Source organism: Protomyctophum bolini, assembly GCF_963924005.1.
Source record: "Protomyctophum bolini genome assembly, chromosome: 14".
NCBI classification, from domain to species: Eukaryota; Metazoa; Chordata; class Actinopteri; order Myctophiformes; family Myctophidae; genus Protomyctophum; species Protomyctophum bolini.
Genome location: NC_137875.1, coordinates 29,583,198 through 29,645,629, shown reverse-complemented (window position 1 = coordinate 29,645,629; position 62,432 = coordinate 29,583,198). Strand labels below are relative to the sequence as shown.

At 40.9% G+C, this 62,432-nt stretch overlaps 1 long non-coding RNA gene across 1 annotated transcript; it reads left to right on the top strand.

Moving 5' to 3' along the window:
• Positions 1–2,004: 2,004 nt before the first annotated feature.
• On the top strand, positions 2,005–51,482 carry LOC308328744. The gene is made up of 3 exons (XR_013965331.1): positions 2,005–2,217; positions 12,704–12,755; positions 50,303–51,482. It is a non-coding gene; the product is annotated as an uncharacterized lncRNA (long non-coding RNA).
• Positions 51,483–62,432: the final 10,950 nt, after the last annotated feature.

Below are 62,432 nucleotides of genomic sequence, written 5' to 3'. Positions count from 1 at the left end.
ATCCTAATGCAGTAAATCCTACCTATCTGGTGCTACCAGCAGGTTGGAACCAACACTAACAATTATTATAGCAATCATGCTTCCGTTACTGTAATTACATTGATGCAATAAATATGAGACACAGCCCAGAGTTGTTGACTGTGATAAAGGTGCCCATACCATCTTCACAAGACTGAACCGTGTGTTGGTACCATGGCTTTTACGTACAATTGTACTGTATGATCTGGATGATTATTGCCGTCTTGATGGGCTGGTACAGTATCGTGTCTAGTCGCGATGTGCCGTGTACATGACTGTGGGTAGAGAAGTGACATCTCCAAGAATCTATACATTTTCTGTCTTCATCGTTCGGTCTCAAGTTAACATACACATAAGTTGTTAAACACTCATAGAACACAAATTAATACGGTCTAATGGCTTCATGTGGATCTCAGACTTTATGTGGCTGTTATTTCCGACCTACATTTATTTTCATTATTCACATTATTCACGTGCGTACGTGCGTGTGTCCATACATTCAGCCTGTGGGAAGAAGATCAGAGGCCTCTGGGGAGAAGCCTTACTGTTTGTTTCCACAATAAAAAGAGACATTCTAAGTATGTCAGTCTGAACACACCTTTGTAATGCTGAGGCTTTCTCACATCCTGGCTCAGGTCTGACGCACTGAACATTACAATGCACCCCATGTTTTCTAGAAGCTTTTCGTAAACCGGTTGGCTACAAGAGCATCTCTTGTTTAGGGAGTAATTGCTGAGGTACTCATGTATACATTAACATTTAGACAACCATCATCTCATCTTATATAATAATGGATTGCATTTTTATGTGATTGGATGATCTGCTCTACCTCCTGAGGCTATGGTTTGTGGCTAAGCACCTGCACTGGAGCAGTCTAGGATAGAAACACATGTTACTCAAGGGGAAATTCCACTTCCTTGACCTTGAGTGAGGACACACAGTAGTACATTACCTAGTTCCGAATTTTCCAAGTTGGTATACAGATCCAAACGTATGACAGTCTGGTCATAAACTTGCTTCTCCATCCTACGTACGATGTAAGCAGCATCTATGATGTGAGGTGTACACTTGACACTCACATTGGCATTCCTGCATGCTCACCCTGAGACCCCTCCCTGTCCCTGTAGCCTACTTGAAGTCATGTCCATTGATGAATGAATAACCTAAATTTGAAAACATGCTATAGTCTGCATGTGCACAAAGATATAATGTAAATGTATACACTATGACAGGAACTGATACATTTCTACTTGACTGACTGGCGTCAGTTCAGGCCATTTGTTTCCTCAACATTACAGAAACACTTACCAGCATTCAGGAAATGTGAAATCTTGTGTGAAATGTGAGTGCTCTGCTTAAGTGAGCAAGGACACCAGTTCAGCATTTTAGAACTTTTGGGAACTCGGATTACACGACACCTATAGTACCTGGAGTGGTGGGTACGTTTGTTTCACCAGGACCACCCAGAGTTTCAGATTAGTTGGAAATCCCAGAAATGAATACCAATTGCCAAATGTTACAATACTTTCCTGTCCCATATTTCTACCACAACTCTGGTTAAGTAGAATAAAACATATATTACAAAATTCAAATTTGTAATGGTCTGTTTGGTAGTATTTGTCATGATAGGCCTATTGAAATGTGTCAGACTTATTCAGAGTTATTAATGCAAATTGAACCATTGTTCATATGGATTAATGTTGCGGTGTAGGCCTGCAATATATTCACATATGAAAATCCCTGTCTCACACACAATGATTATTTATTCACTGTGTGTGAGAGAGACACTGCATGTCATTTGGTTTTGGCCTTGATCTGGTTCATTCTGGGCATATTATGGAGGACCCCGCCAAGGCCCATTCATTCAACTCCCTGCACATTATAGGGAGGGAAAAAGTGACAGCTGGCTGGGTGGGTGTGACCAAGAACATGAAATGTATTACTCTGCAACTCTGCATAGCGACATTCACTCACAGTAATGAATGGTGGAGCTGCAGACTGCACAGCGACAAACTATCTGCAGAAAGTCATGGGTAGAAAAACTTTTAAAATAACTTTTTTGTCGAAATGCAAACTTATAGTGTTAGCCTGTTAGGGTAATGTTTTAGGTGACATCTTCACTGTGTATTGCAATGCAAACTGGCTGGGTGAGTTTAAAAACAAAACTTGAAGTTTGTGCCTCGCCGCCTCACTTTTGTGGTAAGTGTTAATTTGTTTTATTTTGTGAATGAACATAAAACACTGTCAGTCAAGTCAGATTCACAGAGGTGCTCTCTTTGCCCAGATAAGGAAGCGCAGTGTTTGACATTGAGAAATGTGATGGTTATGCATTATGTGCAACATGAGTCAGACTCACACATGACCAAGGTGTTTTTGCATTTCTTTCACAGTGCGGGGTGGAATAATCGTGATAAAGAGCATAATTTGCGCGTTTTTTTAGCGAAGAGACGTTGGAAGTTTGGAGACAGATACTACTAGAGTGCATTCGTGCGCAATGGTCGGTTTGCTCAGTGATAAAAGGAAGTGTGCGGAGTCAGCGAGATAGTAGCCTCGTCTTCCTCTTCCTTTTTGTATTTGAAAGTTTTTTTCCTTTCTGTTGGTGTTATTGAATGACTATGGTTAAAGCAGCGTTCTTTGAACCACAACACACCAAGGCACCTGGCCGACGTTACTTTACTTAGCCTACTACCCCGGCACGCAAAGCGCGTTTGCGCAGAAACACATAGTTTGACAAGTCGTTATTCATATGCAGAATATATGCTTGATTTATTGACATTAACCACCCGTGTCGTTCCTGCACTGTGTACGGGTCATTTAGTGAATGTGAAGTGAAGTTGTCCTCAAATGAGTCATTAACGCAACGCTGTGTGGGCGGAGCCGCAGTGCAATAACCGAATCTCTGTATAGCCAAGGGGCGTGTTCTGTCATGTCAATCACTCACTCACTGCATCCTGATCCTGGAGACAGCCTTGCCTCCTTGGCTGTATAAAAAAATTACCATAGCCTATTAAAAACTAAATTCGGAACCCTAGCCTAGGCTTGTTTTAGCGCGTTTATGGTTTATTTCATTCATAGGTTTACTGATGAAAATAACAAAATAAGTCATTCTAGAGCCAAAGGCTAACTGGAGCAACTGAGATTTTACTAAATGATCTGCTTCAGCACTATGTCTGCTCATAGAACATTTCATGGTAGGGGTTCAATGCCTTGCTCAAGGGCACTTCAGCTGTGGTAATTTTAACGTGCCGGTCCGGGGATACGAACTAGCGACCTTCCGATATCAAGACCGCTCCGCAGAGGCTACGCCTACAGCCTACTCTACATTGTGTTTGTAGTTTATGCATATTTGAGTGGGCGGCCTGGGACTTCCCTGCCCCTATTTCCTCCATTCATGTGGCTGAGGACAGTGGGGAGAGAACTGTACAGCAACTAACACAGATATGAGATGAATAGGCTATGTATTGAGAATGTGTATTTGGTGTGGGAAAGAAAGCAAGTAGCAATATGTGTGTTTTTATCTATTAATCCTTATAGTTGCAGATGTTAGATCCACTGAGAGCTGTTATCATAACTACAACTACAGTATATGTGAATGCTTCCACACTTCAAACGCTTCTTAAGAGGAAGTGAGAACTATGTATGAACTTTGTGACTTGTACCTTTGTGCAAGACTGAGTTGGATCCTGTTGCTTCACCATAAATAAACCAAATCATATGGAAAGTAACTACATTTAGCTACAAAATAGCCTTACTTTTTACTACTTGAGTGTGCTATTTCCATTTTGTGTTACTTTTATTTTATTTTACTGCCACTACTACATTTAACTGGGAACTATTGTACTTCCTATACTATTACATTTGAGAGCTTTACTACTCACTTTTCAGATGATGATTGAACAATAATCAATGAAAGATATATCAGTGCTTTTAAAATGGTAGCCATTGGTAGGGGTCACATTTTAGATTGTTAACAACTACAGCAAATACTAATTTTCCATCTAAACCTCTAATAATATGGCTTCATTTAAATTTACCTGGTCACTTTGGAGGGGCCCGGCCCATAGTTTGGAACCACATGACTAAATATAGCAGAAGAAGAAAGTTACATATAGTGCAGCTTTAAGTAAAGCCTGACCACCTCTCCATGGAAGCTTTGGCTATGTGTGGCACCAACTGATGGCAAAAGGGTAGGGTCAGCATTACCTGAATACATATACAGTAGGCCTAGATGTGCAAAGTAGATGGCAATTTTAATTTGACTACTTGTCACGTGGCTGTAATGTAAATTTAGAAAGGATATGAGCTCAGATACCAAACCAGGAAGTAGCTGAGGTCAGGCTCTCAAATGGAATGAGGTATACATATGTAGATGTTTCTATGCAAGTACGCAGAATAATATGGAGCATTGTGGGTCCATCCGGATTTGAAAATGTCCTCAGGGTTATTTACCATTTGTCTATTCAGTCGTTGGTCTATACTCTATAGAAACCGCTACCGTTAGGTGTTACTCTATAGGTGTTAGGTGTTACTCTATAGCTCCGAATCAGGCTGCAGGGTAGTGTAGTAGAGTCTATTCTATAAATAGAGAGAGAAAGGGACAGGCTATAGGTATTCATTCAGATGAACTGGAGCTGGACTGGAGCTCATCTGATTCACAAACACTACTATTAATTTGTATGATGTAACCTTTTGACATTGGAGAAGTACATGGTGACACAATACTGTGAGGAAAGAAAGAAATCCATTGTGTGTGTGTGTGTGTGTGTGGGGGGGGGGGGGGGGGGCTGATAGATAGAGTTGTTTCTTAACAGGGCGGATGTATGGCAAGAGTTTTCAACTATTGAACATTAAAGAAGAACCTCACTTGAATGGATCCCTGATCCCTCTCAGCATGATAATGATTAGGACTAAAAGTCAACGCTACTGTGCTTCTAGCGCACTGGTGAGAAAGTAAACTCAGGGCACTTTCACACCTAAAGTTGCATGAAGCCACAAAAAGTTGCTGCAGCTAAAAAAAGTAATTTTAGTAAATCAATATTTTTTTGTACACGTTACATGTCCCAAGGGGACCTACTTTACAGTATGTAGGCAAGGAATGAGGGCATCTCACCAAGAATAGACAAGAACCAGGCCTTTACTTATGTTGCAAAGCTTTCTCTCTGAAGCCTGTGGCTGTGATAGAAGTATTCTGTAGTTAGGCACCAGTTAACCACCCTTAACTCTCTCTCTGTCTCACAGTAATAGTAGCCTACCCTGCCAACTGTGTTCCCATTCAAGACACTTTCTAGTCAGACAAACTTGATATGTCCAAACCACTGTTTTCTAGGCAGGTTTAATTCTATGGCAGAGGTAATAATAATAATATCACATTTGTACAGTCTCAGAGTTGGCTACAAATGGATAGTACCTTGATGCTTTTACTGTGTAGCACTAGCAAGTGGCTCAATGGAGGATGTGAGGCAGATTATCAGAATGGCAGCTGGGTTGCTTGAACAGGGTATAGAATGTTTCACTGTGCAGCAAATTGGTGCAACGGGCAACGACTCGTCTCTATGAGAGATTACAGTAGAACTGCCTCGTTCTTAGTCTGAGATTCTGGTTTCCAAACTACCACCATTGCCATCACAGCAGAGGATGTGGTGGTGATGCATGGCTCTGAAACTCTCGTTCAGGGAAGCACCACACACACACATCAAATCTCTTTCATAAAATTTTACAAAAATGGTAAAATTATGTTTAGATTTTTGAGACCAGATTAAAACAGTCCTTGCACTAGAACATTATGAATCAAATGGAATGGAATAATAATAATGATGATAATAAAACAATTAGGCTACTAACATTTGTGAAGCGTCATGTTTAGCTTTATCATTATTGTGAAGGGAGACTGTATAGCCGTCACCACTACGAGGTTACACTGCCACCAAGTGGAAACGTTTTTGAGGAGCACCTTTGTCTGAGAAACTGCAGCTGGCTGGGTGCAACATTTTTCAAGGTTTGATATTGCGTAGCCAGGGTAGCCTACTTGACTTGAGTAGCCTAGTAGTTACACAATTATGCATTAACTTTAGTCTGTTTAACACAGACTGACTCCCTTCATCACAGCAATACAATTTCAATTCGATTCAATATAGCTTTAGTTTATTGGCATGAGAAAACATACGTTTACATTGCCAAAGAAAGTGTCAAAATATAATAAAAACAATTGAAAATGGGGAAAGTGTACTGTTGGAGGGGCCCTCCAGGGGTACAATGGTACAAATACAATCAATGCCACTATTGATTGTCACCGCCACAGCAGCATACGGTATTTTGTTACCACTGCAATGTACGAGTTTATACTGCCACCTAGTGGAGATGTATAAGCATGACTAGCCATCCCCTGTATTGCTATAGCAGGAGTATCAGGTTTTTCAATCGCTGTAGGCCTACTAGGCAGCCAAAGGCAGACCTACTTAATTATTTCTTGTTAGACAGTGTTGTTTGTGGTTTCAAATAAACTATATTTAGCTTGGAAAGAGCTCTGCTGAATGGATTTCTGACAGTCATCCTAGTTTCTCTGAAGCATATTTGTTTTCTTTGTAGCACTGAAATTCCTTGAACCAGGGTTCATTCATTGCACTTATTCCGACCTTGCACATTTCCCAGCAAATGGTTGCACATAAAGGCATATTCATGTAATTCGTTTCATTGTAAGTCATTCACCACCCCACCAGTCCAGTACAGGGATTCAACCTAACAACCCTGTGACACTGCCACATAAATGTGTGCCCTTGCATGAGTATTGAAAGAAAACAAAACATACCATACTGGGTGATAAAGGGAATATATTGGTTACAATTTGGTTGAAGTGAGACGGCCAGGGATTCCATTTTAGATATCAAAAAGCGTGTTTGGTGGTTTGTTAAAGAGAGACCATAATGAAAGACTTTGAGATCTCGAATAAGAAAAGTTTGGTCAAAGAACTGAGGGTTTAGCTCTGAATCCCTTCAGAGCTTTTGGACAAAGGTAGGTTTGGACAAAAAACACTCCTTGGGCTAAAAACGGCCATAGCTGTCATGAAAAATGTGATGAGGTCAGCACAAATGTGATGTGGTCAGCACATTTTGGGCAAGTGGCTATGGATGTTTTTAGCCCAAGGAGTGTTTTTTGTGCAAAACTAATGCTTGGAATGGACTCAGAATCATGAAAACCCTCTAGTTTGACATGTCACATGCTACTTCAAGCATAAAGAAAGTTTGACATTTTGGGCTCATACAGGATGTTAATGGGAGGGTCACAAGAAACCCCTATTAAAATAATTGCTCAATACTGACAGCCGGTCCGCAAGTGGATTCATGAATGTATGTAGACAATATTTTAGACCAATAAAAAAAGACTATAAACCAAATTTCCCACCCGTCCACCTCGGCTGCCGGACTATATTGGATCATTTCAGCTACATGAAATTAATATGTATATATTTTAATCTTTAAAATATAACATACCGGTAACTATAATAAGAAACAAAACACAGGATGTTGAAAAGACAATGTCGAATTTTGAGTATACACAGTATCCGTCGGTATAGCCTATTTATATTCCTTGTGTTTCTACCCTCAAGCAAGTACTTAACAGCAAGACTTATCCAATAATCTGCTGTCACTTTCTCTGAAACCACACCTCCTGGGGAGGGTTGAGATATTGATTGGTTGCTGGGTGTCAGTTGGCCATATTGATTGGCGTATGTGAGAGACAGAGGAAGATTGCAGTGGGAAAGAGGGAGAATTTAGTTCACACAGTAGACTATTAACTCTGAAGACATGGACACAGCTGTAAATTGAATTTGGCTAGTTTGGCTAGTTTGTCTGTCTGTAAAACACTGTATAACTATGTAGGCTACTTTTGCCTCTTTATCTGACTGAGTTTGTATGAGAGGTCTGACTGTACATTGATAGAAATCCAGCACCTGTCACATGGATATTAGTCTCACGAGACTTGTTTTTCCTTTGAATTTGCCAATGGGTTCCCAGAATGCATAAATATTGATTGACCTGACTTAAAGCCCCCTGTTGCTACCTAAATAAATGAGCTCTTAACTTCGTGGTTAAAATGAATGGTGGGAAAGCACTGTGTGAGGTCTTGGATTCAAGTCTGACTGACTGACGCAGAGGCCCACCTGCAAAGCATCAACTCTGGTGGTCATACAGGACTCAGAGGGCCTGGTGTCTCTTACTTTAATTTAAGCTCCCTTGTACAATGGTGTTGCATGTGGAAAGTAGCAGATCTACAAGCTCAATGCGTCGTGTGGACGTCGATTCATTGTGAGCTTATATATCAGGTATTTTCGGTATGCAACACGTCTTACAACAAAGTAAAAATCTGGCTTCAGCCAGTTTGTGCACGAGGCTCCTTTTTCAGCACTGACTGCACTTAATTAGCAAAAATGCCCCAAAAGTATCTTTACAAAAAATAAGGAAAACACACAGACACTTACTCCCACAGGTGTGCATAAATCATAAAAGAGACACACACACACACACACACACACACACACACACACACACACACGATCACTTCTCTCTGTCTACCATCTCTGTGGGAAAAAAGTGCTTGCCTCGTCTTGCCCCCCAGCATGTGCATCTACCCCAGCAGGGTAATCAGAAACACAATAGCGGGCCTTGTCTGCGACCTGAAACTAATGGTGTTTTGGCTAACAGAGGTCTGAGTCAGTTCCTCTGGTCACCGTGACTCACTGCTTACACCAGACCCCCCACCCCCATAGAAGAGAGACGGACAGTGGCCAAAACTCCAGATGGGTAGGAGTCTGAGACAGTTGGAGTCATGGAGGGAGGAAGGGATGGAAGAGAGAGTGGGTGATGGAGTACGGCGACTCACTGTCAGGGTGCATTAGAGCTTAACAGCTAGGCCATTGTTATATTATAATTCAAATCTTAATGTTTTGCCAATTATTTGGTGGCCCACTTGCATTATCGGCATTACTTGCATTATTATTGGCCCTTGGTCCACATGGTTAGGAATCGCTGACATAGGGGGTGTGGAGAGGGAAGGATTGAGGGGCGAGGTAACGGCCAGTGATTGAGAGAGTGCTGGGGTGATGATAGAAGAAGTGTTGAGAGTGATAGAGAGGATGGTGATGAGAGCAGTGGGGTGAACATGTAGCAGACCTACAAGCTCACAATATGCAACCGTATGTTTTGCACCCATCCCATGTACAACGCACTGGGTTTTGTCTTTTTGAGTGGTGCAACCATAGGGCACAGCCACTCCAATGCCCAGCTTTGTCCGTCCCTGGCTGTGCCCCTGCGTCCCTATGTATGTTTAATGTTTTGATGTTTAATTTACGTCATATTTAGAGGAATTGTCATCTCTTATCATCATACATCATCATGCATCATCTCATATTGGCCATTGGCCAATCAGAATGCCTGTTGCCTGTGATTGGTTAGCTGATTGACGTAAATTCTCCCTTCAATGTCAATGGCGTTTAATGTTTTGATGTTTAATTTACATCATATTTAGCGGAATTCTGACGCCATTTCTCCGTTCATCGCCAATGGCAAAACTTGAGACGGGCGGGGACAAAATGTAGCGCTCATTTGACCGGAATTCTCTTACCGTGGTCAATGGCAAACCTTGAGACGTTTGGGGACAAAAGCTGTGTATGTGAACTTTTGTGAAGTGAGGGGCGCTCTTATCAATTGGTACGTCATCATGACATGACATATGACATATGACATTGTCAATGTGAATTTAATGTTCGTGTAAGATGAAAATCTACACTAATAGCTGAATATATGGCACCGCTTCAAAGTGTCCCTTTTCTGGGCATGTTATAACTCATAATAAGCAAATGTTTGGTGGAAATATCAGATCTACAAGTTTGCAATGCAACACGTGAGCTTGTAGATCTTCTAGCTGTTTTGAGCAAGGCAACTTTGCTCAAAGAAAATATGGGGGGCAGGGGCATACATGTGTATTGTGTACCCAATACCCGCAGCATGGGTGGAATCAAAGTCTCCATCATCAAATTATGTGGTTTGGTTTCAAAGGATTTAAAAAGTGGAAATGATTTCATCACCATGGGTACCTATTAGTGGAATCATGCTGAGTCACAGGAGGACATGGGAGCAAATAGGTTTTGCTAAATCAAAATGCCACTTTAAAGGGTATTTCTTTTCTTTAAGTGTCCCTTTGTTGTGCAAAAACAGCAAAACCCTTTGGCGGATTGCCATGAAACGTACTGTACTGAGCGCATTAATGCTACCTGGAGCATCCTCCGATACCAACGCAGAGCCAGCATTTCTCAGCATAGATTTCTTGGTTTCTCTTTTTGTCACTGTGCATTGTTCTCACTTCTTTTCATCTTTGCTCTTTCTCTATCTTTTCTCTCTGCTTTCACTCTCACACACCCCGAATGGCAGTATACTGTAGGAGCAACACGTTCATGCAGAAATATGCAGCTGTATTTGTGCAAACTTGTGCGTGCCCTCTTCAGAGAAAGAGGAAGAAAGAGCATGAGTGTGAGAAACAATTTCTACACATGCTACATGTTCATGTCCTACTCCTGAATACTGAATGTTCTGTGCTCCAGTATTGTACAGTATGTGGTCTTACTCTTGAGTGCAGCAGTAGAAGTGGGGCAGGGTATTACATCTTGTCATACATCATTGTACAGTACAGTACAGTACAGTACAGTGATTGATTCTAATTAAATCAAGCGAGCTGAAGTACTGTGTGTGTGTGCGTGTATGCGTGCGTGCGCAGCAAACAGGAATGACAATGTTAATGGATGATGGATGTTTGTGTGTTCGCATGTGCAGTGTGTGAGTGTGCATGTGTACGTGCGTGCGTGTGCTTGTGCTTGCGCCTTGACCAGCGTGGGAACGGCGGCAGAGGAAGTGTATATTTATGGAATCATCTGGGTTCACATGGTTTCCTTTCACTGGACAGGACGGAACAGCAGCACTCCACTACTGCAGTATAGCTACTAGTAGATTCACTACTACAGTTAATATAGCAGTTTACAATTGGGCATTTATCAAGAGCGACTTACAGTACAATAAACAAGTGCCTCAGTAAACTAGGATCACAGGTAAACCAAGAAACCTATAGCATCAGCCTAAACAAGACACTGACTTATCAAAATAATTACCTGTAGCCTACATTGAAATTATTGGATACCATACCAGGTAAACAATGAACCTAGCATTTGCCTAAATTACATGGTATCTAAATTAAACTTTTAACATTGTGGTCTAACTAACAAAAGCATGAGAACAAATGACCATGGTATGTCGTCATATCTAGGTCAAGTAGTTTAAGTACTGCAACAATTCAGTAATACAGTAGTAAAAGTTTCAGTACTACAACAATTTGGTACTGCAGTAACTAATCGGCACTTTCAGTACAATAACAGCAATCGCTCATTCTGTATATCAGCAATACTGCAATACATTGCCATAGTACTGATTTTACCAGTATTACTGCCATAGTGCTTCCAGAGCTACTGTGATTCAGTACATAAATATGATATGATAACCATAATAAGATATAGTTATAGTATCATAATAGTATATTCATTACAGAAAATATATTTATATATAATAAAAGTACAGTATATTTACAACTACAGAATAATCTACGGTATAGGCCTAGTTACAATATAATAATATGAATAATACTAAGACTATTACTACTAATAATCATGAACAATTGCGTGTGTGAAAACCAAAACAGTTTTTCACAGTAGAATGTTTTGGAGTGCATGTGGCATTTTGATAAGATGTGAGTATAGGCCTACACTAAACTCAATAAAATGTATCTCTCTTAGTGGTGTCATCACCATGCCCAATTTCACTACCTCAATATGGTTCAAATCCCCAGGCAGGGAGAGAATCTAACTGGGAGAAACTGAACATTAGTATTTGTACTGCTGAGGTGCCAGTCGAGAAAATAACTTAACTCCCAAATTCAACAAATGTCCCTGGAGAATTGGAAGTAAAAAGCAGGAGTGAAGGCTATTTTCAGACTGCTGCTATTTTCTCATGACACAGAGAGAGAGGGGTCAGCAATCAGGATCTATTGGTCAACTTCTCAGGCAAGCTTTCCCATAGCTCTGTGTGTGTGTGTGTGTGTGTGTGTGTGTGTGTGTGTGTGTGTGTGTGTGTGTGTGTGTGTGTGTGTGATGACCAGTCATCAGTACAAACTAGCAGGAAGTGGTGTCTACAGATGACTCAGCCAAGGCATGACTGGTAGAGCAGATGTGTTTTCCCCTATGTTCTCTCTCTCCCTCTCTCTCCGAGCATTCTTTGGTCTCTCTTTGATCCGTCTACTCTCCCTCCTGCTCTCTCTCTTCTCATTTATTTTTTTCTCCCTCATTCTTGTAATCCTTTTTTTGTTCTGCCACCTGAATCCTGATCCTCCGGATTCATATCAACCTCTGGAGGTTGTCCCGTGCGTGCGTGCGTGTGTGTGTGTGTGTGTGTGTGTGTGTGTGTGTGTGTGTGTGTGTGTGTGTGTGTGTGTGTGTGTGTGAGTGAGTGACTAGAACACTCAGCTATGTGTGTGGGAAGATAACTGGCTTCCTTCAACCTGATTAAAACATTCTGTTTCTCTTCTCTTATTTTTCCATCTCTCTCTCTCTCTCTCTCTCTGTCTTTGCCTCTCTTTCTTTCTCTCTTAGTATTCAGTAAAGACATGATGAATTGAAGAGGAGGACAAGCCTTGACCAGCAGGTGAGTGAAGACGACTCACTTAATGGGGAGGTGGGGGTGTCGTGTCGTCTCAGGTTTGGCAGGGCTCTGGAGTTTGGGTGTGTAAACTGTGTACAATAGGTGTGTAAACTATGCACAATGTTTCAGGTCATGGTTTGTTAACGTAAATCTAAAGAAGATCCCGGAATTGGGATACGGACGCAAACACGAGTGAATTGGAGATTTTGAAACAAATTAATTTATGTTTTCCAATATCCTTGAGTCTTCGTAACTTGTAACGGACAGGTCCTCTTTTACATTGTGAGGTCATGATGAGAGTATGATCAGGATTAGTAACAAGAACAGTATTTGATGTGGATGCTTACATTCCGTAGTGAGTTTTCAACATTCCGAAAGCATTGTGACAGTTTGTAATCACACACACACACACGCATGCGCGCACACACACACACACACACACACACACACACACACACACACACACACACACACACACACACACACACACACTGATTAGATTTGTTGGATTGCTTTCAGCCAACATTCAGAACAAACATCCGATGAGCAGTGGTCATAGATGCTTGTGATTGATTTTTGGACGGATTTGGCCATGTTGTTGCAAAAAATACCATCTATATTCGGCACTCTGCACAGCTGCCCAGAGGTTAGTCGTGGCATGATTGATGTGTACTGGCCGCACCTACGGATGGTATCATGTATCTTGTGTTGATGTTATGGCTTTCGTTGAAAAGGCACTGTACTGTAGTGTATGCTCATTTAGTAAAACCCATTTCTGTGTTCATATGGATAAACTCAAAAAGTTTACACTGTAATATAACTTTGCCCAGTGTCCTAGTGCTCCTAGAGACTGAGAGAGGGGTGGGGGGCAATTTAATCAATCCCCTCCCTTGACAACTACAGTCACATGGGCCACGCTTGGGTAGAGCTAGGGCAGGGCATTACACATCCTCCTGCTCCAGTGAAACAGGTGTGAAGTGAAGTGTTTGGTAGTATTGAATTTCTCCCCAAAACAGCATCTCCCAACCTATACTGTTGCTGTAAATAACAGACATTGTTTTGGTTCATTTGCTTGGTTACGTTGATTGGTTGGTTGGCTTTGAATTATAGCACAGCATAGTTTCCTATGAATAGTATGAAATGGAGATGATGTCTAAGTACTGTAGGGGTGAGACCACAGAGAGGTTGCAGGACCCTTTCTGGCATGTCCCTGTAGAGAACTAATGAGTCAGTCTTTGAGGCTTGGACTGAACTTGTTTAGTTGGTAATTATACAGTAGGTAAATAAGCATCAAATTAACTGATGTTCACAATGAACCAAATTATACTGCTATCAACGGAGTTGATATGAACACTTGATTAAAAAGTATTATTGATGATTGTCAATATTCCAGTAGACAATGAGGCAAAAACAATTAGGTCTAATCGAAAAGGTTTATTTGAAGATAATACAAAAAAAGGATAAGTCCAAAAGTAAAAGAGATTAATACAAGAGAATAAGTAAAGTACCGGTACAACGATGAATCCAAAAAGAAAAGTACAAGAGTCGAAAAAGGATAGCTGTGCAAGCAGTCGATGAACCGTACAGGAGCAGAGTTGCACTTGTTCCTCAGTTTTTAGTCTGGCATATTAGCCCCGCATCCTGGTTCTACCCCAGCTTTTATAGCATGTGGATAGCACCAGAGTCAGCCCTCGGTCCACACGGAAGTTCTGTGGCCTTTTCCAAGTTCTTCCCGCAAAACACATAAGTCATATCCCACAGCACCGAACGGCGAACGTCCCAGAACAATTGAGATCTGCCAGAGAAGTTGAAGTGACCTGGCTACAGGCTGGGATGATTTCATATTACACATGGACAGAACTAAAAGAACATAACAAACCACCAGACCGTCTCTCCCCTGAGAGGACCATTCGGTGGAGCAATCAGATCATTTGTGGTGTACTATAACACAAACACACACACACACACACACACACACACACACACACACACACACACACACACACACACTGCAGGCCTGTCTGTTCTGTTAAAGCAGCCCTCCATGTCCAGTAAAGGTGTGTTGTTGTTTATCTATTTTCTGTGGGCATCAATGAAGTGATGTAGATAGTTTTGGTATGGCACTGCACTATCCTGTACATCCCCACCACCAAGGGAGAGATGCTGCACCAAGTGCAGTGTGTGTAGGCAGGCAGGCGGGGGAGGGTTACGACTGAGATGACTCAGCGTTCTGTTGCCGGGGAGAACAACGGTCATGTGGGCTCCCGCCCCCAGTCTCTTTATCAATTCACTGGATTTGATGTATTGTACAGTATCTCTTTTGTTTGTTTCTCTCGGCTGAAGGCCCCTGCAGAAGCCTGAGGTTGTTACAGGGCCCAAAAGATGCATTTTGCGGCTGTCACGCAGAAACCTTGTATCTCCATATTTCAAATTTATGTTTTTGTAAATTGTAAATGAATGCCCTACTTCATCATAAAAGAGTGTCACACTAAAATAGTGAAAATAGCAGATCCACAAGCTCACAACGCAATGCATGTAGATCGCCTATTTTCACTATTTTCAAAGCACTATAACGATATAAATAAATATAATTCCTCAAGTGGATGGCAGAGTTCTCTTCTCACCACAACTATAACAGAGACAATGGTGAACAATATAGTTATATTGTCATTGTTCTTACTGTGATGTGTGAACAGTCCAATTTGTGCACTGACTGTACATGTGGTAGAATATAGGTAATATAGGTAATAGGTATACTTTCAGTAACAAAATGGTGTCTTTCTTTGTAAAATCCACAACTCAGTTATTTGCTGAAAGGCTGAAAGCCACACGCCTGTTAATCTACTTTATGATTGAAGTAGGTGTAAATGGAATCATAGATTTAATCTGATTCACCAGGTTTTTTATTTTTTATCAAAGAGCAGGTGCACTGCAAACTCCTGGATTGTCATTTAACCATTTCATTTAAAACCTCTATAGTCAAATGGACCTGAGGATTCTACTGTTTAAGTCAGGGATAGAAGTTTGCATTTTTAGTCTTCTATATCTTATGGCTCCCAGGGTTAGGTATGTGTGATTTCAGCTGAAGATGCCAACACAACTAAGGACTAAATTCGAGGCGCAATTTACCTGGGCTTATCTTGAAACCTGAAAGTCAAGGATGGTATCTGTGTAATGGTAGTAGTACTGTTTTGAATCTATCTGGATGTGAAACCATGACACTGTAAGTGCATCAAAATACCTTCTCACTGTGTGGTGATGTGGTGGTTATTAAAGGACCACTTTTCAGTTTTCAACGTATCTTATATAATTGGTCCTCATTATGCTCATGATGCAGTACGGTATTAATACCACAATTATTTTCTACTCAGTCTTTGTCTTATAGAAGGGTTGTGGGCAGTTCAGAAACCTGTCCACCCGTTAGGCAGATAACTTTTAAACAAGATTTAAAAATATATATATATTTAGATTTGTGTTATCGTGAGAACGATGGCTTCCATTATCGCATTTTTTTTAAACCCACAACTGTGTGTGTGTGTGTGTGTGTGTGTGTGTGTGTGTGTGTGTTTAATATCTAGTTTCATTGGTCAGGAGGTGCACGCACAATTCAACGGGTGCTTGAAACTAGAAACAGACTGAAAAAGGAAGAATAAGTCTGCACACCGTTTTGAAAGCTCCCCAAAAACTTTACTTACCAAGGCGGGGGAAAACACAACGTTTTGGCCTCTGTGGCCTTCGTCCGGTATCAATACCTGACTTGGTAAATAAAGTTTTTGGGGACTTATTCTTCCTTTTTCAGTCTGTTTCTAGTGTCATACCTGTGTATGTGTGTACAGTATATGTCCTGTCCTGAAACACCTTGTGAATTACGGCTTGAGCTAAGAGAACATACATATTACGACAACATTATACCGGCTGTTATTAAAGAAGAACCAAGAACATGGCTCAGACAGTGCATAGACCATAATGATCCTTGTGACTGTGAGCACAAGGACCCGGTCCTTCTCTGTCTACTGTCTCTCTGCCCTGCAGGCTTCCTCTGTCTCAGTCTACACTGACCAGTATCAGAACATTATTATTAATATTTGGGCAGGCATTGTCATTGGCACATGCACGAGCATGCATGTGTGTCGTGTGTGTCTTTTGTAAGATGCACATTCATGTTTATGAGACTTATAGGTTACCATAATTCCTTGGCCACCTTACCGCTCATCAGTCATTGCTGTCACCAGTCTGACACTATACCTATCTATTTATCTCTCTTTCCTTTCTCCCCATTGACTGTCTGTGTAGCTGGGATGAAATTGGCATCCTTGCGCTTGAAAATGTATGTTCTTTTTTCTACAGGGCTGCGAGAGACCCGTTATTGAACAATCACTTTATATAGCCTATTCCTTTTTCTTCTTTTTTTTAACGAAAACATTTGTTTTCTTCTATCTCTGAAAAGCAGAATCTGTACATTGGTTAAGTTTGTTCACAAAACTTCACATGAGGAAGTGTCTTTCTCAGCATTAATTACTCTGATGCTAGTAGTTGGTGCAGAGGGCAGGGGTGTTGCTCACAGTTGCTGTTGAAGGGCCTACGTTGTGAAATGACTGACTGTTTGGAGTCTTGGTTGACTGCACAGTGCACACTATAAAGGTACATTTGAGTCAATAACACCAAAGAAAGAGGAGGCAGGATAACCTTCGAGAATATACGGATACATACAGTAGAGTAGATCTACTTGTCATTTTTTAAAAGCACTTCCCAATTCTCGCCAGTAGATGGCGACATGGTTACACAGAAAATGTCTACTGCACAAAGAGCCATCTCGACTCTGTGTTTTGCATTTAGGCTACTTTTGCTTGTTTCCCGTTTAGCTAGATATTATAACTAATATTTTTATTATTATAACCAATGAAAATATATTTTAAAGTTCCATCCTGTGTCTATTTAAGCTATGTCAACTGGTCATGGGGAAACTATAGGCTACACGTGTTGTTCTTTTTTATTTAAATCTGCACATCATATGTCGGTTACTCAGACATGAACTTGACGAAGTGAACATCGGCCGCGGGCGCGATGTTTAATTTTAAAGACGATTACATTGTTTTAGCATTGAATAAACTATAGCATATGCTTGTGGATATTATAGGCTATAAGAACAGTTTACGGTAGCCTATATAATATCATAAGTTGAACCGTCTCGACTCATCTTTCTCGGCATATCTGGCCTTCCGAAATAGACCTACACGTTATTTCAACATATTATAGGCTATCTTCAATCGGCCTTTGGCTTTTATTAGGCCTATACTATACAATATACTGCTGCTGCATATGTGACGACTGACGAGGGCCTGTTTTTGCTGGATATGATGATATGTTGAAATGATGGCTTTGTCTGACAGTGACAGACGCCTAATCACTGGAAATAATAAGAAATAAAAGACGGGAGCTATAGGCTTATTTATCACCCCCATTTGGAATTGATAGTTGATTGTTGGTCTGACACGCGTGTCGCCTATAGAGAAAGCTGACTATACAATGCAATAACTTGCCTTCTGTTATGAATGTCGATCGATGTTATAATTTGACAGTATAAAGGCTAAATAATAGTGAATACATTCTTTTATGAATAACTATGATTGTGTTGATGATGGTGTAATTTTCTAGTCTCCAATCTAGTCTACAAAAAACAATATAGCCTATACAGACCACTGCGCTATTATCATGTATCCGGCCGAAATAACTCGGAAAATGTAGGCCTACTATTGAAATATTGGGGTTTTGACTTGATGAATTTGTCAGGCCTATATTGCCACACACAGGTTTTGAAATAAAATGTGCAATGTGGGAGAACGATTCAGGTGTAGCAGCGGTGAGCACCACGAGCCACCAACACAGGTTAAATATGAACAAACATCCTGCTGTATAGGCTGGCAGCTGGCTGGTTGCTTTCTAAACAAACAATCGATAACCAAAATGTCAAAGAAGGCCCCGTTCCCTTCCTAGCTGATGTGAAAATAGATAGACATTTGTGGTTGACAGTTGACACGCAAGAGTTGTATTGGCATGTCCGCCCGTCCGGCCCGCCTGCTCAAACTCACATGGCATGCACAAAGCCACAAACAAGAATTATTTTTATTTGATTCACTAAACAGGAATTACGGTAAATTGCATAGGCCAATATACAAACGTATTAAAGAAAATAGTGTAATGAGCATAGGCTATAGTAAAAATATGTAAATAGATTATAGGCCATTTATAGCCTGATTGATTTACTTTTATTATAGCAAGATTGGCCATAATGCTCAAATGAAACAGCTTCTTCATGGTTGAAAATAACAATGCAACTGTCTGCTATGGTTGTAGTCAGATAGATTAATATCAGATTAATTCAAACTGCCATGTGTTTATTCGCAAATCTGTAAATTAGGTTAGGACCGTTAGGTATTGGCTTTGGATAATAACCAAAGTATTATAGGCTATGATGAAAGGCAAATGTGAATATTGTATAACAGCTAATGGCCATAAAACAACAAACACAAATCCCTTTGATGGGAAACGTTTAAAAATAGCCTAAATTGATTTTCGTTTGCCTTGAACTTCATGGGAGATCTTAGGCTTCACGTCTTTAATCTGTAACGTGATCTGTCCGTTTGTGACTCACTAGCTATTGGTGTGTGTGTGTGTGTGCTTGTGTGTGTGTGTGTGTGTGTGTGTGTGTGTGTGTGTGTGTGTGTGTGTGTGCGTGTGCGTGTGTGTGTGGGCGACGGCAGTCGCCGAAGATTTGTCATATCTTTTCTCTTAGTTCTCACACTGCCACGGACCACGGTTAAATGCACACTAAATATATACGGCTGTATAGGCCACAGCAGCCACGTCGAGTCTGTGGGGGCTATGGGGCTATAGCCCCCATGAAGAATTAAATAGCCCCTTTTAGCCCCCATGAACATTTTCGTGGACATTTTATATTAACATTAGTTACATTACAGATTTTCTGACTCTGTCACAGACTGCATACTATGTACCCTTTCCGAAAATGTGAACCTCTCCACTGGCTGTTCAGAGGTGTTAAAATGGGTTGGGTGCGGCCACCAAGTACTCAAATGCTAATCAGGTTTCTTTTGTTTTCACCTAGCCAGGTATGTATAAATATGCCTACAGTACAGTGTCAGTGTGATGCTTAGCCTACTTCATTCACAATGAAACCACCACCAGCTAAGAAGGGTCGCTTCGTCCAGACAGAGGAAGCTACAGTTCTCCAGTGATGCCAGCCTGTCGCCGCTTAAACCTGCCGAATAAGCTACTATTCCAACGGCACTTTTATCGGGCCGTCGCCGTGTTCTGTCCTTGCCGGGCTCACCGCGCCGTTATATTAATTTTCCAATGTAAATTTCACCCAGATTGGACTCGGTTCAGCGGCCGCATGCTGCTGTCCGCCCCACACACACACACACACACACACACACACACACACACACCGTCCGACAGTCAGAGAACTGACTCACTAAACAACACTAAACAACGTTGGATTCGTACAGTGCAGAATGCAGATAAGTGTAGGCCTATGTTCTTATTATAATTGTGAGTTTGTTTTTTAACATGCAGCGCGAGTCCACGGGAGCCGATCTACAAGCTCACAACGCGTTGCACTGCGAGTAGCCTAGAGAAGGCTGTCAAGTGAGCAGCGCAATCGCGCATGCTATAGAAATATCCTAATAAATAAATAAAAAGGTGTCGCTTGCAGGGGCAGTTTCCTTATGGGACTTGCCTCTAGAATGCATGCATAGGCATACAAGTGCAAGTGCACTCGGCATTTATATATCATATATATAGACTAGTACGAAGTATAATTAAATGATCACAGGCATTCTAGGTCTAGGTCGGGACACATGAAATCCACGTAAATGCCTTTCCGCTAGCTTCACGTCATTATATCAGCGTAAACGCGAGAAAACATCAACTTTTTTTTTCACCGCTGGGGGGGGGGGGGGGGGGGGGCGGGGCTGGGGGGGGGGAGGCGGGGCTGCGGATAGCCCCCATGAGGATCATCAGAACTATTCGGGTCTGGGCCACAGCATAAAATTAAATTAAATGATAGATCAGATGAAGAGGTGCTCTGCATGGTGGCGCTGTTATTATTCCATTGGTATGGTATATAGGCTATAGGAACTTTGGTCATGTGAATTATTTTTCTTATACATTACAGTCAGGTCGAGTGAGCTTAGAGCGTGTAAACGTGTGGTCAATGGTGGATCAAATTATGAGTTATACGAGGAGAAGGCATTAGTCTATCCATCATTCCAAATTCCATGAGCAAGAATATTGATTTTGCCTACATATAAATATGCTCTATTTTATCGACTCCAAATAGTACTTTTATTCGCCACATTTTCTGTGGCGTATAAAATAGTATTTTCTTAAGGGTATATTGGGTACTAGGTAGGACTATACGGTAAGGTAACGGTGCGTTTACGGTTGCCCATAATCCATCTCGCCCTCGATTTTTTTCCGCCGACCGCTCGGTGCCGCGCGGTTCATATTCTTTATTTTGTTTTACTGAGAATAAGGTTAGAAATAAGTTTATAGTTATAGGGTTAGGTTCAGGCATAGGTTTACTGGGGTTAAGGATGGTTAGGTTTAACCGTAAAAGCATAATTTACGTAGGTTACTTTAGGAATACCATGCCGCGCAGTTCCGCAGGCTGTAGGCCTATAGGCTTGCCCGGGGCGCGTTGGTAATGGGGCGAGTTGTTTAGTTCATTTTAGCAATTTATTTTAATTTGTGTATAATTTCGACTTGAGAACAGCACAGCGCTCTTAGTCACAATGCTAGAAACTTCATTGAAACAAAGTTTCGGTTGTATACTAATATACTATTACTTAACATATATAGGCCTACCACATCTCCAGACAAAATGCAACTTCAACACAATGTTGTTATGTCTTTATAGAAGTTTGTAGGCTAATACGTTATTTTGCGTTGTAAATGTAGTATTAAGATGTTAAGTTATACTGTATATAGTATACTCCACTATTAGCAACTCAGTATAGGCCTAGGTCAGAATTCAGAAATATATTTGAATAATTTCTGTATTGTGGCATTCATAAATTATCAAGTAGACCTATTCATGTAAATTTATTCGGGCGAGTTTCTCTCAAATTCTAACATAGGCCTACCTGCAAATCATATTTTTCTTTATCTGAAAAGAACAGAGTGGAATTTTCACTCCTTCGAGTTCAACAACACTAATAAGCACCACCTGCGCGTAAATTCCATAGCAGAAACGGATAGGTATAGCTACTATAACGCAATTAATTGCCTAATATGTATGGTGCCGTTAATCATCGTTTTTTGGTTCGGATATAGGCTACAACCTGAACCTATTCCCTTTAGGAAATATGGAGCTATAAACACGGTAACACCGTTGTCCAAATAACGAGTCAAACAAGTGTCTATGGTTGCACATTGCACAATTAAGTCCGGAGTAGCTATAGCGCTCTGCTTGCTGCTTGCACAAATAGCCAAACAAATGCCTAATAGTCCGCTAGTTGTTCATTGTGTATAATAGTAACAGTTTTATTTTAAATTATTGCGTTTTATTAGGGTCGAATCAGCAAGTTCCTTATTGTCCCAATGGGGAAATTCATTTTGCAATCTGCAGTACGTGCAAACACATTCAGTGATTCACGGGGTATGTGAAAACACGCACATGACAGTTCCACAATACAACATCAAAGTGATTGAAATTTAAAAATGAATGTGCCCTGTTTGCCCAGGCCTTAAGATTAGGCTACCATGTAGGCTATAGTCCTTGCAGGAATTGCTTATTTACTGAATTCGGCTGTGCCTATTTGCCCTATTATAATTGGTCTTATTACATTTGGTATTTGTCATATAGGCATAAGATTCACATTCAAACAGTAGGCCCTATACTATGGTTACATTATGACAGGAAACTAAAACGATTGATTGATTGATTGATTGATTGATTGTCTATCAGTCTATATTGTCTATTATCTTAACATGATTATCTATTGATGTTTTCCATTATCTTATATATATATATATATATATATATATATATATATATATATAGAGAGAGAGAGAGAGAGAGAGAGCTATATGGGACCTTTTCACCTTCATATTATGCTATTTTGAAGTAGCTCACCATTGGGTTGCAAGTTTTCGATAGCCTATAGGCCTGTTTAAATGTTTGTGGAAAAATCTTGTCACAGCCTGAAATGTATAATTTAGTAGTTCACCCAAAACATTATACATATTTTCTATCAATTACACACCCATGAAGCCTTGAATTATCTTTTTGTAGGAGACTCAAAGAGGTTTCTACTGAGTCTCCTACTGAGTCTTCTACTGAGTCTTCTACTGACCCATTCATCAGATTATTGGCCTAGGAATGCGACAAAAACAATCTCCATGAAATTTGAATTCAAGGCTTCATGGGGTGTGTAATTGAAAGAAAATAAGTCATTTTTTGGGCGAACTTCTTTAAAATACAGACAGATCATATATGTATTTTTTTTGCAGTCACATTGTGTCATCCAACCATGGGCTGAAATTAATTTCATGTATTATTTCTTCTCATATGGTGGTGATAATTCTCACATTGGAAATAACCTCTTTATGAGTTCTGATGGTATATGTTATTGTGATGAGGCTGGATAAGGAAGCTGAGCGTGATTCCAGTGAGGAGGCATTTGAGTCCATGCATGGAAATGAGAGATGAATATCACCCAGTCAGACTCCTCCATTCAAACCGGCACACACCTTCACAGTCACACCACAATTGTATAGCCTACTCTGTCTGTCTGTCTGTCTGTCTGTCTGTCTGTCTGTCTGTCTGTCTGTCTGTCTGTCTGTCTGTCTGTCTGTCTGTTTCTGCAAATACACCATTTTAGCCCTTTCAGCTGCTGATATTATTTGCCAAACAAATATGATATATTTATAAAAGGCCATGCTCATGATACTTGTGGATTATTCTCATGATGGATGATTTGCAGAGCAACTGAAACTTTTAAGTGGTAGCAGCATGTGCACTGAAACTGGACATGTTTCTCATTTTCACATTTAGGCATGAGCAATTTTCTAGCTTTGTGATCAGAGCACTGCCCCACTTCATTGTTTCCGCACACACAGTAATCCCCTTACGCAAATCTCCCATTCATTTTACCTGTCCATTTTGTTCATTTAATCTTAATCTTGGAGCAATTTATTAATGAGTGAGCAGGTGCGAGTTACGGGCGTAGCTCAAAAAGACACCTTGCTTCCTGCCGGTATTGAACCTGTTACTGGCCACCTCTCCGCTAGGGGACAGTCACTCTAAGGTATTGAACCTGTTACCGGCCACCTCTCCACTAGGGGACAGTCACTCTAAGGTATTGAACCTGTTACTGGCCACCTCTCCACTAGGGGACAGTCACTCTAAGGTATTGAACCTGTTACCGGCCACCTCTCCACTAGGGGACAGTCACTCTAAGGTATTGAACCTGTTACTGGCCACCTCTCCACTAGGGGACAGTCACTCTAAGGTATTGAACCTGTTACCGGCCACCTCTCCGCTAGGGGACAGTCACTCTAAGGTATTGAACCTGTTACCGGCCACCTCTCCACTAGGGGACAGTCACTCTAAGGTATTGAACCTGTTACTGGCCACCTCTCCACTAGGGGACAGTCACTCTAAGGTATTGAACCTGTTACCGGCCACCTCTCCGCTAGGGGACAGTCACTCTAAGGTATTGAACCTGTTACCGGCCACCTCTCCGCTAGGGGACAGTCACTCTAAGGTATTGAACCTGTTACCGGCCACCTCTCCGCTAGGGGACAGTCACTCTAAGGTATTGAACCTGTTACCGGCCACCTCTCCGCTAGGGGACAGTCACTCTAAGGTATTGAACCTGTTACCGGCCACCTCTCCACTAGGGGACAGCCACTCTAAGGTATTGAACCTGTTACCGGCCACCTCTCCACTAGGGGACAGTCACTCTAAGGTATTGAACCTGTTACCGGCCACCTCTCCGCTAGGGGACAGTCACTCTAAGGTATTGAACCTGTTACTGGCCACCTCTCCGCTAGGGGACAGTCACTCTAAGGTATTGAACCTATTACCGGCCACCTCTCCGCTAGGGGACAGTCACTCTAAGGTATTGAACCTGTTACCGGCCACCTCTCCACTAGGGGACAGTCACTCTAAGGTATTGAACCTGTTACTGGCCACCTCTCCGCTAGGGGACAGTCACTCTAAGGTATTGTTACTGGCCACCTCTCCACTAGGGGACAGTCACTCTAAGGTATTGAACCTGTTACCGGCCACCTCTCCGCTAGGGGACAGTCACTCTAAGGTATTGAACCTGTTACCGGCCACCTCTCCGCTAGGGGACAGTCACTCTAAGGTATTGAACCTGTTACCGGCCACCTCTCCGCTAGGGGACAGTCACTCTAAGGTATTGAACCTATTACCGGCCACCTCTCCGCTAGGGGACAGTCACTCTAAGGTATTGAACCTGTTACCGGCCACCTCTCCACTAGGGGACAGTCACTCTAAGGTATTGAACCTGTTACTGGCCACCTCTCCGCTAGGGGACAGTCACTCTAAGGTATTGTTACTGGCCACCTCTCCACTAGGGGACAGTCACTCTAAGGTATTGAACCTGTTACCGGCCACCTCTCCGCTAGGGGACAGTCACTCTAAGGTATTGAACCTGTTACCGGCCACCTCTCCGCTAGGGGACAGTCACTCTAAGGTATTGAACCTGTTACCGGCCACCTCTCCGCTAGGGGACAGTCACTCTAAGGTATTGAACCTGTTACCGGCCACCTCTCCGCTAGGGGACAGTCACTCTAAGGCAGTGGTAACCAACCTTTTCAAGCCCAAGAGCCCATTTTATTCCCAATTGTAAGCCAAGATCTACCACTAAAACGTGTTAGAAAAAACACTTGTTTTTTTGCTATTTCTGACAGGCTGGATGCATGTGCACACATCCACACAAAGACTAAAGCTTAAATTAGAATAAATACTTATAGTAAGTTATATTATCAATGTCAAATAATATTAAGACAAATTAGAAATAATTAGTATTAGAAATATTTTGTTTCTCATTTCAATGAATATTCACATTGGCAGATGTTCAAATGACATAGGCATAACATGACCATATATATTTGCACAGATATGGTGACATACTCTCAGGGTCAGCCCACATTTAATGAGACTGCTGTGACTGCACTTTATCTGCAAGCGTTTTGAAATTTGGTTCATATTTAGTGATTGCCAGTCTGAGGGTGTCATTAAGATGTGAGTCAGTCATACGAGTTCTAAACTTGGATTTTATTATTTTCATTTGTGAAAAGGCCATTTCACATAAGTACGTGGAACCAAAGTAGGCATGCAGCTTCAGTGCACACGACACAATCAGGGGATACTTCTCTGCTCACAAGAGACCAAAATTCCTTCTCTTTAGCTCTGACCTGCAGGTGACAGTCACTTACTAATCCAATAATCTCCATTTAAATATCTGAAGTTAATGCAAACTCATCCTGCATTTTATCGGACAGCAGTTCAATGACAGTAGGCTCAGTAAAGAGGAAAGGGTTTGATACAAAAGCAGCTACTTGACTCATGCGTTGTACTTCAACAAGTTTTCATATTTCATATTTATCATATTTTTTGCTCTATGTGTGCATGTGTACAGAATTCAAACTGTAGCATTGATTATTGTCACGGACAGAAGTCATTCTTTCCCTTTGCATATGCCCTGGAGTTTGCATTGCAGACTGGTATATTCAGTATATTTTTCTCATTTTTATATTTTTGTTGTTGCTGCGCAGCAGGTGAGGAGAACGCAACTATGCATTCCTTTAAGCAACACAACTTCTGCAGCTGCATCCATATGTTTAGAATTTGCATCAATGATCAAATCCCAATAATAAAAAATATTATAACAACGAACAACGAAAACTGAAGGAGCAGCGGCGCTGTCGGCTAGTAGTCCCAACTCAATTGTCTGCAGCCTGTCCCGTAATGAACGCACGTTGTTCCGTATTTTAATGTCGGGTCGGAGAATAAATACAGTATGAATGACGGCGGGATTTATTTGACAACTCTGTCCTGCTTTCTTCACGAGAAGAGAAGAGCGCTCACAGCTGCTAATGGTAGCAGCCCTCATAGTTGAAATGTGAACCTGGGTCTGGGAAGCTCAGAGCTGCAGCCATTGGCTCATGATACGAGCACACGACCAATGGGACAGATCATTCAGTGTTGCTAAGATACCACCCCCCACCACACACGCACACACACCCTTGGACGATGGGGTCTATTCTCAAACTCAGAGCCACAGCGCTCTGCTCAAAATTAATTTGCATGTGACGAGCGGCACTGACATTATTCCAATGGTCTGACACTTCGCGATCGACTGGAAACGTTCCCGCGATCGACTGGTAGCTCGCGAACCCCTGGTTGGTTACCCCTGCTCTAAGGTATTGAACCTGTTACTGGCCACCTCTCCGCTAGGGGACAGTCACTCTAAGCCACCAGAGTGTGTGACACTCATGTGTGTCAGTCGCTGTGCAAGCATCCCTCCAGAAAACACGTTAATATATTTGACATTTAATTAGCAAATGCCCAAAGTAGCTTACTATTACTACTAGTGAAGAGGAGTGGGAATTTAAAGCCTTACTGTTGTGTGATCGTTTAATCACTTCCTCTCTTTTGTTCTGCGTTTTGATCTCTTGTCTATAACATATTTGTGTCCTATTCTTTGCTGTGGCGACAACTCCGTTTCCTCACAAGGAATAACAAAGATGAGGCATTTTGACTTGATTGAGACAGGACAGTGAAGACAGTGGGCCGGAACGACACAAGGGATGACTTGCAACACACAGACCTTGAGCTGAGTTTGAACCCAGGATGTTAAAATGTTTTGTGTCAGCAATTTAACAACCAGATCCTGAATGTGGGCGTTGGACGGTTGATGGCCGGATAGTGTATTAACCACATCATTGCAACGTCTCCGGTTCGATTTCAGCTGGAGATCTGTGTTGTGTGTCTTCCTTCTCTCTGCCCTCCGCTTCCTGCCCCCCCCCCCCCTGGATGATAAGATGGATCTCCATATGGATACGTCTTTTAAAATCCTCAGTTTTGTCTTGAGGGTGTCACTCTGTGGATTTCGCTCTGTGCCATCAGGGTGTCATGAAATGATGTATCTTAAAATTCCAGCATTTGTACAGTGTACTTGCGTGTTAATTTACCGTGCGGCTACTGTGCAGGTTTTCACTGTAACAGACACACACTCTTACTCTTATCCAGTGCAACAAAGTGGTTTTCAGAACATGCCAATGGATGATCATGTTCACATTCACATGAGTCAAACCTATAGAAAGTGTTGACAACGCATCTACAGCTTAAATGAGTCAGTTGGTATAAATTACAAACCTTTCCTTGCTTTCACTTACAGACGCACGTGGAATAGTGTTATTGTGGTTTGGTAGTATGAGCTTGTGTCAATATTTAGCAGCTACCTATCAAATATATATTGTTCAAATACAATATACAGTTCATGTAGAATAGATTATAATTAGATAGATTAGTATAGTAATTAAGCCAGGCTAAATATCTCATGATCTAAGAAATATAAATGTTCCTATCTGTGTTTTAATGTACTTCCTTGTACAGTATAGTGTGGATGTTGTATATGGCATTAGAGGTTAAAATGGTGACCTTTGACCTTAATAGTATTAAGGCAACTAAACAAATACACAGATGCTTAGTCTGCTGTTTTGAATGAACGGAATGTCATGGAATGAGTGGACTGGAAGTGTAGACATTCTAAAAATGTACATTAATCTGGTATACAAATATGTTTATTGTCCCAACATATTTACCTAGGCTATATTTAGTTATACCGGTAGTTTAATATCTGTGTGCACGGTTTTAAAATGTAATTAGTTAATATAGTGTAAGACTCATATAAAACTATTTGCAGTGTATGAAGTTGTTGCTTGGGGCTGAAACTTTAACAAATGACTAAATAAATATGTCATAGTATTAAAATGGAGTTGAATTAAGAAGTTTTTTATTCCACTACAACAGTGACTTATAGGGCTGAGTGATGACACCTCTTCCATGGTGTGTACTTATCAACTATATTTTGAATTTAGAGTCTATGCATGTTTGTAAGTGAGAGAGACAGAATACAGGCCACAGGCATTACATTTCAATAGTTTACATGAGGTGATATGAGTGAGTGCTCTTGTTTTGATTCCTCACATGACACACACGCACGCACGCACACATGCAGGCAAACACACACACACACACACACACACACACACACACACACACACACACACACACACACACACACACACACACACACACACCAATTCACCAGGCAGTGATACCACCTTCCCCTACATAAATCTCACTCCCTAAAGGGCATGGCCTGTCGTGAAACCCACAAACCCTTTTTCAGTTTTGTTTTTCAGACGATCTCAGTACAAAAAAGGCTGTTGTTTTAACTTGAATTTGATAATTATTGATGTTTATAAGACGGTCTGCAAGACTCAAACATTCTTGGAACTTCACACCTAATATCTTACTTCTTCAGTAGACGCATCTGATTTATCAGCATGTCTCTGTCCGTCAGGCCTATCTTGATTTAGTTGCAGTCTCTGTGGTTAAATGGACATCGGAACCTATTACTTTAGTGTAGTGACACAATGGTAGATCATATAGTCAACATTGAAGTGTGAATCTAAAAAAGGTAAGGAATAAAATGCTTAATTTGTTTGGACGAGGTTAAAAAAAAAACCTCAGCGTTGCACTCTATTGTACTGTACGTCCCAGGCTCCCAGCACGTGAAAAGAAACAGAGAACAAAGATAAATACAATATTAGTCACCCAATGCAGCAAAGATACAGTTCAGTGAGTTTACGGTGAGAGTTCTGCCTCCTACTCGCTGCCTCCCTCTCATCTGATATTTGAGATGATGTCATAGTTGAACTCTTGTCAAATAAGCATTGTATTGAATACTAAACCACCAGAATGCTGATGTTTACAATAAATAACATTTAAGATGCAAGGAAATCTGTTCTTAGTGACAGGAAAGATCACTGGAGACTGGAGTGCTTTTAAAAAGTATTTACACACACCGCTGACACCGGCCTTGAAGCCTTGAATTCATGGAAATGTTTTTGTTTTTGTCGCATTCCTAAAGACAATAATTTGATGATCGGTGGACACTCAAATGCAGGTCAGTTGAGTCGTCAAATTATTGGCTTAGGAATGCAAAAAAAACTAAAACCTCTCCATGAATTCAAGGCTTCATGGGGTGTGTAATTGATAGAAAGTTATTTTTTGGATGAACTACTCTTTAAGGTTAGAGATTTGACCCGCACATTAGTCATGCCTATTTCTGTCAGCATCATAAGGGAGCTACATTTTCGAAAACAACAGCGAATATGATCTGAGTCATATGTAGTTGTTTAAAATTCGACACCAGCAGTGTTCAGTAGAATATGTTGGACGAAGGCCCTCCATTTGATCACATGCTGCACGTGCGTGTGTGTTGGTTTTAATGTGAGAGACCTCTCCCACCTGTGGTGTAGGGTGCATCGATCTGTGCGTTTCTCATCGATCTGTGGGAGGTTTGCAGACATTTAGCTCGCACGCACGCACGCACACACACACACACACACACACACACACACACACACAGTCTGTAGCGTCTGATAACACACTTCGTTCTCTGTCACAAATGCTTGGCATTGCAATGGCCTGAATTCATGTCAAGGTCAGTGTAATGTTTACACTACATTATCAGGGTTGTGGACAGACAACAATTTGAATAGAGGAATATTTCACCTGAAATCATATAGTCAACACAACATTTGCCCCATTGTTAAAACTGTGAGAACTGCTGTTCTACAGTACATAGAAGCTGAAGTGTTCAGGTTCTGGTCTCATTTGATGCTGAGTGTTAGTTGTTTTTTTTGCGGCTTTCGCCTTTATTTTATATATTTGTTATGGAGGGACAGACAGTAGGCTGACAGGAAAATGGGGAGAGAGATGGGGGGAAGACATGCAGTAAAGGCCGAACCCGCGGCACACTGCCAGACTGGATTACCAGCCAAGGTGCCTGGACCACTGAGCCATGGCCCAGGCTTGAGTGTTAGTTTTAACATGATGTCCTTTGGTGCAATACTAAACTATCTCTGTTTTACGACACTGCCCTGTGCCAAAAATAGTAGCTATATAATCTCACAAAGCGCTGCAACTCATTGTGAGATTGTAAATTGGCTATTTACAGTGAATAAATCACAACACATACTGGCAGCAGTATACAGACAGCTCTGGCTAACAGTGAAGCACCAATGCAACAGATCCCTTAACAATGATGCTGTTACTACATAACTCTTGTTTTGGCAGGAAAACGGACATTTGAGTAAACATAACACATAACAATTTTGACACTTGGGACATTTGATCCACAGTAAAACTCAGAGTTAACAAACACTTCTTGAAACCTGATAAGGTGACAGCAGAGACGCACAGGAGGAACACTGCTGTGTGACTCAATCACTGCACCATTGAGGGACACGCACACATACACACATAAACTTCACCCTTCCTATCAGTACTATTGCCTATGTTGGACTCGTTATTAAGTGGCATATCCCTGCCCCCCCCCCACCTCATTTTTATGTAATAATAATGTACATTTTGATATTTTATAACATTGTGAGTGTCAAATGTTTAATGGATCATAATGGAAACAAGCCTTCAGTTTGGTGTTTTTAACATTGTATTGCTGTAAAATGTTAATACAAACAATCAATCAATCAATCAATTTCTATCCAGTGAATATCATGCAATTCAGTCGTAATCCAAAACACACTCCAACATCTCTGCAAGTTTGTTTTTATTGCTTGAAAAACAATAAATTGCAGCATGTGTCAACCTCACACAGGGCCATTGCGCCACCCAAGACAAAAAGCTAAATATTGTATGGAAATAAATGTCGATTAGTTGGCTTCGAATCAAATCAGTTTTGTAGAGTGGGTAGTGTGTACAGAGAGTCAGAGACTTACTTTAGAAGGTTTTGTTTCCTAACATTTAACACACACTCAGCAGATGGTAGAGTCATGTTTATCCCACACTGCAACATGGAGAGTGTTTGTAGGCGACAGATCTCCTACAGTCTTCTGTTCTCTCTCTCTCTCTCTCTCTCTCCTTTCTGGTCTCAAAAGAGACACACTTTGTTCCACTCGGTCATCTGAGTTGTAATTTGCATGAGGCCTACATGTTTTATAAAACAGAACAATCCTTCACTTTTAGATTAATTTTGTTTCCCTTTGTACCTGTTTTCTTAAAAGAAAGACATAATTGTTTGTCTCTGTCTCTCTTCCTCCTTGATTAAAAATGTCTCTAGCGCAGAAACAAGGAGTTCAGCTCTCCTGCCCAGCTTCCTTTTCATTTTCTGACAAACGCATCAAAGATCACCCTCGACTATTCACCTTTTTAGCTTTCGGACTAATTTAGATAGTAAAACATGCAGAGTAAAGTTAGTTTGTCTCCTCTTATCTTTGCGAGCGCAGTCACAGACTGTTATGTCATCGCTTCTTTGTGTCTTCTTAAAATAGGTCAGTTGACCGGCTCGCATCCTGCAGGGTTCTTCACATCACACAAAGACACATCCAATGTCCACCAACTGGGGAGAAATTGTCCTACTCAGTCGTGAATTGCTTGTGGCAGTTTGAGGTATTTTATTTGTGTTTGAAGGCCATGAAGTTTGTTGGAAGTTTTAAAACTATCAGCACTCAATTATACTTAAAAAAAGATGTGTAATTATTTAAAAGCTATGCCCACTTGTCCTTTATTTCTGTATTGTTTTTTATATGAATAGTCAATCCATAAACCCATACTGAAAATATTAATCATAATGTCCAACTGTTTGATTAGTTAGCCTAATGTTAGGACTAATTAATGTTAGGACTAATTTGAACTTGGGTAATATGAATTAACCTAGTTATAAATATGTTTGTTTATTCTAGTAGTCATTTCATCTTTAAGCGATCTTCATTTGTGCAAAACATCTCTTGTTTTAAATACACATTGTTTAATTGTGTAATGCAGAAACTCTAAAGGTCACTTCACCAATGACATTTAAACCTGTAAACATAGTGACGCTAATTGGTGTCAGACATGTTTTGTTCTTATAAATAAATCCCAAACTCATATTGAAACTCTGATGCTCAAGCGTGATTCTAATATTACCCGAGCAACAAGGGGGAAATTTGCCTTGTGTTCTGTTTTTTGACAACCCACAAAAGTCTGTAACCTTTTCGGCAACGACAAATGCCTATTTGAAATAAATATAAAAGACTTCAAATGATGGCTACCATCCTTGCTGCTGCAGTCAACTCATGAAGTGTAAGGTGGTCTACAGAGAGAGAATGACAATATTTAGGACCATTCTGTCATCCAAACACAAGTAGTAGTAGTGGTAGGTTTATTATTGCAGCATTTCAGTGGAAGTGCTACATTGTCTTTAGTTTTCCTCTTTAGTTATTGTTGTTTATTTATATATATATATATTGTGTGTGTGTGTGTGTGTGTGTGTGTGTGTGTGTGTGTGTGTGTGTGTGTGGGTGTGTGCGCGCGCGTGTGTGCGCGGCTGTGGGTGTAAGTGTGTGTGTGTGGGTGTAGGTGTGTGCGTGCGTGCGTGCGTGCGTGCATGGTATTTAGACTGTTGTTTACTACTGAGGAATTGGCTGTGTGAGGACTGTCCCAGGATCAGTAGTCATGTGGCTACTGGCTAGGTTGTTAGTTTGCCGTGGGTAGGAATGTGGGTGGCATGTGTGTTACTATCTAGAGGTTACTGACTAATCAGCCATGAAAATTATTCCATTTGTGCTGTGTGTGTGTTTATGTATACCATAATATGCACAATACATGAATTTTCATATTCTGTTGTTTTATGCAGTGTGTGTGTGTGTGTGTGTGTGTGTGTGTGTGTGTGTGTGTGCTGCGCACATAACACACGTGTGCACACATTTGCATGCACTTTTTGTACAGCACACCGTTCGTCCACGAAGCCAGTCCCTGTTCATTCTTCATCAGTTAAACTAACTGACATTTTCAAATTCAAATGAGACTTTATCATTCTGCAAGTCACATAGCAACACAAACACGTCATGCCTAGTCTAAACTAACGTTGTACATATTGGTGTAACAATAATATTGAACACACTGACTGTATACAGTGCATCACTTGGAAAACAAAGTCTTATTTATGTTAACATTGAGCTCTGCACATACATAGTATATAGTATTGTAATGTAATGTACATCCTCATATAATCTAATATAATAAACATTCTGAGGTGCATGGAAAAAGTACTCAATTTTTTTACTTAAGTAAAAGTATCAATACTGCAATATAGAAGTACTCCGTTACAAGTAAAAGTCCGGAATTCAAAATGTACTTAAGTAAAAGTACAATGGTATTGAAATAATGTACTTAAAGTACGAAAAGTAAAATTACTCATTATGCAGAATGTCCCATTTCAAGTTTTCAGATCGTTTTCAAAAATCTTTAGAAAATAGCTGCATAGTTTTGCATTAACTAATTTAATGTGCGTGTGCATTTGTGCATCAAAGACAGCAGTGAATCTTACATGGGTTTGCTTGTGCATGCATTTAGTGTGTGTGTGTGTGTGTGTGTGTGTGTGTGTGTGTGTGTGTGTGTGTGTGTGTGTGTGTGTGCGCGTGTGTGTGTGTGCGCGTGTGCGTGTGTGTGTGTGAGACTGTGTGACTGTGTGACTGTGTGTGCACGTTCGTCATGTCTGTCATATCAAGAGTTGCGTAAAACATACAGAAGTGATATTCTTCATTTTACTCATCATCAACATGCAGATGACTATTACAACACAGTTACCATTACAACATGTGTGATATTGGGATTAATTTGACTATGCTGGCCTTCTCTGAGGTGTGAGTGCAGGATATGAGCTTCATGTGCTGTTCTCGGCTATTTGTGTAAATACATGAATGACTATTTTATAAAGGTTTCTGTGTTGGAAAACAGAGTTATTATGATATATATTGTTTTGCTATCCATATTCTGAATTAGCCACCACTACATGTCCTGGTCATGGGTTACTATGCTAGAACAAAAATCCACCATTTTGTAAAAACTCTTGCAAAGGCCCTCTTTCCTAAAATGGATATCTTATGACTTTCTTCTGTACAATTCTTCTTAGTGCTCCACAACAACAGCCAAAGCAAGATATATAAACATATTTTAGATTTTAAGAGACAATCTGCATGGTTCACAGTATTTGATTGAAATGAAAAATCACATTGTGATTCACCTAAACAGACTATAATCAGACTATATACTGTATAATATATAGATCAGTTTTCTATGGTCTAACTTGGGCTGGGTTTAATTTCTTTAGCTTGGATACTTGGAGTCGGATGTGGAACCACTTGTTTGTCTGTTTTGACTCCTTCTCTCCTCACTGTTTGTAATGCTTGAATGTTAAGCTTATTTTACTGCTGCACTTGTCACAGTTATTGCAAGTCTTCCTGGATAGGATAAACGCTTCTATGGGTGTGTGGATTACTATACTTAAACCATACCACGGCTATGCTTGACTACATAGTAGGTAGCATCATAACAGAGGTGATTCTGTAAATGTGCGCTTTTTCTGCTATTGTGGTCATGGAGAAGATAAAGGTCTGAATGTGGATCAGTACAGCGGAAACACAGTGAGACTGGATTTTCCCACAAGCTCTGCCTCGTGTGTGTGTGTGTGTGTGTGTGTGTGTGTGTGTGTGTGTGTGTGTGTGTGCGCGTGTGTTTTTGTGTGTGCATGTGGTGTCATGTTAAGGAAGCTCTAGTATATGTCGTATCAACGACATATACAACAGAACCTTTGCAATAGTGCTGTGTTCTACCCATCTCTAGCCAGGGAGACTCTCCGAGATGAAACGGCACTTCACAAATTCACACTTTGAGTGGCAATGTACAGGCTGTGGTGTGCCTTGCAAACATAACTGTAGGCATACAGTGGCATGTATGGCTGTTATTATTGTCGCTTCCTTTTCGGTCCTTGTCGGGAGGAGCGAACCGGGGGATGCATACTCCTCACACGACTGTTACTGTAGAGCGTTGGTTCTCCACCCTTTCAGGCCGTGACCCCCAAAATCATATTTGAACCTTGCCCCCCCCCCCCCCCCCACCCTGACAAGGACTTTGTACAACACATTCCAAGGCTATGCAGTATATCATTAGGGTCATACAACTTGATCTATTTTGCATATTTAATATGCCTCTTTACTCTGAACAGTACAAAAGCAACAATATATCCTGTTGCCCAATACTGACCAAAACAAATTAATATTATAGCAATTCTAATTGTAGGAGTTGAATTTGGAGAGAAGGGGGGGGGGGGTGAGCCTGGACATTATGGCTTCCTGTGTGTGTGTGTGTGTGTGTGTGTGTGTGTGTGTGTGTGTGTGTGTGTGTGTGTGTGTGTGGGTGTGTGTGTGTGTGTGTGTGTGTGTGTGTGTTTCCATGAGGTGGCCAGTTAGTGACTTCAAATGAAGAACTTCCAAAGAGAAACGGAAAGTAGAAGGATGAATTTCTTGTCTCAGGCCAACTTGATTTTGTGCATTATGAAAATAATGTGTGTATGCATGCATGTGGGTGTCAGCATGTGACAGAGTCATCATGATTATTTTGTGGGAATCTATCTAGGTGGTTGCTCACAGAAGTCACAGCTAAATTATTAAAAGCAAAAAGTGAACAACGATACATTTTCAGGCCAATATGTGTCTTTCAAATGTAGTTCTTGCGCTGATCAGAGCAGTGGTCACCAAATGATGTCCATATATGTTTGTGAAGTCCTCCCACCGTCCACGGCAATGGTAATATAATAACGAAGAGGTCATCTGTCTTACACACAAACATGCAATGTTTTACATAAAGGATGAAAAGGATGAAAAAAGAAACGCATGAAACCTGAAAAAGTGAATAGGTTGTTGGTGGTGTAATTACACAACCAACAACCCATCTGCAATGAAGTAACCAGTGTTTTTTCCCCCCTGTGGTTGGGGGAGGGGGGGGGGGGGGTCAGTTATAAGAAGGATTTGCGCCTGGACATATGGCTTCCTGTCCTCCTTGCACATGGTTGTGTGTGTGTGTGTGTGTGTGTGTGTGTGTGTGTGTGTGTGTGTGTGTGTGTGTGTGTGTGTGTGTGTGTGTGTGTGTGTCAGTCCCAGTCCCAGTTAACCCGTATGTACAGTATTCAAAATTTACAAAAATGTGATGCTGCTATATAAATATCTGACATTTTTCAGAAAACTTAGGTCATGATTTAGAAGGCATTTTTAGAATCGGCCTCAGTCCATTCTGAAATAATGATGAATTCATAGAACATGCATTTCTCCCTGACACTACATGTCACCACGACTACAACTCCATGACTATCATGGTGGAAAGTAGCCTACCGCTTCAACACCTTGATCCTTGGCTTTGAGCTTTGTTCTATGTTCTGTTGAACTTGACCCTGGCTCAACCTTCTGTCCAACACTTCAAAGCTTTAGCGTCCTGGACACTGCACTATTCATATCATAATCATCACACTATGCTCTTATAACCATAATGTAATGCATATAAAGTTTCTCATTAACCACTTAAACCCAAATATACTTGCTAGGGACCTTCCTTTTTTTCCTATACACCAAATATCTTTGACCAAAATATGGTACGTTGTGAGCTTGTAGATTTGTTATTTTAGCCCAGTGTTTGCCCTCGGTTTTGTGTGGTCAATGCCTAATTCATGCTCCGTCGCACGCCGGTATCGTGTGCTTTAAAGAGATGATCTATAAGCTCACAACACATCATGGATGTGACACGTTATGAGTTTGTAGATTGGCAATTTTTTCAGCAAAGTACTTCAGTACTCAGCCCAAATCTGATCGTACTTGATGAAAATAAACTCCAGAAAGACTAGTTTGTGGGCCTTTTATTACAGAAATATAATAACTGCCACCACAACTGTATGGACACATGCAAGTGGTTTCGACCATTATTTGCATCTGTGATGTCATTATATTGAAGTTTTGCATTAACTACTTTACGTAAATTTGTACGGGTTTGCTTGTGCATGCATTCATAATATGCTGTGTGTGTGTGTGTGTGTGTGTGTGTGTGTGTGTGTGTGTGTGTGTGTGTGTGTGTGTGTGTGTGTGTGTGTGTGTGTGTGTGTGTGTGTGTGTGTGTGCGCGTGACACCTACTTAGTCATACTCATGTTGCAAGAAAAGATAGCACATTTTGTTTTACATGAAGCAGCCACATTAAAGGACCACATGATCACTAATAATCATGATAAAATGGCACGATCTTTTATCATAGGAGGGCTGTTGGCAGTTTAGAAACCGTCTTCCAGTGACATCATCATTAGGCAGATATTTTTTTAAACAAGATCTTTTTACATAAATGTTTAGATTTTCATTATCGTGAGAACGATGGCTTCCATTTTCGCATTGCGACTTTTCAGGACTAGAAAGCCTGCAGTTTATATTAGCTTGTATTCCCCATCGTTGATGTCACTGGAAGACGGTTTCTGAACTGCCCACAGCCCTCCTATGAGACAGACCGAGTAGAACAAAATTGCGCAAAAAAGCAACAAGATAACCTGTTGCCCAATATCGACCAAAACAAATTAATATATAGCAATTCTAAATGCTGTGTTTGTGATTATATTTGGGATACACGTGGCCACACAATTTCTACTTCCAGGACCTGAAAAGATGAGGGTGGAAAATGGAAATACAAAGAGATGCAAATGAGGAAGATGCAAAGTTGGATTTGTAGGGCGAGGGATTCCACACAGCAGCAGAATACATCATTTAAGAGGCTGTCTGAAACTGTTAGACAATTGGAAAATTGTGATTTTTATTTATTTGATAGCTGCCCAGCACTAATATACAGTACTGCGTCCTATTGTTTAGACTCTGTAAAGGAACCGCATCTGGTCTCTCATTAATGTACTCTCAGAGGTCATTGCTGTGTGATTCACAGGGTCTGTTGTCAAATTCCTTTATGCCTTTGTGCCACCACGGCCTCAGACACAGTTATAGTCTTGGACTATAACTATGACGACCAGGGCTTGATGAGGGTAAATTTGTTCATTCGTTTTTATCGCCAGTGGCTATATGTTTTACACCTGCTTCTGGTCAGACCGAATTAAATATATTTGTATTACATTTTATTTATATACTTCAATTGACAGGGACAGGGACAGTACAACAAAATCGGGAAATGATACAGAAGCATCAGTGCCAGGACGTAAAGGATGAAGAACAGTCTCCCTATAGTAGATAGATAGCATATGAACTTGGGAAGATAATATGCATTCCTCTACATTAAAAATAGATGACATGAACTCTATATTCAAAATGTATTCTGTTTTTATCTGGCAATGCTCATTTTTATGATATGGATTCCTCTAGTTTTTACGATTTATATATTGTTTTGCACTTTTATTTTATTCTTGTAAGAATCTATGCTGTTTTAGGAGAAACATTTTTTTTCTGAGGCTGCTTGCAGTTTGAAAAGAAGAAGGAAAAAAAAGACAAATAAACCAATCTTGAATTTAAACAAATTATAAAAATGTAGGGTTTCTAGCCAAGGCTAATATGTGACCTCTGTCCCTGAATAGGCCTTTCTATATTTTTTTAATAAATATCTACCTATAGTTAAAAATACTCCAATTACAATAAACAAGTACAAAAGCATGCATTTCCTTATGGGGAATATATAAATATTAGTCTGATATGTTTGATGTCTGATGTCTGATCATAATTCATAATTAACAATAACTCTGGCATCGCTCTCTTGGGAAATGTTCCCAAATCTGTAAAGTAAAGGTTTTACTCGTTGAGCTCACAGACCTTTTTCACTTTTATACTTAAGAAATTAAGTATATTAGAACTATATATTTTATCCCCCCCACCGTCTGTTTGTGTTTTACTAATGGATCATCCCTGGCTGACGATGAAGGACATTATGACACTCCAAGGCAGATATGGATGAAGGACATTATGACACTCCAAGGCAGATATGGCAGTAAGTCATAGCTGACGGTTTGAGAGGCGTTTTGTGCATACATTACATGACTGTCTGTCTGACCATGCAATCATGTGAGTGTGCATGCAGGCATGTCTATTCATGTGCATGTGGGCAGAAAGGTGCTTTGGTTGTGTCCATGTCGCCCTACAGTACATGTGATGGTCTTTGCAAATACAAATATTATCAATAATAATAAAAGAAACAGTATTATAGAAGCTGAAACAGTGACTTTCATTACTCCACTCCACTCTCAACTTCCCTCTTTTCTTCCATATTTCTTGTAAATAGACATGGCAAGGTCAAGAAATTGTACTGTTTCGGGAATAGTGCAATAAACAAAGAACATCAGTTTTCATTTCCAGATTTATGGTAATCTCCTAGTGCTGCACATTGCAGATTGAGATCTAGATTCATACACCTATGTGATCTCATTTCTAAATTTGAGTTAGAATCATGCAGGACTAGTTGGCTGTCCAATTCATTTTATGTTTTAGCTACGAGAGAGACTTTAAGAGAGGTTTAAGTCAAGCATTTTGATGTTGCTGTTTAAAGCCACAATAGTTATACTATAATGTTCAGCAACTACAGACTAAAGACGATTTCTTTATGGAAAATATTCTTGTGGAGGCAAATTTTAGATTAACATTTGAGCAAGAATCGTGCAGCACTAGAATCTCCTCTCCTTTACATTTTACGTCATTTATCTATTGTTCTCAACCAGAGTGACTTACAGTAAGTGCAGCCACATTAATTAACTAAAGTGGAGTGCATCCATCACAGGGGTTTGCTGCCCACTAGATGATATGTCAGACTGCTGTCAACACCAGCTGCTCATACAGTATCTCTTTCTATGTGCACAAGTGTCTGTGTGTGTAGGTGAGAGTATATGTGGATGTTTATGTACAGTATGTCCATGCACGTGTTCATTTACATGTGCAGGCGTGTTTCTGTGTGTAATCGTACATGTGCATGATGTACTTGCGAGTGTGTGCATGCGTGTACCCTTTTTACTCATTTGTCACCCTGCAGAGAGACTTTCTGGCAACAGAGGCAATATCCTCCGGTCACACACCACAGCTGCAACCCGCAGTCAGTGAAAGCACAGATTAATGACTGCTGCAGTTATAGCACTGCAGTCATTTCCAAATATTACCTGTTGAGGATGGAATAAGAGTGCAGCATGCATGCATTCCAAATGTTAGCTACAAACAGTTAGCTGTAAAAACATCTTCCTTTTAAAAATCTATTTTAATGAGGGTCGGCATATTGACTGACACATCAGTTGAGTACATGTCAGGAGAGTGGGAGCGACATGTTTGTATTCGTTTACTGGAAGCTGTGTGTGTGTGTGTGTGTGTGTGTGTGTGTGTGTGTGTGTGTGTGTGTGTGTGTGTGTGTGTGTGTGTGTGTGTGTGTGTGTGTTTGCCTGCCTGCCTGCCTGCCTGCATGTGTGTAGGGGGGGGTTTGCTGTATTTTCGCTGACTGGAAATTTGCACAGAGGCCATTCCCAGTCTTTCAGCCTGTCATGGTCCCAAGGCTGAACATTGATCATCAAAGAAAAACACTGAATGCACTTTTTCACTTTTAAACCATGGGTCTTTTCTGTCCAATTTTTATTACACACTTGTTGTTTGTGTACATCATGTTTTTCCACCATGTTTTTCCACCCACAGCACTTTCTGTTCATTTCTATAGTACCTTAGGCCCTCATAGCAAATTTTATCAAAAGCCTTTTGAAAGCCAACATGTTATTTTGGAGTACACGCCTGATGCCTGTCAATCAGTGTGGTTAAGTCAGTTGTGGTGTGGGTGTGGTCAGTGGTTTGGGTCTGAACGTTGTGTTCAGAAAGGAAATTTATATACCAATTCTTTTTTGGTATTTATGTTGCCAAGAATGCTGCTTACACAGATACCTCTAATTTTACAAATTATACAAATGCGTTTCTATGTGTATGGTAATCAGTCCTTTATTCCACAAAGCAAAAATATCATATACGAAGAGTCATATGTCAAGTAATTTTACAATTGCCAATTGACATTTGCCAGTGTAGTGATTCAATATATGACATTTAGAATGCCATCAGCACCAGTATTAGGGTTATTTCCACTGTTGTAATGAAGTTAGGGACTCTTATGGTGGTGAACTTGATGAAGCCCTGCATGGTGGAAACGTTCACGTTTGGTTACAATAGAAAAGACGTAGTTTATTATGTGCGGACATTACTTTTTTGTTTTTGTTTACTTTAATTAGTTCATATTTGACTAATTTGGTTTTGGTTTTGAAAAGCAGCTCCAGTAATCTTGGAAGTTTATTAATTCTTTATAATACATTTTCATTTCAAGATCTGAGAGTATTTTTTTATTGAGAGTCTCACAATACTGACATAAAATTGTTGTCTGAGCTTAGTTATAAACACTTCTGATATTCTAATTTGTTTACCCTTTTGTTTGCATAGTTTCATATTAGGCAACTTTTTTCTGCAATCTTTTTAACAATGTTGAATGATTTTCACAAACCTTGACAACCTTACATGCATATGCAAAGGCTCAATTTCTGTAATTTAGATATGTTATAGACATAATATAGTCTATACACATATTTTCATAGATATTCCATTGTTATACGGATGTTAGGTTCTTAGCTTATGTATGATTCTTGATGTACTATCATACATTGTTCTTCCTTACTGTTTACATTGTTAAATCACTCTGGATTAAGAGCGTCTGGTAAATGCCTAAATTGTAAATTGTCTGTCCATTCTCCTTTAGCATTGTGTCTTTTGTATGCCTCGAAGGCTAGTTGGTATCCTCCCTCAGAGGCAACTAATGCAGCTTCTTAAAACAAAGTGTACATAATGATTGATCAAGTGCAGTAATGCCCTGTCTTAACCCTTGAACTACAACCAATACATACTGCCAGCGTTAAAAACACAGCCAAACCTGTTTGACGGCGAGGCACACTTTATCACCCGTCGAAGACAAAGCCATTTGGCATTAGTCAAACTGGTTGATGTGCTTTCTCAGATTAATTACAAAGCTCCATTTGTTATCCCAATAGCCTGTCTCTTAACACCCATGCCGTTATGGTCTGAACTCTGGCAGGTTAAAGACACAGGTCTACTTGGCGATAATTTCATGAATATATGTCAATGTTTGTATGTTTCATTGTACAATTAATAAATTATACAACATATTAACAACCACCACCACATTTCTAATATCATCATCATCATCATCATTTACAGTAGTTTCAGTCAGTCCACATGGAGATGTTGATATATCCCAGTCAGTTATGGTTTAGAAGGACATTCATGGCCTCCTAATTAGCATACATGGACACATTTTACGTTTCTTCAATTACTATTGATTATTATATATTTATAATTACTATTATAATTGAAAGCATAACACACCTATGCCTTCACCGTTGTCCAAATACATACACCATGACTTCAACATAAGGCCCTCTCTGCCGTGCACATAAAATAACTTGTATCTGGGCACACATGCTCTAAATCTTGGTGTGATTTGTTCTTGTGTACCAATAAAGTGATAGTGGACACTGGAGAGAGACAGCAAATTCAGGATGACATGAAACAAAGAGCCTCTGGTCGGATTTTAAACCAGACCCGCTGCAGGAAGGACTATAGTATCACCTTAAGTTATATTCGTGGTATGTGCTCTTACCAGGCGAGGAGGATTTTGGTGCTCGAAACGTCAACTTTGATCGTAATTGAATACAAATCCGTAGGAGCATGATCCAGCATACAGACTATATTTCTATTTCCATGTGTTCTCTTGTCCAACACCAGACATTTCATTGTTTGGATGTGTGTGCTTTTGTAAACCTTTTGGCACGTCCTCATAACAACTTGTAAGTACTCTCCAGCCGACAGGCCTCTGGAGACACTTGATCTGTGTTTGTGGTGTTAAACAGTGTGACGAGTGTTCCTGCACCTGCCTTGGGCTTCTCTCAGTGTTGAATCACTCACGGGTGAATTTGTGGTTGTCAAACCTCTACTCCAGAGCCTTTCAAATCACCACACATGCAAACTTGTTAGGAGAACACAACGGGAGAGCTAAGATCAGGGAGTTAGAAGAAGCTACTGGGTCAAGTTCAGAGGAAAACCGTAGTGGCACTTTCACAGAGAAACCACACATTGTAATTTTGCGGTTGGACTAACACTTGAATATACATAGTTACTTGGATTGACATTTGACATGGTTATCAGGGTTAAATATAAATGGCTAAAATGACTCTGTACAGGGTACAATACGAGCCTGCTGAAAACCAGGAATGAGTGAAGACCTTCATTTCACCCTTAATTAGGGCAATTCTTCAGTATGGCTTTTGTTTTCATTAATGCAGACGGTACTTTTGTTCCCCGAGTTCATCCTCAAAGCCATTGGTTAGCCCCAGGCATTTTCCTGCCCCCACTAGCTCCAGGAAACCCAGTTTAATTACAGTCAAGGCCATTATGACAGGCAAATGTCACTAGATATTAAGGTAGCTATCATTACACACAGTCTTTCACTGTGGGGTTTCTTTCTACAACAGCAACATTTCTGAGTGGTATTCCACATCAGAATGTCTTAACCAACATGTGTAATCCATCTCTTTATGTCGTGGCAGAATGATGAAGCACCCTGAGGAGTCGGGGGGGCATTTTAAACTGTCAGTGGGTGTAATGGTGGAGGTGTGAGAAGACTGACAGCGATGTAAATGGATCTTTGCCATTTAGCTGAGACTTTTTCCATTATGCCAACCTCTGTGTGTGTTATGGACAGGGACTTTGTCTGTGTGTGTGTGTGTGTGTGTGTGTGTGTGTGTGTGTGTGTGTGTGTGTGTGTGTGTGTGTGTGTGTGTGTGTGTGTGTGTGTGTGTGTGTGTGTGTGTGTGTGTGTGTGTGTGTGTGTGTGCACACGCATGTGCGTGCGTGCGTGCGCATATGTTTGTAAGCAAGATATGGTTGTGCGTGTGTGTGAAACATGGCATTGAGTAAGACAACGTTCGTTCTGTATTATGTTGTAGACTTGTAGAGTAATGTTGCTATTTTTCAATCAGGGTATTTTAATTGTCTAATTTAAATGATATGACGGCTGCATGTGTATCTTTGTGAAAGACTACAGTGTATCTAATCCAATTTCCTCTTTATTGAAGAGAAAACAAGAAATGATGACATATTATCACCATCTGCTATGTAATGGGTTGTTGCTTGCTGTTTGTTTCCACATGCCTAGTGTCAGAGCGTTGTGTAGTGTAGTGTTCTGACTGTGGTGCACAGCCAATCCTGAAGAAGTGTCTGGTAGCCTAGAGACGAGCCAGCCAATCAGGACTAGGTCGTGCAAAGGTCCTCATAGGCCTCGGTGGTTTATATCGTCTCGGTGAGAGGATACAGACCAGCTTGCAGCTGGTAAAAATAAATGCAATAATAAGAAATAAGTACATCCCTGAGAAAGATTAGGAGAAAGGAAAAAGCCAATGCTCACTTTCTTGAGATGGGCAGCAGCTTTCCAGAAGTCCTATAGACTTTGATTGTGGCTTGTACGACTGTGTCCACTGTGACCAATTCTGTGGTCCATGCCAAACCTCTTGAAAGCAGCAGACGTGGTCCCTCCGTTATTGAACAGCTTAAGGAATCCTTTGTACCGGGCCACCAACACCTGGTCTGGACTTTGAGCTCTCTGACGTGTCTTTGGGTAAAACTTCTTTGACTTCCTAGGACTGCACCACAGGACAGTACACATAAATCATAAATGAGTGTACAAACAGATTCCATTTCTACACACTCAGAGTTAAATGAACACAGAGGATGTTACTGTGTGTGAGACAGGTGGAGGCAGAAGGAGGAGTAAGACAGGTTCACGCCCAGAACTCACATCCCTACAGTGGGCATTCACTCTGCCACACCATTCCACATCTGTTGTCTTGTCTTTTTTGTCTGTTTATGGGCCCAAGCTATGACACAACTGGCCAAAATACAGCACTGGCCAATTTGTTTTTCTAAAATTGAGTTTAAAGGCCTGTGAAAAGAAAGGTCAACAGATGTAATGGATATATTCTATACTTAGTGGGTGAAAAAAGTGTTGCTGTCGCTGGTAACCACATAAGCTCAATTTTCACCCAAAATAGCTCCCGGGCTAATGCTCATATTTATATTGGCATATGAAGGGCTTTGTTACCGCTGCAGGGTTTCATGTTCAGGAGAAGTTCATGAAGTCTTCATTTACGCTTTATGCAGTGCAAAATGTTGTGCTAGTCTAAACAAAAAGCTAGTTTAACCCAGCCACTTCATATACAAAGCCATAGCTAGTAGCTACATTGTGTAAGGTTTTAAGACCTAGTCTGACCTACTGTACATTATTGATCTGAAAGGAGATTTCCTAGTACGAGTCAACATTCTGCTTTGGATTCAAGAGTTGAAATTATTACTAATAATACCAGTAAGACGCCTTTTAAGGCTAGAAGCGGCCTAAAGGGCGAGGTCGTGTGCACGCGAGCGCTGGCGAGTGCTGGCGCTTTACCATGGGGGGTCAGATCAACATATGGAATTAATTCTGTACTGGCCATATATGGAGCGTGTCTTGAGTGTACATGGGTTGATGAGGTCTGGCCATAAATGGAGCATGTTTTGAGTGTACATGAGGGTTTGATTTTATCTCATTTAATTATAGCTTTGTCTTTCATAATTTGCATATTGTCGTCCATATTTGAATGAGGAATATAGTTTAGATGCTTGTTAAGTGTAGGGTGACACGCTATCTGAGATTCTTCCCACTGCTCTCCAGCCCTCAGCATGTCAAACAATCACAATGTCTGACAGCATTTATGTCAAAACAAAACAAAAAGTTAACCAAGGGGACATCCACTGCTGGAATGTGCATCAGTGTGTATTTCTAGTCAAAAATCATAGCCTGAAATTTCCTTTGTTGTCTTTGATGACATATTGCTGTGTGTTCTTCTCCGTGGGTCGGCGTGTCAGTTTAATCCAATGTGTGGGTTGAAATTGCTCGAGGAAACACTGTGTCACAATGTCAGTGGAGGGTGGCTGAGAGTGGCACGGCATACGTACTGTACTGTACTGTACTGTAAATGTACTGTACGTACAGTACTATACTGAAATCATCAGTCTTACTTTAACTCTGAGCATGTCTAAATATAATTACACATGTATACACACTCAAAGTTACAAATGGATAACTGAATCCTGTACATATATTTCACTGAGCCCAAATAGATGTTTTCTTCAAAACAAATGTTTTGCTACTACTCCTAGTCTCCTACAGATTTGTCGGATTCCATTCCAATTAGCTTTGACTGTCTTTGACTGTTTGGCGGGGGGGGGGGGGGGGGGGGGAGAACACAACGGAGACAGCGCACACAAACGTTGGCGAAGCGCGAGATTGTGACACACAAACATACACGTTAGGCCCTACTACAATAATAATCATACTAATATGGGGGGGAGAACACAACGGAGACAGCGCTTCTTTCACCTGACAAATATCACAATGTGATCATTTCTTGTTTTTGTTCCACCACCTCTCAGAAACACCTGGTTGGTTGACTAGATTTGATTGACACTAATTGTCATTGTGTCCATGAGTTTGGACAGACTCTAGTTGTAGTGCTGCTGCAACAGGGATTCAGTTCCCCATCTGCATGCTTGTTTTTGTTGTATTTTCTGTTTACTAATGGGAGAAGGGAGACCCCATACTAAACAAAGACAATATTTACTCTATATAAATCTACTCTTATCGGAATGTGGAGTTTTAACACATTTTTCTAATCAAAAACATCACTTACGCCATCTGTACACATGTAACAACATGATGGCATTTTGGATACTGACAAAGGTCTGAGGAAACACAGCACACTTTGCTTTAGCTTTCATCCAGTAGGGGCACCATTGAGCCACATCTAGGGCATGAAAGTTAACTTTGTTGCCAACTTGCACCCATCTGGTAAAGATATCACCAGGAATGTTTTATTCAAGTGATTTCTATCAATAAACTTCTACAACAATAATAATAATTGCGTGTGCCTACACAATATTAGTACAGTATGGATTTGCAGTGAGCAAATAATAAACAAAGGAATACAAGGCAAGTTCATTTAGCTCGGAAACAGTAAAGTCAACCCTTGCTGGTCAATTATTACACTTTCGTTTACTACAATTCTACTGCGTAGGCCGTAGGGGACAAGGAGGGAGTTCATGATTACAAATCATGGAAAGACTGATATAATTATTTGCAAGTTGGATTAAAGTCTGCTGTGCTAATCAAAAAGTGGTTATGTTAAGCAGTTAAGCAGAGTTCTGTTTTGCCAGCTGTGTCTATTTATTTACATGTGTTTACAGTACCTCGGCGAGCATGTGGCTTTCGTACCACTTCTTGTTCTGTGTGACTGACAGGAGTGGGGTCAGAGAGTGGCATTGTGGCTCACAAATAACAGACTGAGGTTTTATAAAGCAGTGTGTTTGTCCTGTAAGGCCGTGTGTGTGTGTGTGTGTGTGTGTGTGTGTGTGTGTGTGTGTGTGTGTGTGTGTGTGTGTGTGTGTGTGTGTGTGTGTGTGTGTGTGTGTGTGTGTGTGTGTGTGTGTGTGTGTGTGTGTGTGTGTGTGTGTGCGTCTTTCTGTCGTGTTTGTGGATGCATGCGGTTGACCATTTACATCTGCCTGGACTTGAGGGACTCCATAATAAACCACGATATGTAAACCTATGGGATTTTGTTTGTATTGGTGGTGCATCGCATAAATACATGCAGGATTCAGGACAGATAGTCACATTATTTCATACGGCAAACATGTACTGTAGAAGTCTGTAGAGCCCCCCACCCCCACAGCACTGTTTTTAATCCTCGCTAACAAGAATAACTCATGACTTAACAGAGGTCACCACGTTCCATTAACATGCATCCTATTGGGTTATAATTAGAGACATATTTGAACACATTGTTATGCATCGCATAAAACCAAATGTAAAAATTATACAATTATAATAATGTCCTGGGAATTCACCATCTTTGTATGGGGAGAGCAGCTGTAAATACAATGCATCTGAACATTACTGTATCTAAGCCTGGAAAAGAAACCAAGAACGATTAATTTCATATTTATTTAGATTTCCAATAAATCATAATATTGTATTATTGTAAAGTGAGTCTTTTTTAGTACCGTTTAAAGGTAATGATTACTTATTTTTTATGTAAATGATATCAAATATTAAAGTTTACCTAAGTGTCCCATAAAATCACTCAACAAAATAGTGGAATATTCTTGTATTTAGATGAGCAAAAAATGTATTTCTTAATTTTTATTTTTAATCAGTGTTCGTTCATTTATGTAACAAATGTATGCATGTAAAAACTCGACCCATGATTACATTTCTACACATACAGTACACCCCCCTGGACATGATGTACCAGTACACTCCCTGGCTGTACATGATGTACAGTACGTACAACCCCTGGACACGACACTATAGTATGTATATATACTGTACAACCCCTGGACACGACACTATAGTATGTATATATACTGTACAACCCCTGGACACGACACTATAGTATGATGTACAAGTACGTACAACCCCTGGACACGACACTATAGTATGACTTAGATAGAAGATATGGTACATGATGTACAAGTACGTACAACCCCTGGACACGACACTATAGTATGTCGCAGAGACTTAGAGGGTTGGACCCCCAGTCCAACCCTTCATGCTGAGTGCCAAGCAGAGAGGCATTTGGTTCCAGTCTTGGTATGACCTGGCCAGGGATATTTGAACCCCGACCTCCCAATGTCAGGGAGGACACTCTAACCACAACCATATGTTTTACTTTTGTTTTAATACTACGCTTAGGACGTGTGTCCACCGAAGTGTTTAAAACTCGATGACCAGATTAAAATGCCAGACTTGAATGTGCAGCGAGTTTGAAAACAATTCAAAACATAAGCTTCGCTCAGGAGAACAGTCCCTTTAATACAGAAAGCCTTATAAATACATGAATACATCAATCATAGCTTGATAATTGCATTTCATTGTTTCATTGTATTAACAAACTCTGAAATATCGTGACTTGTACATTATAACCTTAAATAATCATGGTACATAATGACATGTGAAAGAATAGTTCCTAATTACATGTATGTATGTATGTTATAACATGACACCTGAACCTCTGTATGGTATGTCCTGTATCCTGTGCAAGCACTCAATATTATGTCCTTTTCACAACATAATTGACGTTTTCTTCTTTCTATTATGTATGTATCATTATTCACCTAGAAGGATTCTTTCTCTAACCTGGGGTGTTGCGGGTTGTCTGCTTCGGCAGTACTTTTTTCTTCTCATGTCCTGCATCCTAATAATAGATATTATGTTTCTGCTTGTTTGTTTCAGCTGCAACAAAGCTGAGCCAGATGTGACACGTCTCAATGTGACGGACAGCTACAGTAGGTGAGTCGTCTCTGTGGACATGATGGAGAGGAGTTTTCTTCAGCCTGTGTGATAATGCAGTACCACTGAGTCAGTACATAGTAATAATAATAATTGCAATGACCTCCTAGAGAACATTTGCATCTAATGGTTTCATGAATATTATGACTATCTGTGAAACGATACAACTTTAGAGACAGAAGGTTAAGCTCACTGTTACAGTATATACAGTGCGGCCCTGAGGCGAACTAGTTACTTTGTTGTCTTTATTGTTTTTATTATTAGTATTATTCTTTTTGTGATTGATCACCCACGCCTGGCAGGCATAATGTACATTATTCATTCCCACGCACTCAAAGTTACTGGCTTAAAGTAGCGAGGATTTCTTTAAAGGCTGGATTTGCTTTTCTTTCTCAACAAAGCCTCTTTTAAGTGTCAACGTGAAGACACGGATCTGTGAGATGAAGTTGTTTTGTGTAGACGAGTCAAACCCCCCTTTTTGTCAAGTTTTAAAGGTCTTGCCTGCAGGCGCTACTATAGCCTGTGGTTAATTACTTCTCCAGAGAGAGAGAGAGAGAGAGAGAGAGAGAGAGAGAGAGAGCGAGGAAGAGCGAGAGAGAGAGAGAGAGAGGGGTAGAGAAATCAACACTGTGAGAGTAATAGAGAGGGAATAAGAGAGAGCTAGTCTGTGGGTGAGTCAGAGTGTGTCAGAACAAGGCAGACAGAGACTGTGTGTGTGTGTGTGTGTGTGTGTGTGTGTGTGTGTGTGTGTGTGTGTGTGTGTGTGTGTGTGTGTGTGTGTGTGTGTGTGTGTGTGTGTGTGTGTGTGTGTGTGTGTGTGTGTGTGTGTGTGTGTGTGTGTGTGTGTGTGTGCATGTATGCATGCGTGAGAGAGAGAGAGAGATTAGGAGGAGGGACACTATAAATGGCAGCCTATAAAGCTGAGTATGCTTCTGGTTTTTAGATTCCTGGTAGTTGAGTGCAGACTAGGTTAGCACTGCAGAAGTGAATCTTGGCTGTGACTGAATTTAGGACGTTTCACACCATAACAGGAGAGACTGCGAAATTCTGGCCCTGGCAATTGACAACAGCCATGGCTAGATTTGACATTTGAAAATCTATAAAGCTTAAAGCTGTGAGTTTTGTATTTCTTCCAGTTTTTCATGTGTTTATGAGGTGACAGTAGGTGTGGTTGTTATGTGCAATGATGTCTTCCCTTTTATTTAGTAGTCCGGCAGCCGACATGCTTAATTATTTTGTTTAAAGTGGGAAATTTGGTATATTATAGTCTTTTTTTATTGGCCTAAAATATTGTCTATATACACACATTCATGAATCCACTTGCTGACCGGCTGTCGGCATTGGGCAATTTAATTTAATAGGGGTTTATATGTGACCATACCATTAACATCCTATATAAGGCAAGATTTTCACATTTTCATTATGCTTTATGTAGCATGTGACATGTCAAACTAGGGGGGTTTCATGATTATGAATCCATTTCAAGCATTAGTTTTGCACAGAAAACACTCCTTGGGCTGAAGAATCATGAAAACCCCCTAGTTTGACATGTCACATGCTACTTAAAGCAAATTCATTTTGACATTTTTGACATTTTAGCAAAAAAAAAAAAAAAACTATATACCAAATGTCCCACCCCACAACCCCAGCTGCCGGACTATAAGGTTTCTCCCTGGAGGCTGAAACCTTGACAGTCAAACGTGCCAAAGAAAAAAAAAACAGTGAGTGACATCACAATATCATCCCCTCCCCCTTTATCACCCAACAGCTGTGGGTGTGGCTTCAGTTCAGGTGAATCACCACCCATTACCATCCACCAGGCAAACTGGTTGGCATGTCCAAAATGGCATGAAAAAAATCCTTATATAATAATAATAATAATAATAATACCTGATGATCATGTTTTAGGGTGGAACAAAATCAAAGCACTCCATCTTTAACACGGCACCTGATAAGCCGTTAATCAATCGATTGTGTTCTAGTTTGGATATATGGAACTATCGTAGTATGCTTTAAATTCCTATCTATCTGTATCACAATGAAAACCGAAAGCCGATATTTGAGAGGGCCCACTTGCAGTAACCTCACAGCCCACCAGTGTGCCCCAGCCCACAGGTTGAGAAACAGTGATTTAGGCAAAACCACTTATCCAGAGTGACTTGTTGTATTGGGGGATGAATGCAGAAGAAGCACCTGCTCATATATATGGGACATCTGTGTGTTTTGTGTCAGCTATTAAGTAGCCTCGGAAACCCAGACGTTTAAGTGACAAGGAGTGAAATAATTGAATTACTAATTCAAAATGTCAACCAGGTTTGTAGCTGTTAAACAATTGGGCTTACAAAACATATCAATTGAAAACATTCATAATCATTTAATAATGATTTTTTAAAGAAAGACAAATATTTTCTTACATTTATTGGAGGCCCCAGAGTGTGTATTTAAAGTTCACTTATTTTTAGCAGCTCAAGGGTTAAGTGAGTTCAGTTAAATGTTTCACTTTTCACACTGGAATGTTATTTTGTTTCTCACATCAATGAATGAATGAATGAAGTTAAACATGCCAATCTGTGTTGAATTAAGAAGAATGTTGAGTTCAGTTAATCAGTTTAGATGCAGTACGGCCTGAATTCTCAAAGATACAAACGGCTATTTATCTGACCACGGTAAATGTGTCAACTTGTGCTCACCTTTGCTCTCAAGGATTATTTTTTTTTTTTGTAGATGACAGATCAGGCTTGTGGAACTTTCTCGTAGCTCCAAATATAGGTCATATTTTATGTGTTATGTAAATGTAAACAAACCTTTATCAGCCCCAAGTTCCAGGTAAAACTCATGATTAGGTAACACTATCAGCAAACCTCAGGATCAATCACATGTTGTTGACAAAATGTTGTCTTGAGCGTAATAAAAGTAGAGATAAATATTCATTAGCCTGGTACACGGTAAAATGTTCACTGTTAATGTATCTATTTGTAACTCTGGGAGTGTAGAAATGAAACCAAATGGACTCCATTTGTATACTCTCAGAGTTAAATGAACTGATACAGTGTACAGTACATACCACATAAACTATAGTGATGAGTTTTAAAGGGGAATAAAGCTATATAGTAAGGCAGTGGTTCCCAAACCTTTTAGCTTGAGATTCAAAAGATACCTTTGGTGTCTCCCTAGCTGGTACCCTTAACTAAAGATACCTTTGGTGTCTCCCTAGCTGGTACCCTTAACTATACCTTTGGTGTCTCCCTAGCTGGTACCCTTAACTAAAGATACCTTTGGTGTCTCCCTAGCTGGTACCCTTAACTATACCTTTGGTGTCTCCCTAGCTGGTACCCTTAACTAAAGATACCTTTGGTGTCTCCCTAGCTGGTACCCTTAAGGCCTATTCATAGTCTGGATTTTCGGTGGTGAGGTGACCACCGCTCCGGTGGTGAGCTGACCACCGTAGCTGAAATAACGTTGAGCGGTGGTGAGTAAAAACAGAGAGAAGGGCTGGTGGCGGTGGTTTGCTCTTCACCGCGGCTCGTGACGTCATGTTGTAGTTCGGTGGTCACCCCACCACCGAAAATCCAGACTATGTATAAGCCTTTAACTAAAGATACCTTTGGTGTCTCCCTAGCTGGTACCCTTAACTAAAAAAAATAAAAAACTCACAATGCATTATTTTTTTTAAAACGTTTTTTCTTTTTTAAATAATTGTAGGAAAAAGAAAATATATTTACTCGCAACCCAAAACAATGTGTCCTGACTCCTGACCCACTGTTCGGGGAACCACTAGTTGCTATACAGTGGGGTTTCCCAGAGACCAATGACAAACATTGTGATATGCAAGGAGTTGGATCCTTGACTTTTGCATTGAAGATAAGAGTTATCATCGAGCAAGTCAGGACTGACACTGGCTCATCTTGACAAGTTTAAGTGAGGTCACAAATTTACACACAAATAAGCGTGTGAATACACACACATACACACACCCATAGGCTGCATACTTTACATAGCTATCTATACATACACATTAGTGAGGTCACCCGAAGGGGTTTCCCTGAAGGGGTTTCCTAAGGACAGGATGGGTGCTGTTTTCCCTGCATGGGTCCTTCAAACAGCTAGCTCACTTTTTTTGTTTTTTCATCCCACGATTTTGCAACCCATTTTTTCACCCAGTGTCAATTATCTAATGTAATCCTGGGCGCTACACTTCTTCTGCCAACCTGGGAGGGCAGTGGTCTGACCTCATGCTGCCTTCTATGCATGAGGAGTCCAAGCTGCTTCTTTTCACCTGACGGGGGGAGTTTATTGTCACAAAGGGTCAAGAAACCACAGCTACATCTCTACGTGTGTGTGTGTGTGTGTGTGTGTGTGTGTGTGTGTGTGTGTGTGTGTGTGTGTGTGTGTGTGTGTGTGTGTGTGTGTGTGTGTGTGTGTGTGTGTGTGTGTGTGTGTGTTCGTGTGCATGTGCGTGCGTGCATGTTTTCTTCTTTGTGTATGTACAGTAGTGTAGAAGCCATCCTCACTGTTTTGTTTGTCTAATATTATCACAATTGTTGTAGTTATTATTAGCATTATTTGGGCATTTGTTTAATGGGTTATTAGTTGATTGAATTCTTGTTTGGACACCAAGGGCACGCCTCCCCAGGCCTGATTGCTTGATGGAGAGCATAAGTAGGCCTGGGTGATTGGGGAGCGGCATGCACCTGGTGGACAAACGTTTTTTTACCAGACAGACAGACAGACAGACAGACACAGAAGAGACAATGCCCGAAGGAGCTGTTTGTAATGTAATGTCACTGCACTTTAATGGAAGTAAACGCAAACCAAAACGACATTCAAACTGTGGACATTGATTTATTTCGACTGCGTACATCCATAATCTCTGGGTGCATCAGTGGGTTTGTTGGCTTTGTGGAAATGTTTGGAACCAACAAAAGAGCCACAACATGTAGGTTTATATACAGATATAGTAATTCGGCTATTAAAGCAGTGCCACGTACAATATGTAAAGCGTTTAACAATGTTTGGACTTTTCAAAACATAATATTTGCATTTTGCATTATATTCATATCAGGCGAAGTACTGGAAATGATTGGGGGGATTCGTTTTTTACAGACTGAACATGCCCCAATTCATATTGCATTTTCACTGTGCAGCACAACATGAATTGCCCTGAATTTAGTTTGTTCAAATGTTTTTTTTTTTTTTTTTTAAGTTTATAAGTGGTACAAAATGTATCACTAGTACAATGCAGCGTAATCCAACAACATTATAAAAAAGCCAGTCCAAGAAATAAAATAAAGCACAGCAAAGTAAAAGTAAAAATATAGATTTTATTTAGTTATAATAATTGTCTGAGTTTCATAACAAATTAGTGCCCTCGTTCTATCAAGGTCAATGTTCGTTCGTTCATTTACGGTTCCAAAACACCTTGTGATGTCTCGGCCTAGGGGAAAACACTGCCCGACTTCCCCTGCTTAACCTTTAATATCATCACAACCTTCTATTGATGTGTCTGAATTGAAATGGTGAGCTATAAGCATTAGTCAGAATATTAGGTCAGGCAGGGGGTAACGGGGAAACAAAGTACACTTTTAACATTCTGATGAGGTTGAGGTCAAACAGGCACATAATGTGAAAAAAGCGCCCCCCTTCACACACAGTGTGAAGGGGGGCGCATTTTTCACATTATGTGTTTGCTTGTTGGCTGTTAGTGCTGTATTCGTCTAGACAGTCACAGGCAAACCACATCGCACATGGACATGAAACTCTTTATCCACATTGGCACGCACACATGCACACATACGCGTGCACGCGTGTATTGCCCAAGTGTCATCATAGAGTTATCGGTATATTCCAGGAGGTGGTCTATAAATGGTTTATCTTTGGCAGTCCGTAGGGACAGAGAGCCAGCCCTTCAAGGTCAAACTGTGTGTGTGTGTGTGTGTGTGTGTGTGTGTGTGTGTGTGCGAAAAACTAAGTAAAAACGTTCTTCGCAGAAGACCACGGCTGGATCTGAAGCAACACAGCCAGTTATTAAGTCAGACAGACGGGTGGTCTGAGAGACAGACGGGTGGTCTGAGAGACAGACCCAGACATGCAAACATAAACACTGTAGCGGTTAGGTTAACACACGGTTAGCCGGGCTGTGTGACAGACAGTATAGACATAGGCTGTTGGACAGAAAGACAGACAGATAGGATAGATAGATAACAAAAACAAACAAGGAGACAAAGAGAGGTATAGGCATGAACACAGACACATAAACCAAATGGTAGGCAAAGTTAGACATGGATGAAATAGACACCCACGCAGACAGGCAGGCAAGAAAACAGTGAGAGTAAGACAGGCAGGCAGGCAGACAAGCAGACAGACAGTCTGCTCAGGTGAAGCTACTGTATCTCAATGTCACTCTGAAAACAGTGAGTCACTACAGTCTCTGCCTCGCAGATGTCAGTCAGGTGTAAACAGATATTCATCAAAACGTGCTTCGGTCACGTGCACACTCTGGCTCTTCCACATCTCTCTCTTCTGTGTGTGTGTGTGTGTGTGTGTGTGTGTGTGTGTGTGTGTGTGTGTGTGTGTGTGTGTGTGTGTGTGTGTGTGTGTGTGTGTGTGTGTGTGTGTGTGTGTGTGTGTGTGTGTGTGTGTGTGTGTGTGTGTGTGTGTGTGTGTGTGTGTGTGTGTGTGTGTAGCATGCGTGCCTGTGTCTGTGTAGCGTCTGTGTGTCTGCCTACTTACTGTACGCACGTTCTCTGACAGTGTCGACCTTGACACACATTAGCCACAGCACACAAACTTCTCTCTCCCTCTTATCACAATATAGTTCAGCTGGTTGGCTTCTATTTGACTTTCTAAAGAGTTCAACTAGAGTACATGGTTAATAACATCAACCGGACTGTACACAGATATTAGCAAACATTAAGCTATGCGGTGCAGAACATATGTGAAACAGAACCCAAGTACAGTACAGCCCCCTATCATTCTAAAGCTAAACATACAAGTAATTATTGTATTTAAGGTACTGACCAACTAAACAACTAATACAGTTTACCTGGTGGAATCATAGATACACAGTGAAATCTTCTGTGTTAAGCTTTCCATTTTTAACTCTGAGAGTGGACAAGCGTAACCAAATGGACCCGTAAGGGTCCACTTGGTTACATTTGTACACTCTCAGAGTTGCATTTACACTGAAGATCTTACTGTGTAGAGAGGAACTGCTCTGTCCAAGGTTTGACCTTTCCAACACAGGTCCTTGAGCAAGGCACCCTGACCTCTAACCTCTCTCTGGAGAGTGGGAAGGCACTCTGACCCCTGACCTGCTCATGGGGTGCTACATTGGGGATGACCTTAACGCAGCACTACCCCGTGAGCAATCTCCCTAAACAAGGGAGCTGTGTTTGTACGTGTGCGTGTGCGTGTTCGTGTGTGTGTGCGTGCATGTGTGTGTGTGTGCGTCCGAGAGAAAGAGAGACAGGGCTGAGAGAGACAGGGCTGAGAGTGAGAGAGAGAGAGAGACAGACAGGGCTGCTTTCTGACATGCCTGGGCGTATTCCTTGTCACTGAGTCTTTTGTGGTCTGCAGCAGTACACTGCCTGCACAACGTATGTGTACGTATGCACACACACACACACACACACACACACACACACACACACACACACACACACAGCACTGTGCACGCACGCGTGCGCGCACAGTGCTGTGGTGAAACCCAGCTGTTCAGCTGTTAAACAGGCAGATAAGACAGTGCTGGTGAGCGTTGTGTTCTGCCTCTCTCTTACGTCATGTCAGTATACACCAACACTATCAGCTAGAGATCCTAGTCATATTTTAGCCAAAGCATTTATCCACAGACAGTCAAATGAGTGAGCATTTTATTCAGACTTATAGTGAGCAGTTTGGTACAGTAGGATGAGTTTTAGTGTCTTACTCAAACTTTGACACGGGAAAAGTGCACAGTCAAATCTGGAGTGTTAGTATAACTCTGAAAGTGTAAACATTGCACTGAAGTGTACACATAGACTTTCTAAAATATCCACGAGTCAATGTTCACATTCATTATGTCATAATATTATATAGGCTAATAGGCGTATATGGAGTAAAGACAGATTTTGGATTGCAAAAACTATTATTGTGATATTTTTAAGAAAACACAGCAGTCGCAATACGTGCAGTATGAGTTTGTTTGTTTTTACTTACCTCCCATTACCTTCAAATGTCACTTAAGGTATAGAGTCAATCACTTATTAAAGCGGCACTATGTACCTTTTTTATGAATAAAATATAATTTGTAAAAAATAATCTGTATGGTAGAATATGTTAATTGCATTTAGTCTCCCTGCTCTTGAGAGTCACCATGGGTGACCGGGCCTTCTGCTCGGTCGCCCCCGAACTGTGGAACGCTCTCCCCGCCCACCTGAGAGCCCCACAAAGTTTCCTTTTTACCAAAGCATTTTTATAGCCTTGCCCTTATGTTTTAAATGTTCCTTATGTTTTAAAAGTTCCTGTTTTATTAGATTTTTTTTAAATGGTGTGTTATTTCTTCTGCTTTTATTTCATTTGCTGTAGCACTTTGAGATTCCAACCAATGTAAAGTGCGTTATAAATAAAATCCATTATTAATATTATTTAGTTCATGTCAAAAGTCATGTCCAGTGGTGGAAAAAGTACTCTCATTTCTTACTTAAGTAAAAGTCTGGGATTCAAAATGTAGGCTACTACTACAAAATTATTGCCATGCATCGAAATGTAGTACCAAAAGCAATCATGCAGAATATTCACACAACTTCCAACAGCCTGTCAAAACAAAAAATCATAAAATAGAAGGAAGGTGAAAAAAAGGTCAAACAAACAAAAAAACACCAGATTTCAGTTTTTATGTCCCTAGCTTGAAGGCCAATAAAAGTCTTAGGCTACAAGCAAGGATCTGATGCAGAGAGGTGCTGCAAAAAAGATCATCTGTGCTTTATAGGGTGGAAAACAAAAACAAAAACAGTAACGCCGACAATACATAACTGATAGAAAACACATGAACTACTGGCTAGTTCAAAACATCTTCTGTTGTTACCATAGTTACTCAATGAAGTAAGTAGTGTGCCATCCTCAGATGAGCCAAGAACCTTTCCTCGATTGTTAAGAAAACCAAGGTCAAATGAAACCATGAGAGAGGTTGGGAACCGCTACAGTAGCAGGCTTTTGTGTACATAAGACCCTGATTGTTTCTGTCTTGGCAACAACACATTGTGCTTCTGAGATATAGTGTTATATACACACAGATGTGGGGCTTATCTCTGAACTTAGGACCAAACATTGATTGCGGTGATCTGTGTGTGTGTGTGTGTGTGTGTGTGTGTGTGTGTGTGTGTGTGTGTGTGTGTGTGTGTGTGTGTGTGTGTGTGTGTGTGTGTGTGTGTGTGTGTGTGTGTGTGTGTGTGTGTGTGTGTGTGTGTGTGTGTGTGTGTGTGTGTGCGCGTGTGTCAGTGCATGCGTGCGTGCAGGTGTGCAGCACACTGCACACACAGGCGTGTCTATTCAAAGTGAACCGAGAACTCAGCGCCACCCTCCCATGCAGGTATATGTGAAGGAGTTCTCTGAGATAAGCTTTATACTGACAGTATAATGACAGTGATTCCCTTTACTCAGAAGTTTATCTACCATGAGCTGAGACAGACGCCATGGCATTCATCATCACAATCAACACATTTCATGCGACAGATTTCCAAATACTGTACCATGTATTCATATGGTTGATATAACCATTAACCATTAATAATTACACACACAGTAAAATCATGATCTCTACATGAAATTACTCACTTATTTCCATTGTTGCTGTTTCCGTGGTCCCAGTGAGTGCACAGCATCCTGGCTGTGTAAAGATTTACAGATCTGACTGTGTGCTATACTGTAGATGTAAATTGTACATTTCCGATTTTCGGCATTAATGTACACATGGGTTGGGGAGACCAGCACTGCCGGGGGGACCAGGTGTGTGAAACCACTGATCCACACCCTTCCAACCACTGTAGACGATAAGTGAGTGTTGAGCAGGTGCCATTTCAACTTCAGAGCCGCAGGGCATAAATTGGGGAGGGAAGGGCGCGTAACGAAGGAGAGAGGGAAGGAGGGATGGAAGACATGAGGTGTGGAGGGAGGGAGGGAGGACAGGAGAGAGGAGATAAGGGAAGAAGCATGAACGTAGTGATTGGATGTTGGTAATGTAGCCTTTAGTTTACCAGATGACTAAGAACACATTAATTCAGCAGCCGTGGTGGAATGATTTCAGGAGAGTTACATTACAGTAAACACTGCTACAGTATATTGCACTGTTGGCCAATGGACTGCTCCACTTTAACAGGGTGTTACTGTAATAGACCTTTATTGATCCCAAGAGTGAAATTCAGTTGTCATGGTAGCACTGCAGTAGGAAACACAGGGCAACCAACCGACTGATTATTCACTGCCGTGAGACAGAAAATATAATCTCTTCGCACATAATATTGTGAGGATGACAATGTTGATCTGGCTGTTAACCACTTTGGTCCCAAACAACAGAACTGCTGGCTGGATTGCCATGGAGGGAATTACTGCTCCCCAGATGATGGCCCTCACTTTTAGTAACCCCATGGCCTTTCCTCTAGCGCCAATACTGGGCCATTTCTATTCGCACAACTAAATCTCTTGTGGAACTTATATGTCACAAGATTTTATATTATTAGATTTTTTTTCAAAAAGATGGTACTTTACTCTATTGCAATTGAAAGCTTTTGCTATGTGGGATTAATAACCTTATATTTTACAAGTGTAAATTATTACATTTGCTTTTCTGTTTCATTTATTTTATTGTATTTCTGTAGAACCACTTTGTAACATTGTTAAGAAAGGTGCGATATAAAGTTTTATATTGTATACCTTTACCTTTACACCAGGGACGATGACTTTCAAAAGACACTTTTAAATGTCATAATGGTGTTTTAGCATATCTATCCACATGCACGTTTAGTTGTGGGACAGACAGAAACACAGACAGACAGACAGACAGACAGACAGACAGACAGACAGATCCGCTAACCATAATCCAATCAGATATGTGCCTATCATCAACTCTAACCCAAACCTTATGAAAGGGCAATAAAACAAATTGGACAAACCAATTTTGTGCCTAGTTTCACAATCAGCTGATTTATTTTTCCGTATACTGTATGTCCCCAAATGTGGCCAATGTGAGGAACACGTGCACGCACGCACGCAAACACCCTCACAGAGACCCATAGACACTCTGCCACACAGACACACATAACCATCACAAACACCCTCACAGAGACCCATAGACACTCTGCCACACAGACACACATAACCATCACAAACACCCTCACAGAGACCCATAGACACTCTGCCACACAGACACACATAACCATCACAAACACCCTCACAGAGACCCATAGACACTCTGCCACACAGACACACATAACCATACAAACACCCTCACAGAGACCCATAGACACTCTGCCACACAGACACACATAACCATACAAACACCCTCACAGAGACCCATAGACACTCTGCCACACAGACACACATAACCATCACAAACACCCTCACAGAGACCCATAGACACTCTGACACAGAGACACACATAACCACACCCTCACAGAGACCCATAGACACTCTGCCACACAGACACACATAACCATCACAAACACCCTCACAGAGACCCATAGACACTCTGCCACACAGACACACATAACCATCACAAACACCCTCACAGAGACCCATAGACACTCTGCCACACAGACACACATAACCATCACAAACACCCTCACAGAGACCCATAGACACTCTGCCACACAGACACACATAACCATCACAAACACCCTCACAGAGACCCATAGACACTCTGCCACACAGACACACATAACCATCACAAACACCCTCACAGAGACCCATAGACACTCTGCCACACAGACACACATAACCATCACAAACACCCTCACAGAGACCCATAGACACTCTGCCACACAGACACACATAACCATCACAAACACCCTCACAGAGACCCATAGACACTCTGCCACACAGA